We start from the raw sequence: 71,908 nt of genomic DNA, 5'->3' as shown, positions 1-71,908 counted from the left end.
CTGGGGTTATAAGTGTGTCCCACCTGGCTTATGTGGTGCCCTGCATGGATTCTAGGACTTTATGCCTGATAGGCAAACATGTACCCACTGAGCTGTCTCCAGGCTGAGCCTCAAATCTTTTTTCTTCCTTCCTTCCCTCCTTCCTTCCTTCCTTCCTTCCTTCCTTCCTTCCTTCCTTCCTTCCTTCCTTCCTATCTTTTTTTTTTCTTTTTCTTTTTCTTTTTTTTCTTTTGGTTTTTCGAGACAGGGTTTCTCTGTGGCTTTGGAAGGTGTCCTGGAACTAGCACTTGTGGACCAGGCTGTTCTCGAACTCACAGAGATCTGCCTGCCTCTGCCTCCTGAGTGCTGGGATTAAAGGCATGTGCTACCACCACCCAGTAAGCCCCAAATCTTAAACAATCTTTTCCTTCCTTTCCCTCTTCAGCCAGTGCTGGGACTGGAACCCAGGTCTTCATGCATGCTCAGCAAGCTCTCCACTCTGATGCCAAGGGACAACTTGTGAGAGTTGGTTCTCTCTTTCTGCTATGTGTGATCCAAGGACTGAACTCAGGTCACCAATCTCAGTGACAAGCACAGTTACCTCTTAGCCATCTTGCTGCCCCACAAATATTTTTTTTTAAAAAAAGAAGGCTTTTCCCTTGCCTGAGAGGAGTGGAGGCTTGGAATTCTCCATCCAGCTTTTAGCTGTCTCCCCTGTGGCTGCCTGCAGTCTCCTGCCCTGACAGCACACACGCTCATCAATCCTTCTCTCCCCTAACTGCTCCAGTCATATTAATCTTCCGTGTTCCTTCTCATCTCTGAGCCTTTGCTCCTGTCAGGTGCAACTGAAGGGTCCCCCTCCTCGCTGCCAACCCAGGATGAGTACCCTTTTCAGGAGCCTTTGTCAAGTGAGGACACCATTCTTCATGGTGAGAGGTAGCAGAAAGGAAGCAGAAGGACAAAGCCAGGAACGGTTTTACATATTCATATCCATGCCATTGGATGGGGGGGGGATGCTTAGAAATTAGTAAAGAAGCACAATGCATCAATTTAATATCAATAGGAAATGAACACATGTGGGTAGCTCACAATCAGGGATGGGGGACAGAAAGAGGCTCATCACTGGGAGACACAGCTTCATAGAGACATGCACTTTCCATAAGTTTATTGTCAAAATCATGATGACAGTGCTCGGTGGGTCAGGGCAGCGGGAGGTGACACCATGGGGCGCTGTTAATGGGCTGTCAGTCAAGTGAGCCTCTCTGGTGGTGCTGTGGCAATATTTACACTTTATTTTTTTAGTTTTAAAATTCTATTTTGTTTATTTTTTGCACTTTTGGGAAACGAACCCAAGGCTTTGCAGAAGCAAGGCAAGCACCCTCCACTGAGCTACTTTTACAGCCAAGCCTGCTGGCCTTCTTGCCTTTTTCCTTTTCTTTCTTTCTGTTTTCCTCTCTGCTGTTATCTGTCTCTCTTTCTCTGTCTGTGTCTCTGTCTGTGCCTCTGTCTCTGTCTCATGTGTGTGTGGGGTGGTGGTGGTGGTGGTGTGTCTTGAGACAGGGTCTCACTAGGTAGCCCAAGTTAGCCTGGAATTTGTTGATTCTTCCTGTCTCAGCCTCTAAATGCTGGGATTACAGATTTGGCACAACACCTGGTTTATGAGGTGTCCTGTTTCTGCCTCCACAGTGCCAAGATTGCAAGTACTTAACACCAGTTTTATTTTCATGTGTGTTCTGAGATTTGAATTCATGTCCTCATACTTTCAAGGCAAGTACTTTACCAATAGAGATATCTCCCAGCCCCAAAGTCCTGCCTGTTCATTACTGATACACTTTAACTTTGCTAGAATGTCACCTGGATGTCAGGTACAGGGGCATGCAGTCTATGCCTCCGCCCAGGCACTGTATTAAGTGGTAATGTGACACACTGAATTCTGAGCTGATGACCAAATGGAGAGGTAGGTACCTGTGCCTTTGTGTGAGTAGAGCACATCTGGAATGACTCATTGTAACTTTTTATGGAGTCTGAGCTTGTAAATGAAGCAAGTGAGCAGGGCAAGGCCAACCTTTCTCAGCATATCTCAATGATTGCTTTCATTTTCTCCCTGTGTGAGAAGTGCTTTCTCAGTAAAAGAATTTGGCCTTTTGAGCCTCTCTGCAACCCCACTGCATTCAGGATTTTTCACATTGTGATCACAAAATGCCTGACAAAGGGCAACCCAAAGAGGCAGGGCTTATTTGGGCTCACCTTCCGGATACAGTCATCAAGTGGGGAAGGTGTGACCACAGGGGTGTGAAGCAGCTGACCATTTTGCAGCCATAGTGGGTAGGCAGAGAATAGTGAACGCTGGTCCTCAGCTCACTTTCTCCTTTATCTGCGGTCCAGGACCCCAGCCCATGGCATGGAGCTGCTCACATTCAAGGGGAGTCTTCTGTCCTCAGTTAACCTGATCTAGAAACTCTCCCACAGACATGCCCTGCAGAATCTAAATCCCATCAGGTTAGTAATCAAGATTAGTAATCACACCAGCACACATGAAGGCCTTGTTTAGATTCTCTTCCACCTGGACGTCTCCTCCTAGGTGCTCAAGGACCTAGGTATCTATTCATCTGTTCAACAAACCCAGGCAGGCAGCAGTAATGGGCAGGCTCTGGGAGGCTGAGCTTGGAGTCCCTGGAGTGGGGAAAAGCATTTACTGGAGCCCAAATCTCTTTAGAGCCTCTGGTTCACACCTAGGCCTGTTCAGCCTATGGCCAACAAGCTATGCACACCTCAGAACATATGAGAATGCAGCCCAACACAAGGCTGAAAATGTACTTAAAACATTATGAGACTGTATCTTATGATTTGGTTTTGTAACTTGATTGCATGGTCCTCGAGTGTGAACTCCTCAGGCGACAGTGTTAAATGGTCAGTGTCAAAAGGTTGGACATACCGGCAAGTTCAGACCTTTAAACATGGGTGTCCATGCTCTGCTTGGCTCTGAGCTTGGTGAAGGAGCTATGGTGTTCAATTCAGTCTTTAGAAAACTCGAGCTAAAGAGGAGCAGAGAGATGCCCAGGGATCTACTGGATCAGCTGAATTCTGAGCTGATGACTGCATGGAGAGGTAGGTACCTGTGCTTTTATAGGAGGAGAACACATCTGGAATGTGTTGGTTGGGCTGAGTGGGGTCAGAGGTCTGAATTGAGACAATGGCTTCTGGGAACAAGAAATGATCTCAGCAGAATCTGGTCACAGAACTAGAAGCACTGGAGGAAGAAGAAGGAGCCCCTTGGTTTCTTATCTGAGGTTTCATGAACGCAGCACCTTCAAGAAAGAGAGCAGAGGTGTGAATGGGAAGGAATGGTCCCAGCTTGGCTGGAAGGTGGGGGGTGGCATTTGGAGGATGGTGAGGCCACAACCCTAGGCAAGGTGGACTGGTACCTTGGACTGGTACCAAAAGCATCTGTAGTGAGAGGGCCCATGGCTCAACTCCAGGCTGCATGAACACAGACAGAACACTTGTTTCTGCTTAGATGATGCCAGCAGCAATAACAGTCTTTGTGCTGGTTACTTTTGACTGGGTCACCTGGGAACAGAGTATTAATGAGGAGCTGTCTAGATTTGGGTGTTCTGTAGGCATGTGGAGGGACTGTCATGATTGTTAACTGAGGAGGAATGACACCCACATTTCATGCACTGGACCCTGGACTGTATCAGTAGAAAAATCTAGCTGAGTGCTGAGAAAGCAAGCAGGCAGCCATGGGCTCATTTGTTCTTCTCTGCCCTTGACAGTGGCTCTAGTGTGACTAGCCTCCTGCTCCTGTGACTCACCTGCATTGATGGGCTGGAGCTAGGGACTGAGAGCAAACCCCCTTCTTCCCCAAGTGCATTTGTTCCTATCGCAGCAACAAAAATGAAATCAGAACAGTCTTCAAAAGACACTTTTAAATGCAAGCTTTACTTAAGAACAAGAAAACATACACTCTGTTTATTTTTCCTTTTGTCCTCTCTCCTGACTTTGAGGGCAAGCAAAGCTGGGGGAAACCACCCACCCTTCTCGCGCTGCCATTCCTGCTGGGGGACTTGGGGAACAGTGAAGAGAGAGGAGGTGAATTGGTGTCATTCTTAAGGGGCAGCAGAGAGAAAGGAACCAAAGAGGAAGCCAGTGGCAGGAAACAAATGAGCCCCTCCAAGGGAGGGCCAGAAAATCAAGGAGAAAGAGTGTTTCAGAACACATTTTGAGTTTATAAATATTGTTGGGAGTGGGGCTGGGGAGATGACTCAGTTGCTAAAGTGCTTGCTGCACAACCATGAGGACCTGAGTTTGATCCCCAGAACCCATGTAAAAATGTCAGGCTTGGTGGCACATGCCTGTAATCCCTGTCCCTGGAAGGGGGAGACAGGTGGATCTCTGGGGCTTGCTGGTCAACTAGCCTATTCAAATGACAAGATCAAGTTTCAGTGTAAGGCTCTGACTCAAAAATAATTCTTTTAAGCCCAGCCTGATGGCTTAGCAGGTAAAGGCACAAGTCTGATGAACTGAGCTTAATACTCAGAACCCACAGAACAGTGGAAGGAAAAAATTAACTCCACAAAGTTGACCTTTGACCTACACAAACAGGCCATGACATGTGCACCCCTATCATAAACACAGATTTATTGTTATTTATTAGTAATACTCATTCAATACTTTTATTTATTAATTTTTACCAACACTTGCTATTAATATAATTTTATTATTTGTTATTATTTGTCAATAATAAATAAAATAAAAAGTGGAATATGACTGAAGATTCTTGATGTCAGCCTCGGTTTTCCACAGGCATGCATAAACCTGTCATCTGTATCCACTATGCTGGTTAGTTTTCTGCCAACTTGATACGGTCTAGAGTCATCTGGGAAGAAGGATCTGCAGTTGAGAAAATGCCTCCGTCAGGCTGGTCTGCAGGCTAGTCCGTGGTGTATTTTCCTGATTAATGACTAATGTGGGAGAGCCCCACCCACTGTGGGCGCACCTCCCCAGGGCAGGTAGTCCTGGGTCACCTAAGAAAGAAAACTGAGAGAGTCACAAAGAGCAAGCCATTCAACAGCATATCTCAAAGTCTCTGCTGCAGTTTCTGCCTACAGGTTCCTGTCTTGAGTTCCTGCCCTGACTTCTCTTTCTGATGGACTACAAAGTTGCTTTTGATCATGGTGTTTATCACAGCAACAGAAAGCAAGCAAGGACACCCATGCACATATATGTGCACACAAATCAACTCACACACACTCCTTGTTATTTGAAAAGGGGCAAAGTGTTAATCACCTGCCCTCTCTTTTTCTGTCCATTTACTACATCTGTCAATCAATCTACAGATAAATCTTGATTTATGCATCTAGCTAGGTACCTACATACTTACCTATGTGAAGTTCATCTATTGATCTAGTTATCTGTTGATCTGTTAATATGTATGCCATCATCTATTGATCTTTCATGTATTATCATCTATATCTGTGCACCACCATCCTCCATCTGTCTCTACTTGGAGGCAAGCTTGACAAGCATAAGGCATTGTGTTTGAACCTGAAGACAATGCTCGGAGCAACTTACATTTTATTCAAGTGAAAACTGCAATGAAGCTATACAACACTTAAGGATCGGCTTAACCCTGAAGCCACAAAGGAAGAAAAAAAAGATACATTTGATTGCATAAAAAAGTAAAAGCTGAGGAGAGAACTTTGGGACAAAGAGTAAAGGTATCTGCAGAAGACAAACAACAGCCAATTTCTTTAATTTATGTTGAAAGAGTCGTTGAGAGAAAGACTCTAGATGAGCAGATGTGAACAGGAAGCTCTTACTGATGAAAGCTAGTAGGAAAACATCTTGAATATGACACATAATCGGAGACATATTGTAAATAGCAATGAGGCTTTTTTAGTCACCTCTGATGGACAAATGAGCCTGCTGGGTCTTACCTCGAACGTCAAAGCCTGGGGACATGACACTATCTGCTGTGGGAGCCAGTGATACCATCTTTGTTGTTATTTTAGACAGGGTCTCTCTCTCTTTCTAGCCATGGCTATCCTGGAACCCACTATGTAAACCAGGCTGGACTGGAACCTTCAGAGATCCGTTTACCTGCTGTTGCCTCCTGAGTGCTGGGATTAAAGGCGTGTGTTACCATACTGGCAATACCATGTTTTCGGAAGCTAAGTCAGGAACATGTTAGCCCTTCAAATCCGCATTCCACTCAACCCAGCAACATCTCCATCCCCAGCAGTGAGCCCCCAGCTGTGTCTGCACACATATTCCAGACTGTGCAAGGACAATCACGGCAGCACAGCTACAACTTCCATGACCACACCAAGCTGGTACCTCCAGCCAGGAGTTTTGGGGTGACTCTGCTACATCTGTATTTCGGAGTGTCTATTGAGGGACATGACTATTGAGGGACACAACTCTTCTGAGCACCACATGCTTTGTGTGACACACATATGTTAAGGAAAAGCTGATATCTGTCTGAATTATCCCAAAGCATTTAGGGCATGCTTTTGGCAGGAATAAAGCTAGTCTAAAGAGACATTGTGTCCCTCCTTTTGGCTACCAGGCAATTGAGACAATGTACCCTAAGACAATAGAATTTCCTCCCCAAGAAACTCATGCTGGAAGAAGGAAAGGCTCTGGTGCCAGCCAGAGAGGGAACTTGTCACCTTGCAGCACAGACTGATGGCTGGACCCCAGCCTGCCAGGATTGCTTAGCTCTGAATTACTCTTGCCCTTTATTTACATATTTGTATTAGTTTGATTGTATGTATATTGGTACTATAGTTGAATGTATGTCCGTGTACCATATGCTTGTCTGCTGACCTAGGAGGTCAGAAGAGGCTCTTGTAACTCCTGGAACTGGAGGTATGGAGTTTGTGAACCACCATGTGGGTGATGGGAATCAAACCTGGGTCCTCTGCAAGAGCAGCAAGTGCTCTTAACCACTGGGCCATCTCTCTGACCCAACTCTTACTCTCTGTCTAAACCTGAACCTCATGTCAGGACCCTAAACATGGGTTGAGGAGTCACTGGACCACTTTGCCCCTCCTCCCCGTGTGACCACAGTGAATCACTCTCCTCTCTCTGCTATTCACTTTCATCTGTATGTTTAATTGGCCTGCTGAGGATGGTGGCCCAGCCTGGCTTGTTAGGGCTGCAGGGCCCAGGCTCTGACCCTGACAGCTCTGGTAACCGGAAGATGAGTGTGGAGCTAGCAAACACTATGGCCAGAGGCACACAGGAAGGGCTGACCCATCAAGTGTGATAAGCCACACAGAAACAAGTGTTTGGTTAAAGTGTGCTTCTGTTGCTATGTTTCTTTTATTTCGAGGCAGTATCTCATGTAGCACAGGCTGACCTCAAAGTCACTGTGTGTCGAGGATGACCTTGAACTTCTGATACTCTTGCCTCCAGCTCCAGAGTGCTGGGATTATAGGCATGCACCACCATGCCTAGTTTATGTAGTGCTGGGGGTTGAACTATGTTTCATGCTTGATAGGCAAGTGTCCTGGCTAGTTTTATGTCAGCTTGACCCAAGCTAGAGTCATCTGAAAGGAGGGAATCTCAAATAAAAAAATGCTTCCATAAGATCCATCTATAAGGCATTTTCTTAATTAGTGATTGATGGGGGAGGGCCCTGGACATGCTGTGTGGTGTTATCCCTGGGCTGATGGTCCTGGGTTCTATAAGAAAGCCTGCTTATCAGAGACATGAGAGCCAGCCAGTAAGTAGTAACCCTTCATAGACTCATCATCAGCTCCTGCCTTCAGGATCCTGCCCCTCTTGAGTTCCTGTCTTCCTTCCATGACGAACAGCTCCATGGAAGTGTCAGCCTCATAAACACTTTCCCAAGTTGCTTTAGTTATGGTGTTTCATCACAACAATGGTAACCCCAACTGAGTGTGGTGGGTTGAAAGAAAACAGCCCCCCAAAGATGTGGGGGATGTGGCTTTGTTGGAGTAGGTGTGACCTTGTTGGAGGAAGTGTGTCACTGTGGAGGGGGGCTTTAGGGTCTTTTTCTTAAGCTTTGCTCAGTGTCAGAGCTGACTTTCTGTTGCCTGCAAGATGAAGGACTCTCAGCTACTACTCCAGTATCATATCTGCTTAGCCGCCATGCCCACTGCCATGATGATAAAACACTGAACCTCTGAAACTGTAAGCCACCCCAATTGCATGTTTTCCTTATAAGAGTTTCTGTGGTCATGGTGTCTCTTCACAGTAATAGAAACCCTAACTAATACACCGAGGCAGCAAGTGCTCGAACAACAGGGTCACATCCCTAGACTGTCTCCTGATGGAGCAAAGCCACTCATGAGGGTATGGATGAGTGGGAGGAGGCTGTCCAGGAAACTGATGAAAGTAGTGACCCTTTTGTTCCCTTGCCCAGTGGGAACTGGGTTTTGAGCTACTAGAGCATCCCTGAAGCTCTGAAGACAGGCAGCTCTATCCATCTAGGAGATGTAGACCATCAAAGGAGACCAGGAAGCACCTAAAAACGAAGCTCATAGGGAGAAAACTAGTTTTTAATTAATTGCAGCTCTCCTCTTTTATTAATGACAGCACAGCCACAGTATGCACTATGGAATCCTGGGGTCCTTGCTTTAATTGCCTCTGACAGCTCTCCACACTTTAGGCTGCCTAGAAGAACCTCTTCAGTGGGTTCAGGTAGCCTCAAAGGGTCCCTTCTATCCCGGCAGTTGGATTGCTCCTCTCAGGTCTATTGTTACGCATGGCTTTTCCTGAGGTGGCATGAATAACTATATACCCACCTTAACTAGGGCACTGATGACAGCCCCCCAACCTTCCCCTCAAATAAAAAAAAATCACCTGTGGCACCGAAGTTCAGCTTACTGAACCAGTGGTTTTACTGGGGTTCCTTGGAGGGGTATGGCAAGGAGTTGCTCATAAAAAAACAAAGCCCCAACCTCATCATGAGTGACACTGTGAGAGTGTGGGCTTGCAAAGCTGGGGGCCTCCTGAGAACAGAGGGTGTGGGGGTGTTAGGTAGGGAGTGGGGCACCTGTATTTTCTCTTCTGCAGAAATGGGCTGGGGCTGTAGTTCAGTTGGGAGAGTACCTGCCTAGGATGCACAAAATCCAGAGTTCCATCCTCAGTACCACATAAAATGGCCATGGTGGTGCATGTCTGTAATCTCAGCACGAGGGATCAGAAGTGCAAGCTTGCGGGTTAGGCTAGAGAGCCTGTCTCAAAAAACAGAAATTTACTATGCATAAAGGTGTAGCTACCCATAAAGTTGAGACGTTTACGAGAGGAAAGCACAATGGTGTCTTGAACCTGTTTAGGGGTCTCCCCGGAGTCGTCTGGGGCCAACAGATGGCTTTGCAACTTTGCTGAGAGCCTGCTTCTTCCTCCTATCTGGACATCTCGGCTATCTCTTACCTAGCTAGTTGGAATCCCTCATGTTTATTCCCCGCCCCCCACCCCGCCCTGGTGTCCCAAAACTAACAAAAAGACCTAGTCCAACCGTTTCTCATCCATGGGAGGAAGCTGGCTAGGAAGGAAAGGGAGCAGGCTGCCGCCAGGAGCCGTGAAAAAGTGGGGATTAGAGCTGGGCTCTGACTGGCTGGGGTTGTCTGCGACATCTCTCAGTCTCTCATCGACCTCCTGGAGAAGGTGTATTTTCCTGCCCAAAGTTCTTGCCTTAAGCAGGGACATGAGAAAGGGATGGAATTCAGAGTCAGCCCCGGTTTCAGAGTGGCATCAGCTCACTAAGTTGTGGACCATAACCTTAACTCTCCGAGCTTCGGTTTTGTTCTTAGGATTGTAGACTCTCACAGGATGGTTCTGAGGAATTCATGTGTGTGTTTAATAAACGGGAATTTCCCTCGCTGCCCTTTTCTATGCAATTTGTCCAGGCAACTATGGAATCCGGGGAAGGGAGATTAAGAAGGGAGTTTGTGGAAAGCTCTTCTTAGATACAGAGTGTCTTTCTTCCGGGGTGGAAGATACACAGCCCGACGGTGCCTCCAGAAAAGCCCTTGCAGGAACCTGGCTAGGTTAGATGTGCTCAGAATGCACATCAGGGATGCCCAGGTCTGAACGCGGCCTGCAGCGCCCCCTCGTGCTGGGAGAGTGAAAGCGGGCGACCTTTGCTCTCTAGCTGCAGAAAGAAACCCGGGGAGGTCTTCAGCCAGGAAGGGAACAGTAGGCTTCAGGTAACATTTGAGGAAGTCATAGCCAGAGAGGGAGATGGAAAGAAAACAGAAAAAAGGTACTGATTAAATTCAGTGAGGTACCCTTGGGGTAGATACTAAATTGTCCTCAGAGACCTGAAGGTTGATCCTGATAGGTAGGTGGTGTCTGGACCAAGTGCCTAGAGAAGTTGAGAGAGCAGGCATGTCATGATGGTACAGCCAGGAATCTTCTCCAGGACACACGTCACCATGGCAACCCTGTGAGCCCACACCCTGCCTCTTCCTCTCCCCAGCTGTACAGTGGTGCCCTTGGCATCTTCCTTGCAGGTTCCTCTGCACACTGAAGGAGACAGTGTGAGCCCGACTACTGACATTTCCAATCAGAGAACACACTCTCCCATCAGTACCTATCCCTCCCCATCTGCAGGGCTGCTGCCCTTGGCTCTTGTCCTTTGAGAACACATAATACAATCAGAGAACTCCCTGGTCCAGCACCAGATCTACCAGATACGGCATCTTTATTCACAGTTTTGCCCTTGTTCTCTCCAAATGCTGCAATTTCTTGGCCTTCTAACATTTTCTCAAAAGGCCTCTACTCCTAAGAACTGATGTCCTTTCTCCTTAATAACTGATCCTCCCTCTTACACATCAACACAAAACAAAACATACTGTATCATTATGAAAAACAAAGCTATGATCTCCCCACACCTACCTCTCTATCTGTTGCAACCTGTCTCTGCTCCTCACCCAAGGGTTTTCAAGACCTTCTCCTCTTCCCATCCTCTGAGGGGCCTATCACCAGCCGCACACAGGGAAGCCAGGACTGAGAATCTGTGCTTAGGAGGGGCAGGAGTCTAGTCTTTATATGCTCCATACTATACTGCTAAGAGTTTACTTAAATTAACAATATTTTTCTACATATAAATAAATACATTTCTATTTTTAAACATATATATCCTGCTTATAAATATCATAGCAGCCAACTACAGAACCATGAAAAATATTTTTTAAATGAAGAGTGCTAGGTTTGGTGGCCACACCTTTAATCCCAGCACCAGGAAGCCAGAGGTGTGTAGGTTTCTGTGAGTTTGAGGCCAGCCTAGTCTGCGTAGCAAGTTCCAGGTCAACCGGAGCTACATACTTTGTCTAAAACCACAACAATAACAATAACAAAAGCCCAAAACATTAAACACTCACCAATGGAGGAAAGCAATCATATACATGTATACATTTGTATTGTTGGGGGTTGAACCCAGGACCTTGTGAATGCTAGCCAAGCACTCTATCAACTGAGCCACATCCCCAGCTTTCCATCTGGACTCCTAGACCATGGGTAATGCCTGTTACCTCCTCCAACATCAGCACCAAGGATGTGTTTTAATGCCAATATTACATATACATATATATTGTTTTGTTAGCATTTCTTTAACAATAAATAAGGATGAACACATATACATACATGTGTAGATAATTACTATCTTACAGGCTCTTTTAAAAGATTTATTTTTATTTTATTTATATGCGTGTTTTGCCTGTATATGTCTGTGGACTACATGTATGCAGTACACACAGAGTCCAGAGAAGGTGTTGGACCTCCCAGAATTGGAGTTAAAGGCAGTTGTGAGCTACCATGTGGGATCTGGGAATGGAACCTAGGACCTCTGAAAGAACTATCTCTCCAGCCCCTCATAGGCTCTTTTTCCCTTGTGAATTGGTTATTTGTGTGCTTGGGGCATGGCCTCTTTTCCCTCTGATTACCCCAATTACAAAGGGGAACTAAAAAGTGTTTGAACAAATCCAAGCATATGATTACCTGCCTGTTGCCATAGGCTTACATAACCTCGTCAGGTGAGTTGTGTTTGTGTATGGTATTAACAAGGATCTCTGTGCACTATTTCACTCATTAGCAGCAATGCAAATCTCCCGAATGCTTCTGGAGTCCAACATCGCACAAATGAAAAGGCACCAAGAATCCCAAGCGTGGGATCTGGGTCCAGTGGACTGAGATACAGGTGCTGTGTCCATTCTGTGAGGTGGAGGTACAGATGCAATGATGGACTGCAAGCATCGCTGCTGTACTGTGTCCTCCACAAATACAGCATAGCTGGCACACGGGCTAACCTCACAAGCACACATCAAGCCTTAGATCAGCATTGAGGTTTCCCTTCTTGCAAATGGGTTATGGAAATTTAGAGAGTGGGAAGCACTCTTTGGGGTGAGGATACATGGATCATTTCCTAAAGGAGGTACAATTCCACTTGAGTCTTAAGCATTTTCTAAAAATTGAGATACAGTCTGCTGTAACCCAGGCTAGCCTTCACACACTGTGTAGAGGAGCATGACCTTGAACTCCTGAGCCTGCACCACCACACTGCATTTATGTGGTGTTGGGGATGGAATGGGGGGCTTTGTGCATGTCAGGCAGGCACTCCACTAACCGAGCAGGAATTATTTAAATGATGTTTTCTTTGCATTTACTTTTTGGGGTTATTCTCACAAGGAGGGAGGAACTGTTAGCAACATATTACAGTCTGGGAAGCTGGGACCCAGTTGGGACTTACTGTGTAGCTTTTTATGAAGTGTGTGTGTGTTTGTGTGTGTGTTTGCAGGTGAGCACAAGTGCCTGAGGAGGTCAGATTCCCTAGAGCTGGAGCTGGGAATGGTTGCCAGCTACTTTGCAAGAGCAGTTGTACGCTCTTAACTGCTGAACCCCTCTCTAGTCTATGCTGATGCCCTTGGAGGCTGGAAGGGGTTATCAGAGCCACTAGAACTGGAGCTGCAGGTAGTTGTGAGCTCCCTGATATGGGTGCTGGGCATAAAACTTGGGTTTTTGGTAACAGCAGTAAGTGCTTTTGATCACTGTGAGTGCCATCTCTCCAGTTCCCCAACATTTTAAAAAGTGACTTCTGGGGTTTCACACTCAGCCCCACCCCCTACTGGCACAGTAAGTGCTTTTTATACATTGAGCCATCTCCCTAGCTTTCAGTAAGTATCTTCTGACTTTCTACTCTGGAGTGGGGGCTGTTAAAGATCCTCACGGTTATGGAGCTCAGAGTAGCCCTTGAGTGGAAAAGGACAGTTCACATATATCTATGACCTGGCACCATCTACAAGCTAACCCCTAGGCAGCAGACAGACAAAGATAGGGCTATGTGCTGGTGAGGTAGGGAGGGAGGGAGGGAGAAAGGGAGGGAGGAAGGAAGGGAAAAGGGAAAGAGGAAGAGATTCATCACTGAAAAGTGATGAATGACTAAAGGGATAGTAGAGACAAAATATAGTCACAGTAACTTTCACATGCTTCATGTCTATGAGCCTGGAATGTGCATTTTGAGTGGACATGACTATGAAGAACAGGGTACTAGCTCAGTGACACTCAGACACAGCAGATCCCCAGTAGAGCTTTATTAATCTCCCCTCAACAGAGTGATGGAGCCCACAGATCTCCATGAGGGTGGAGCCCAAAGATACCTAGGGACACAGCGATGACCTCTGCTGCGCCCAAGTCAGCGGCACTCCACACCTGCATCTTCATTGTGGTTGCAATTGTGAGAGCCCCAGTTGCTCTTCCTGCAGCTCCACAAACTGTTCTCCGTCCCCAGACAATTCACATCATCCAGCCAGATAGTTCCAGAGCCTGGGACAGAGGAAGCAGGAGAGAGAAAGGAAGGGTATTAGGTGAGAGGTCAGGGTGACATGCCAGTTCCCAGGAGCTCCAAGAAAGGGTGAGAGGCCAGGCAAGCCCAGGGCTCCAAGGCTCCTATAGTATCTTACAATGTCTCAGATTCTTTTGCGACCTCAACCACACAGTGAAAGCCTCGTGCAAATATTTACTACTTAATCCACACACTATGTGAGCATACAGCCTTCCATTTTCTCCCCATTGGCTCAAGTTGTTCGTGCTGAATCTGTATGTCTTCACAGTAGGGTAGCCAGGCCTCTGCCAACCCCCTTCCCTCTGACAGGATTGCAAACAGATCATTTTCCAGCCCAGCTAGACCATTATTGAAAGGCAAGTATGAAACTGGGGAGATGGCTCAGTGGGCAAGAGGGCTTGTTGTAAAAGCATGAGGACCCACGTATAGATCTCCAGCACCCACATTAAAGGGCTGCCAGCCTAGCCCTGGGTGCAGTGAGAGACCTTGTCTCTGGCCTCTGCATGAGCATCAGGTCTGTGCTATGGGGTGGGGTACAACAGAGGACACCCGAGGACGGGAACAAGCAGAGCTGGACTTGGGCCCTGTTGTTCAGCCATGGCCTTTGCTGAGGCGGGAAGACAGGGTATGTAAACTGATTTCAAGTGTCCCAGGGCAGCTTCCCCCAACTAAGAATAGTAAGTCTTGCCATGATTTTTCTTTCTTCTTATTCTCTACTTTTGGTTTTGAGACATTACTCGGCTATGTGGCTCAGAATGACCTCAAACTCTCCATCATACTGTCTGAGACTCCCAAGAGCTGGAATAACAGGTGTTTGCCACCTAACCTAACTTCTCATATATTCTTTTAAAAGATCTTCACAGGGGCTGGGGAGATGGCTCGGTGGGTAAAGTGCTACCACTCAAGGCAGAATCTATGTCAAAAAAACAAAAACAAAACCAGGACCTGGTGGTGTGGGCTTGTAATCTCAGTGCTTAGGAGGTGGAGACAGGTAGCTCCCTGGGGCTTGCTGGCCAAGCGGCCCATTCAAGTCAGTGACTCCAGCCCAGTGAGAGACCCTGGCTCAAGAAAATGAGGACTGAGAAACAACTGAGGTTGTCCTCTGTCTTCCACACACATGTGCACAAACATGCATGCTCATCCACATGAACACACATACACATGTATGTTCACACATGAGCATATACACAGAAGTGGGGGTATCTTCAGGGCTAAGACTTTTGGCAGCTAGTGATTTGGGTTTCCATACATGGAAATGAACATCTGCCTTTGCCAAGGTTCCATGTTCTCTTTCAGTTTTCAAAAGCCACACTTGGCCCCCTTTCATAAACAGTCCTGGCTACGTGGCATTTTGACTCCAAGACTTGATGGACAGTAACCCACAACAGTATCCAGCGTCCTTGAAAGCCTTTGCTGTCACTTCTGGAAATGTAACGGTGACCTTCAGTTGGGTGTCCAAGCAAAGAGGTAAGCCCAGAGCCCAGAGCCCAGAGCTTCGACTACTCTGCCTGCTGCTAAGCTGCAGGATTTCCAGGTCCTTGAGCCAATGGTTTTCTTTAGCCCCAGCCATACTACATCACTTAGCCAAAGAGCCACTTGGACATGGCTAGGAAAAAAGTCCCTGATTGCAATCACTTACCTCCTCCTTGGGTAAATCCTCTACCACTGGAGTAACCGAGCATGCGGCAGAAGACACTGGCATCGTTATTATCCCAACCATCATCACAAATTGTCCCCCAGACATTGTTATAGAAAATTTCAGCTCGGCCTCGATTGGTGCCACCCACAATCCGGACTTCTAAGAAGGACTGGCCTGGACAAAAACACACATGTGTAAGGTGAGGCGAACGCTAGCCAGGGTTGGCGTGCATTTTTCTGCTGCTCTTAGAGGCTCTACAACTGTGGAGGAGGAGGAACCCTGCTGGCAGGATCTTGTTATCAAAGCTTGAAACAATCCCCCTTCAGTTCCAACACTTCCTGGGGTATGGCTCTCCTTCCTTTTGCCCTAGAGGGAACAGGTCACAGGGGCAGATGCCTCTGTGGGACCATGTCTTGTGGAAAAGGAAAAAAAAAAGATAAATGCAACAGAAGGAGAGAGCAGAGGAAAAGATGAGGTAAATAGGAAGAGGGTGAAATGAGAAGATGGGGGGAAGGAAAGAAATAAGGGAGAGAGGGAGGGAGGGAAGCAGAGAGGGTGGGAGAGTGGGGTAAATATGGGGGAGGAGGGAGAGGTAGGAGAGGGAGGGAGAAGAAAAGAGGTTAGGAACAAGGAGAGGGAGAGGGAGAAAAGATTGAGAGGGAAGAGAGTGGGAGATGCTGTCTGGGCCTCTGGCCACAAATAGGCTCAGATAGAGACAAACAAGTCCTTGGGAAATAAGCAGCCCCCCCCCCCGATTTTACAACACTGAATTGGCTCTAAAAGACAAGGAAACGACAATTAAAGCAAATTAAAGCATCAGTTACCTTTCTGACCCTTTTCTCCCTTTTGTCCTGGCTGGCCAGAAGACCCTGTCATGAAGAAAAAACCCACATAATTTGATCCAAGATCTTTCTCACCCTTTTGCCTGAATCAGGACACACAGAGGGATGAGGGCTCAGTTACCCTCCTCCAGCTCTGCCTGTGACCTGGCATCTCTGGGAAAAGCTGCCTGTGTCACGTACACCAATGATTGGGTAAGAGGACACAGGCCTCAGATGTAGTTGGAAGTTAGACCAGTGATAGACATTTATTAAGCAATACGACTCATGGAAAGATTGGTTGTGGTTCTGTCCGAGGTGATGGAGCACAGACGGGAAGGCTGTGTGCATGTTGGGGAAACTTGGTTATGCTTGTCCAGGCTGATCTCTAGCATGTAAGTTGACAACTCAATAAAGACGCCTCCACCAGCCTGGGCTCTGAAGACCCCTAACCTGTGAGTCCATATCAAAGAAAAGCCCCACCTACCTTTCATTCCAGGGTCTCCCTTCAGGCCAGGTCGTCCGGGTTCTCCTTTGGGGCCTGCCAGCCCAGGGTTTCCAGTGTCTCCCTTCCTGCCTGCAAGGCCTGAGAGGAGATAGTTAGCCCCATAGATGCTCCACTCTGCTTCCTAGGTGAATACATGGGCTCTGGTTCAGCTGAGGGCTGTTCCAGTTATCTGGTCTCCTACCTTAATGCCACTGTGAATGCACAGGAAGATATGGCTGGTAGAGTCCTCAGAAGATAACATAATTATGTGGGAGTTTTAGTCTTTCTGTGAGAATTTGCTAGAATGTTTCTAGGTCCCTGTGTCTGATTAATAAAGACTGTAATAGAATTCGTAGCTCACATGGAGAAAACAGCACTCTAATATCACTCTAGAAGTCTGCCTGAGTTTGTAGTGTTTGCTGTGGCATGGGCATGGTTTATGTAACCTAACCCAACTAAGTTCTTTTTTTTCCCCTTGGGATTTTCAGATTTTTTTTATTTGAATTAGAAACAAGATTGTTTTACATGACAATCCCAGTTCCCTTCTCCCTCCGGTCCTCCCCTACCACTATGCCCCAACTAAAACCCTACCTATCACATATCCTTTCTGCTCCCCCTGGATGGTGAGGCCTTCCATAGGGTGTCATCAGAGTCTATCATATCCTTTGGGGTAGGGCCTAGGCCCACCCTCCGTGTGTCTTGGCTCAGGGAGTATTCCTCTATGTGGAATGGGCTCCCAAACTCCACACCTATGCTAGGGATAAGTGCTGGACTACTACAGGAGGTCCTGTAGATTTCTAAGGTTTCCTCAATGAAATCCATGTTCCTGGGGTCTGGATCAGTCCCATACTGGTATCCCAGCTATCAGTCTGGGGAGCAAGAGTTCCCCGATGTTCAGGTCAGTTGTTTCTGTGGGTTTCACCAGCCTGGTCCAACTAAGTTCTTGTGTTGGAAGATAAAACTCAGGCAAGGGGTGTTAAGAGGACATGGGCAGGGTTGGGAAGTCCTCCAGGCCACGTGAGGGCGCTGTCTGCAGAAGAAAGCCTGGGACCCTGTTTCTCCAGCTTCCTGTCCTGCCTTAGCTCCCACTGAAAGACGATGGTTCAGATGGATAGATGGGCTTTTAGGCAACACATGATAAGAGCAGGCTTGCATCCTTGTAGAAACAAACACACTGTAAACAACTCAGCAGGACACCCAGCTGCACAGAGAGCAACAACAGGAGAGTGGCATCTGTACTATGGCTCTCAGAGACAAGGCTAACCTCCTGGCTAAAGGGGCAGAATTAAACTTTGGACTGACCACAATTCCTCCTAGTCTCTATAAAGTTTGCTATCTGGAGATGACAGAGCAGGGAGTGCAGGTCCTTTGGGATGTGGTCCCCTATGTTCCCAGCTTGCTTCAATCAGCTTCAAGATTCAGTTATGGCCAGCACTTGTGAGGCAGAGGCAGACAGATCTCTGTGAGTTTGAGGCTAACCTGCTCTACATAGCAAGTTCTAATCCAGCCAGGGCTACATAGTGAGACCCTATTTCAAAACAAAACAAAACAAACAAAACTAGATTCAGTTCTTATCTTTGCTCATTGGTGTTTGTGGTGACAGGTAACATTTGGGGCTGTGACACTACCCACACCACATGACCTTTACCAAGGCTGAGAGGAAGCCAGCACCTTGCCTTTGATTTTCCAGTTGATTGTTTCTTTATAAAGTAGATTGCTTGGGGCATTACAGTTAGGGTTCATGAAGAAGAAGATGATAATGATATCCAAATGAGAAGTAGCAGCAGGAGGGGAGAAGGGGCTTGGGGAGCCAAGAAGGGTAAAACAGACCAAAGCAGAGATGGGGAAGCCTTAACCCTAAGGGGAGAAGGAGATCTTCCAGTTCATTGGTGGTCGCATGGCCTGACATGGCTACTTTTGCTGCCCACCTTCCTCTGGTTCTGCCTTGCTTTCTAACCATTTTAGAATACTGAGTTCCTGCCATTTCCCCCAGAACTTCCAGGGAAGGAATGGAGGCTTGAGTGACAAACTTCAGAGTCTCTTCCTCAATTTTGAGGGGTAAGGTCACAGTATTCAAAGTCAATAAGGCTTTGCTTCCTCACACACAGGCCTCCCCAGTCATCAGCCTGAGAAATTAAAATAAAGCCAGCCCTTTACCTGGAACTCCTGATTCTCCTTTTGTGCCTTTCTGTCCTTGAATTCCTAAGATGGAAACACAGGAAAGGGGGAGAGGATAATAAAACTTAGATATTAGACACTTTTAATCTTAGACAGCCTCTACCTTTGATTAATGCAGATGGAAGGGTACACCGGTTTCCCTGATTGCTTCAAACTTCACAGTGGGGTGGAGGGGAGACAGACTGCAGACCAATGAAGACCAGCATGCTTGGCTGATGTGGCAATGTGCTGTGTGAAAGTCTGAGGGACACAGAGTCCTGATGCCCTGGCCTGCCTTCCCTCTCCACCAGTGACCTGAATTGGCTTTGAATCAAACCCTTGTCATTATTGTTTTATCTCTCATGAAATTTGCAGAAGATAGATTAGGAATCTTTTGTAAATGAACATTTTGGTTTCAAAGACTGTGGAGTGGCCACCCAGATTTTTGGACACACATGGATCAAAATAATTTGTGTTTGTGTGTGTGCATGTGGAGGCCAGGGGACAACCTTCAGTGTCCTTCTATAGGCTCTGTCCATCTTGTCTGTCTCTGTCTCCCATGGCCTGGAATTACAGGTAGCCTCTATGCCAGCCTGACTTTTACATGGATTTGGGGGATCTGAACTGGTCCTCATGCTGGTGCAGCATGACTTTACAGACTGAGCTATCTCCCCAGCCCCATCTTCGTTTCTTGACTGCTAGGCATAGAAGACAAAACTTGGGTGCAGGGCTTGAGAGATCAAGAGTGTGGTGGTGAAAGTCCCAAGCACAGCAAACAGGCCTCTCCTTGCTTGTAATTAGCCCATAATAATGACATTTGACTAAGCCAGTGCAATGGCATTCCTCTGTCTTCATCTAAATCAGCTAGATATTCACTTGAGAGATTCATGGTTTTATTTACAAAATGGGAAAGTCTTGGGTTTGGAAACCTGGAATGCTTTATCAAAACTGGATAACTGCCACTGAAGCTCTAGCTTGGGGATTACCAGCCTCCTGACAGCGAGGTTACAAAGGGATGCTGTCTTCAAACATCTGGAGCACATCTGCCACCTACTCCTCTGGATAACCATCCCAGAAATCGCCAGATCTAATCTGCACAGCCATTTGTTAGCCCACAGAATTCTGGGAAGTCCCTTCTGTTGGGGGGTTCACATAAGCCAACAGATGCTGCCATGAAGGCAAGCTTCAGCCTTGGGTGAGCTGCCAACCCAAATGGCAACATATCATACATTGTAAATTGAATATATAATTCATCCTTTTTACCTAAGGAGCCAAATGTAATGGGTGGCCCATGGGATTGGGCTATGGTATTCACCACCTGGATGAAAAATAGGATGCACGCATACATATAGACACCACATAAAGAGGCCCACCAGACACCAGAAGACCAATGAGCCACAGAGTAAAATGTCTGTAATAAAATCAGCATGGGGTCTTATGTTTGTGCAGGTGCATGTATGTATGTGGATACTTGTGTGTGAAATTGGAGTGGGTTCCTGTGTGTGTGTGTGTGTGTGTGTGTGTGTGTGTGTGTGTGTGTACATGTATGCACGTGGCAGGCAAAGGACACCAGCTGTTCTTCCCCTGATGCTTCCTACTTTGTTTTCTGAGGCAGTGTCTCCCACTATCCTGAAACTTGCTGAGTAGGCTAAGCTGACCTGGCATCAAACCCCAGGAATCTACCTATCTCCACCTCTACAGAACTGGGATAAAAGCAAGTACCACCAAGCCTATTTTATTATGACATGAGTTCTGGGGATTGAATTTAAGTCCTTGAGTTTGCTAGGAAAACATGTTATCTACTGAGCTATCTCCCCAATCCTGGTGAGGGAGTCTGGGGCTGGAGGGATTTAAAGCCCATGGCTCCTAACTGCCTTCAGGAAAGTCACAAAGATCATACACTCAGAGTTCAAGGCTTGCTAGGAGGTACTGATGCATGAGTGAGCGAATGAATGAGTGACTCAGCCAACCACTTGGCCAGTTGAAACTGGGATGAGCCAGTTTTTATATGTGTCTGTAGGCCTGTCAAAGGCAAGAGCACCCAAATTGTTTGTCCTTGTTCAACCTTATTCTCTGGCAGAGGAAGGGGTCAATGTCTGTCCTTGGGCATTCTTGGTGACAAGAGCCTAGTCTCACTACTCTGCCCTCCATCCTCACAGAAACTCTCACCTGCCACTCCTTACTGCACAGGTCTTTCCAAATGGCATTTACAGAGTCTGCACTTAGAACATGCTTGTAGTCTGTCTATTGCATGCACCCACAAACCTAGAGTTATCACAGTGCCTGAACTTTCTAGACTAGGCAAGCATAATGTAGAAGCCAGACTTCAGAGATCAGATAGATTATCTCAGGGACTTAGCAAGTGGCCCACATGATGAATGGCCATGTGACATAGAAAAACTGGCAAGTTGTTTATAAACCAGACCAAAAATAGAAAGACTCCATGCCAGTCTGTACAACAGAATAGAGTAAGTCTGTTAGTGTATATAATAGGATAGAATGACTTAATATTAGTCTACACGACAGAATAAAAGGACTCCATGTTAGTCTACACGACAGAACAGAATGTCTGTTAGTTTACATGACAGAATCTGGAAAAGAGGTTCTTTGGGACCAGACTTTGGAACAAACACTCAGACCCATTGTGTAGAGCTAAACTGTACAAAGGCTTGTGAACTAGCTGCCTTGAGTTTCCTGGGTTGGATCAGTGTTCCCAGCTATTCCCAAAAGAGAACACAAGGGAAACGTATTTGCCCCCTGTCCTAATCCTAGGTGCTGATGTCACCGCAGGTAAGCCTAGCAAGGTCAAGGTTTCTGCTTCCTTCTGTGATGTGCAGGTTTTATCATGGCATTCAGGCTCTCTGGGAAACAAGAGCAGAAAAGAACATCCCAGAGACTTGGACTCAAGGAGAATTATTGGAGGAAACTAATTTCCTTTATCAGGAGCCTCTGAGGTCAGAGGACAGGAGAATCTCTGCCTCTTATAGAATGCTGGGGAGCATCTCTCTTTCATGTCCATCCAGAATATCCAGCAACCCCATTCCCACACCCACTCACCTGTGTCCCCCTTGCTTCCTTTCACACCTGCAGCACCTGGATTCCCGGAGATCCCTGGGGGTCCTAGACAATAGAAACCACATGGGCATAAGGATTGGGCTGGACAGACATTGGAATACCACTCCCAATGCAGGGATGAAGGGCCTCACCTGTTGGCCCAGGAGGACCAGGGTGGCCTGGCTCACCCTTGGCACCAGAAGGTCCTGCTGCACCAGGAGTGCCTGGAACACCCTGCACTCCAGGTTGTCCTGGAGAGTAAATGGTGATGTCAGAGTTAGGATTGAATGGCACAAGGGCTCCCCACCCTCCATGACATGCATATCCTAACACTACTCAGCTGCCATCTTTAGAAGCCATCTACTGCCCTATGGGTGCGAGAGAAACAATGCCATGAACTCCATCTCCTCCATCACAGCTGTGCGATTTAAGATGGTGGACAGATTGAGGACTTCAGGTGGGACCACCGAGCTCAGCACTCAGCACTCAGCAGCCAAGAAGGTAGACATGTAAAGAGGGTTATCACTAGAGTCTGCCTTCAACCAACTGATCTCTTCCTTTTAGGAACAGTCAGGTTTCTAAGTCCCTGGAGTGCTCTGGGCTAACACTGTGAAGAGGTGACACCTGGCATGGTGGTACATGCCTGTGATCCCACACTTGGGAGCTAGAGAATCAGAAGTTCAAAGTCATCCTTAGATAAATAGTGAGTTTTAGGCTAGCCTGTCAGAAAGAAAGGAGAAAAGAAAATAAGGAAGGAAAGCAAGGAGGAAGGAAGAAAGAATGAGACAGAGGGAGTCAGGGAAGGAAGGAGGGAGGAAGGGAGAAAGAAAGATAATGGGTAACTTTCTACTCAACTCTCTGGGGGGGTCACAGCCCCTCTGCCCAGATGCCCACAGTTCCTACCTTGATCACCTTTGACTCCAGGAGACCCAGCCAAACCTGCAATGGATAAGGACTCCTAAGGATGCTGTCACTTTTACGGGGCTACCAGAGAGAGGGGCAATGCCTCCAGGTCTGTAGTAACCACTACAGTGCAACCTCTTACCTGGTAGGCCTGGTTTCCCAGGATTGCCTTTATCTCCTTGGGCTCCAGGGGGCCCCATGACCCCTGTGACTCCTTTCATGCCCATGTCCCCTTTGCTCCCTTTAACAAACAAACAAAAAAGAAATCAAGGTTGGACATGGGAGGAAACAGCCCACTTATGATCTTACCCAAACTCCAAACTCAAATGCCCTGTGCTGGAGGTGGAATATCTGGTCAAGGCCCTCCAGGAATGAGCTCCTTCCCCAGTGACAGGACACAAACTCATGACATTGGCCAGATGACCTGACACCAGTGACAGTTGGGCTCTCAGGACCCTAGTCAGAACTCAACCCCTGTGAGAAGGATCACAGCCTGGGGTCATCCAGTACTTTGGGGGCTGGTTTTACTGTTTGCATTTTGGGGATTATCTTTCATAGCCTCTCAGACTGAAATATGAATGTTCTGGAAACTGTCTCCCAGATGCTGAGAATAGCAAAGGTCATTGGGAAAGAGAAAAACAATGCAGTAATTTCTGTGCCCGCCTCCGGTGCAGACACGGACTTCCCTGGCACCCAAGATTTCAAATTTTCCACTTGTCATCAGCATTCGGAACTCATTCAGCCAGTCCTCTCCTGAGTCCTCCGTCTCTCCCTCCTCCTTTCCCTTAGTACCTGGTGCATATCAATTGAGGGCAGCCTCCTTCCAGAAGGGCAGGTCAGCTGGGGAGTGGGCTGTACAGTGGGCTTGCTCAGTGGTATCCACTCTGAAAGCCACTTAAGGTCACATTGTCGACTGGGTGTGGACACCCAGCTCTGTTCCCACTGGGAGCAACACGGGGTGAAGGTCTTAAAGAGGACTGTCACCCCAAAGCAACTTTTTCAGTTTTCTACTAGACCAGCTGGCAGAAAATTCACTAAAATGAATTTATAGCACTGGTTTTGTGATGTGTGGACCTGTGTATGCATGCTCAAGTGTGTGAGTACACATGTATGTGTGGGTGTTTGTGGACATAAGTTTGGAAGTTCCTCAGCTGCCATCTACCTTGTTTTGTTTTCGAGGCAGGGTCTCTTACTGGCTTTGGAACACAGCAGATAGGCTAGCCAGTTAGTCCCAGGGATCTGCCTGTCTCTGCCTCCTCAGCACTGGGATTACAAGCATATGCTAACATGCCTGGCTTTTCCACATAGGTCCTGGGGATCAAGCTCTCTTGCTCCTTGTACTGGCACAAGTACTTCACCAAGAGAGCCATCTCTCCAGTCTTCTACATCCTTTTGACAAGGGCCTGGGAGAAACCCCCAGGTGCTGTGCCAGCTTCCTCCCAGTGAATTCAGAATGGGGTAATGGTCAATTCATGAATGACTCTGAAGAGGATAGCAAGAACAAGAACCAGCCTCCCTAGGTCTGAGTGAGGCAAGTTTAAGGCTTGGGAGGGATCAGTGTACAGTATACATATCACACTGTAGCTTACAAGCATGGTTATGCATCAATTGAAATTACTCAATTCCTTTTCAAAAGAACTGGGTACAGTTGAGACTTCCCTTAAACAGCCTGGCAGGCCTGAGCCCTGTTCGCAGCCAGAGTGGGTAGACACAGGCTTCCTGCTTCCCTCCAGCTTTCTTATGAATATCAACTCCCAAAATGCAGTCCTTACCTGGAAGACCTATGTCCCCTTTGTCTCCCTTGGTGCCAATTTCCCCCTTGGGGCCAATGAGACCTTTGTCACCTTTGCTGCCCTTTTCTCCTTGAGGTCCAGGGGCACCTGTGGCAAGAACAGGAATGAGGTAGGCACCAGCTGCCCTGCTGGGGATGGGCTCCTGGGGACAGAAGCAGAGTGAGAAGGGAAAGGATCTCTAGGGGAAACCTGGGGGACACATTCATTAGCTGGTCCCCTTGATGGTCTTGGTGATCTCTTTGAAGTCTTGAGACAAAAAGGAGACTAGGAGGACATTGACCTTCAGGGATCAGGGCAGGGCTGTAGAGAAAACACATGGGACAGCTGCCCTATGGGAACTGGCAATGCATGTCTGGTCCCCGGAGAGGAAGCCCAAGTTACCAGTTGCTCCTTGCTTCCCTGGTGCACCCATGAGTCCCTGGAGGCCTGTGAGATGAAAAGAAGGACCCAGTCACTGTGGTTTCATTTCTTTAGTTAGCTGACATTCCAGGGACCCTAAAGTGGTGCAGGCACCCAATCATAAGCTCCCTATACTCTATACAAATGCACAAGCAAGCATGTGTGGCAGAGTACCAGGCAGGTTCAGACAGGTGACTGCTTTTCCAAAAGCTTGGTGCTAGTGCCTGGCCATGGAAGAAGGCTCTAGAAGGCAAGTCAGTTTGAATCATAGCTGCCTCTTTTTAAGCAAGGTAAATGACCTTGGAAAAGACACCTCAGTATCCCTTGCCTCAACGCTTTCATCTGTGAAATGGGGCTGGTGATGACTGGACCCTCTGCAGGTGCCTCACTAATGCTCCTGTGCCCAGTACAAAAATGGAGTGGGGAAATAACTGCCCCCTCCCGGGACACAGGGTGCTATAGGTGAGCATGCAGGCCATTCTTAGGAGGAAGAGGACTGGGGCAGGATACTGAGCCCAGAGAGAAATGGGGAGATCCTGGGGGCTGACTGAGGAAGTGAAACTGCAAATCAAGGTGAGACAGGCCCCCTGGGATGCCTGAGCCCCAGATTTTCCTGGGGGTGCCAGCCGCTCTTGGCTCACAATCTCCATGTCACTATCACACGTGCCACCATTCCCCCTCCTGTTAGGTTTGTGGGTTCCATGGTACATGAGAGGAGTGTTGAGAGTCAGTGAAATTTCCCAGTTTTCTCCTGTACTCTGCAGGTGCCTGTTGGAGCCTGAGGAAGAGTGGGACTCCAGACTTGAGTTCTAGGGATGGCCTGTGCCTGTCCTCCCAAATGGTCTGGTTGGCTGCAGTCTCTGGGATCTGGGCAACTTACTCCCTGCCTCTTTCTCTCTGGGTGGAAAGAGGGAGACTAACTCCCCTCTGGGTGGCCTGCCTGCTGTGTGGGTGTGAGGTTGTTTATGCACAGGGCATGCGGGTATCTGCAGATACAGACTCCTGAGTATCAGTATGCTGTTCATACGTGTGAGCACTAGAATCTGTGCAGAATCCTACATGTGTGCATGAGTGTGTGAGCGCCTGACTGTGAGGATGTATGAGTGCATAAATGTGTGCTAATACATAATGCACGGATATGTGAGCCTGTAGTTCCATAATTGTGCAGTGTGAGGACGCATGCATGCCGAAATGTGTATTTACATGTGTGAGTATTCATGCGTGCACACACATGTGTTCACACCTGTGCATGAGTGTGTGGCACTGAGAGTGGGTTGTATGAGTGTGAAGATGCATACATGCATGTCCAGGGACCAGTGTTCATATGTGTGCCTGAGTGAATGTGTGGCTCTGGGTGTAGCACATGAGTGTGAAGACACAATGGTGTGTGTAGACCTGTGCTTGTAAGTGAATGTGTGTGAGTGTGTGAGAGCATGTGGTGGTGCATTGGGGGCGGGGATGTCTACACATGCTCCTCGTCACACCATAATCTTCCTTTCCAATGTTCAAAGCTTCTTGGAAGAAGCCCTTCTTAGATACAGCAGTGGGTTCCCTGGGATCCTATTAACTGCCTTCCTAATGGAGCCAGTTCCTAGAAGCAGCTTTCTCTGCTCACCAGCCACCTTTTATGGTTGCTGGAGCTTTCTGGAGGGGTAAGCTTGCTCTTCTGTTTACTTCCCTTTGACCTAAAACAGCTGGCTCTGCTCATTGCTGTTAAAAGGTCTTAGGATTCTGCACATTCCACTGCGGGCCAGGCCCAGCCATGGGGTACTGGAAGAGTTCTTCAAAAGCTCTCAGTCACCCCTCTAGGTTTTTTTCTCCCTAGAGAGAGTGAGAGCTCTGAGTGTACTCCTCTGTCAGAACTACGCCAGTGACTAAGACAGCTGGGCAGGTCCCAGCCTCAGCCTCAGCCTGAAAAAACGGAACCTAATACATGGTGGACTTTCAGTCATTATCTGGAAGCGGGTGTGGTGATGCATGCCTGTAATCCCAGCCTGGGAGGCTGAGACAGGAGGAATAGGCAGTGTTACTGCTGGGCTCAAAGAACTGTAACAACAACTTTACTGACTGCTCACTTAGTAAAGCGCTTGCCTTGCAATCACGAGGACTTGAGCTTGCCTCCCAAAACTTGTGTAAAGCAGCTAGGAGTGGTGCTGTGTGCTGGCAGTCTCAATATTTAGGAGGATGAGATAGGTGGACCCCTGGGGCTCACTGGATTGCTAACCTAATCTGTTTGGTAAGTTACAAGCCAGTGAGAGATCAAAACCCAAGCTAGACAGCACTTGAGGAATACTGCCAAGGTTGGCTCTGGATTCTACATGGACACATGTGTATTAGGACATAACACATATGTGCACATGTGCAGAGAGAGAGAGAGAGAGAGAGAGAGAGAGAGAGAGAGAGAGAGAGAGAGAGAGATACAGACACACACAGAGAGAGATACAGACAGAGAGAGACAGAAAGAGAAGAATGTAAAATAACAACTCCTCACAGAAGTCTCAACTCCATTTTACATATAAGGAAACTGAGGTGCATGGAGGCGAGGGTGTTTCAGCCCCCACTGGACCACAGAGCTTTACTTTTCCCCTTGGGCTCACAAGCTTGCACTTGTCAACAGAGAAACTTCAACGGGGATGACCACACTTAACAACCTGTCCAGGCTGAGGCACCACTGGGCAGTACTCCTGTTTGTGAGTGCCCCTCACCTGTGAGCCCACCCCAAATCTCATACAAGCTGCTTCCCCTTGTGAAAACCCACACTATGGGAGTCCTTGTCTCTGAAAAAGCCCACTGTGACACCTACTCACCTGCCTCTCCCTTGATGCCTGGTTGGCCCCGGGGTCCTGGGACACCTGGAGATTTTAGGGTTAAAACATGAAGTTAGGGAACTTGGGGAAGATAAATAAGAGGGCTTGCACCTGGCTGGGTAGGAGACAAACAAGTTGAGCAGTTAACAGGGAGAACAGGATTCTGGGAAAACCCAAACCAGCAGAGCTAGTCTGGGCAGGACCTGGATGGCTTCCCCCCAATCCATCCTCGAAGTTCACACACAAGTCACCTTTGCTCTTTCCCCTAATGAACTCCTCAACTTCACAAGTGAGTACACCCTGAAACACATTTTCTACAGCTAACACAGCTAATTACCACAGATTGCACCGTGGGCAAGCCTCCACCTCCAAGCCTGGGAGGTGGCTTGGCAGCTAAGATGCTCTTGCAGAGGATCTGAGGTCAGTTCCTGGCACCCACGTCGGGCACACATGCCTGTATCCCCAGCTCCAGGGCATCTATCTGGCTTCTTCCAGTCCAGCATTCTTATGCATTGAGTCCTGATCTTCCAGCACAGCACTCACATGCAAATTATTTATTTATGTGTGTATGTGTTTGTCTGTGTGAGAGTGTGTTACACATAAGGGACACCAGAGGCCAGAAAGGGCTGCCCAGTCCTCTGGAGCTCCAGTCACAGGCGATTCTGAGCCACTCGACATGGACGCTGGGAACCAGACCTGGGTCTTATGCAAAAGCAGCCGGCACTCTTGCTGTTGAGCCTTCCCTCAGATCCCCTTTCTCCTTCCTTGCTTGGTAAAAATAAACTTTGGCTACTCACTCTGCCTGTGTCCCAATGTGATTTATTCTTCCTGCCATAATTGGGATCGTAGGGATTCAGAGGGAGACATCTCCCCATTCATGACAGAGGGAAGAAAAGATTAAGAGTATAGCTTGAAGGAGAAGGGGAAAGAACGCAGGGTCAGAAGACAAGAGACTGGACCTGGGGTTCCATCACCACCCACAACCCCTTTTGCTCCCTTCTTGGCAGGTGGCCCAGGCAGGCCAGGGGTTCCAGGAACACCTGGGGCCCCTTTTGGACTTGGAGGGTGAAGAAGAGCAGAGACAGCAACTAGTTGAGCAAAGCAGATGACGATACACTCAGCCTCTCAACAAATATCCACTGAGTCTCAAGGGCAAGACTAGGCCGTGAAGGAAACAAAAACCTGGGAGATACTGCTTTCTCCAAGAAGTATGTGGTCTGGGAGACAAGGAAGAAACTAAAGAGAATCTTGTAGATGATGTCTGAGGAAGGTGCAGCCCCTAAGACATGGCTTCAAGTACCGCTCAAGCTTGGCTGGGAGGCTGTGCCCTGTGTCTGTATCAGGAAGCCTGTGGCTCTGGGCAGAGGTACTTGATGCTTGTAATAACTGCCTATACCTGAGGCAAAGCCAGGATATCTGAGCTCATGCCCCTCCCCCCTGCCCTCCTGCCCTCAGTAGCTGCCAAATGAGCCTTTGGGCCTTGACCAAGCTAGGCAAGGCATGAAGTAAGGGAGAGAGATAGTAGCCCAGACTCCCATAGCTCTGGCCCCCAGCAGCACTGCTTAGGTCTTAAAATGTGAGATGAAGTTCCCAGAAATACGCCATGTCTGTGGTAAAGATTCTACACAGATGTTGGCCAAGTAGAATGTGCGTGATTTGTGGAGAGTTGGAATGTTGCAGGTCCAGAGCCAAATTATCCTAAATTATCTTTAGCCACATAATAGCCATTTGTCATCCATCTCTGTGTGACTATTAGATCAAAGCCTTCTGAATGGACTAGCAGACCCCTCAGCTTCTGTCAACCCAAATGCTAAAATTGTCACCAGATAGCATCTGAACTCTAAAGTAGGAGTTTTCCTGCTTTGGGGTAACCTACTTACCTACCTGATGTCCCCCCACAAAAAATTTTTTTAAGTACCTTGATTTATGATTTTCTTTTGTTCTGTTACTATCAAAATTTCTTGAACCATATCACACTGGAATATGGTACATGAGGTCACCTGTGTCCATGTCCACTGGCCAAAGCCATTTATGTTTGGTTGTAGAATAAACCATCTCCTTTTCCCTTTAGGTGAGAGTTGAGTCAATAGCACACAATGTTGTCATCACAGCCCTCTGGGAGAGCAGACAGAGCCTAACACATGAGGAAGTGAGGCTTGCACCACCACCAAGTGGTAAGTCAGAGGCACTTGGTAGGAGTGCTTCTGGGAGACAAAGTTCTGGAAACCTGGGACATCTGGGGAAGATGGGACAGGGAGATAGATGGGCTGTCCAGGGAAAATGACAAGGTTTGGATGTTGGAGAGAGAAGGCAATCATTTGAGACAAGGGAGAAGGCAAAAGCCCACCCTGAGGATCCTCACTCCATGGGGTAGAGAGGTAGATCCGTGAAGGAGGCAGCATAGGCACTGAGCAGATCATTGGAAGGTAAGCTAAACTTAGAAAATACATAGAGGGCTCCCAGCTAAGGAGCCTTCCAGGGAATGGCACAGTAGGTAAGACAGGAAATGAACATACCTGGGGAGCCTGGTTCACCCTTAATCCGGAACATCTCTGTGAGGGAAGGAGAGAGGGTTGCAGGCTGAGCCAGGGCATGGAATGGAGCTTGGATTTGCTCCTGTACCCGACATAGAGCTCACAGACTGTCTTGGAAGGCTGGACCCCCATGGGTCTTCCAGCCTTGGAGGTTTGAACAACACCTGGATATGTTCAGGAAAGTAAGCTTCGAGAGACCAGGAACGGGATCCCCAGAAGTCAGGGAAGTACAGCAATACTCAGATTACCCCCAAATCAGTTTGCAGAGGTTCCCCAGGCTAAGGGAAAGCCTGTCTGTGTCGGTCAAAAGGACTATTTGCAGACTGGCATGTAGCTCCTGTTGGTAGAGTGTTCACCCAGCATGCATGGAAGCCCCAGCACTGCAGAAAAGGGTGTGGTGGTACCTGGATTCCGAGTGAGGTTATCCACCTGCTGAAGCAGTTGCTTCTGGCTGATGCGGACCTCTGTGAGCTGGACCTGCAGGGCTTGCAGCTGAGGTTTTCCAGGTACCAGCTGTGTTTGGGGACTTGCCAGCTGTAGTGAGAAGAATGACCTGTCCTCAGCAGCCAGTGTCTCATTGTCTAAGCACTTCTCCAGGATCCACTTCTGCAGACTGACAACTGGAACCCAAACCCAAAGCATCATTTAGGGGCCTCAGTGAGGCCTAAGACATTAGGGCAAGTTCCTGAAATTCTGTGTCACATGTACATGACTCCTGTAGGGCATGAGGTTTCAAACACAAACTCTGTGCACTGTGGGGAAAAGGAGACAGGATGAACTCCCCACAGTGGGTCCCTGGGATCTTTGGGCCAGTCAACCTAGACATCTGGTGAACTCCAGGCCAGAAAGAGAACTTGTCTCAAATGGACAATGTCTGATAAATAGTCCTCAAGATTGTCCTCTGTCCTCCACACACATATGCATACGTGTGTGTATACCCTCTACACACATGCACATGGAGAGTAAGTGAGGAACAGCCTACAGTTGCCGTCTGGCTTGCGTATGCACACACATACAGGCACACACACACACACACACACACACACACACACACACACACACACTCATGAACATACCTTCACTTCTCTGTTACCTTGGTGGGTCTAACCACTGTGCCCTAGCAGGAGGGCAAAAGTACTCTCAAGATGCCTCCACTCAGCCTGAACTCTGTACCTGAGTTTAGTTGCTACTCCATGAAGAGCCACCCAGGACCAGGAGCACCTCACCTTTAAGCATCAGCAGGGTGGTACCTGCTGTGAGCAGGATCAGGTGGATGGCCATGACTGCCATGAAAAAGCTCCCCCAGTTTCTCTTCTTGGGCACTGGATCTGGAATACAAGAAGAAAATATTGGCTTCAGAGGATCAGAGAAGGAGCCAGCCTGGGCCAGGTCACATGTGGGACAGCAGGGGACTCCTTGGAAAGGAGGAAAGGACACCCAAATCTTTCTTGTTTCTGTTTTTGCCTCAAGGCAAGAAGTTTTTCCACAAAGCAAGAGGTAGAGACAAGCAGATCTCCAGGGCTTTCTGGCCAGTCAGCCTAGCCTCCTTGGTGAGCTACAGGGAGATGCTTCTTCAAAAGAAAAGGAGGAGCAGGGGGAAGAAAGAAAGAAAGAAAGAAAGAAAGAAAGAAAGAAAGAAAGAAAGAAAGAAAGGATAGATTGAGGGAGGGAGGGCAGGCAGACAGGAAGGAAGGAATGAAAAAAGGAAGGAAGGAAGGAAAGAAGGAAGGGAGGAAGGTGTTGAGCACTCGTGGAAGGACACCTGAGGTTAACTACTGGCCCTATGCCCACACATAGATAACCAGGTGGATAGATCTTGCTCAGTCTTGAACACCAGCATAAGGTCTGCAGCTGCGGGTCTGCAGCTCATGGATTTACTTCCTTGGTCTTTGGTTTCGTGTGTGTGTGTGTGTGTGTGTGTGTGTGTGTGTGTGTGTGTGTGTTTGTGTGTGTACATGAGTATGCATGTGAGCATATGCATGTATATGTGTGTTTATGTACATGAAGGTGTGTGTGCATGCAAAATATGCTTGTAACAAACAAACAGAACAACAGGTATGACAGGGGTTGATGACCTTGTCCCAGCCTTCTGGAGTGTGCATTATGATCATTCAGGGGTGTGCTCTTGCTATTGTTCCTTCTGTGCCCACAGACACATATAAATGTTTCCTTGGTGTCTATGCAGGATGGCTCCAGAGCCACATAAAAACATCAAAATTCAGAGATGGTGTGGGATTTTTGTAGATGCCACACAGTCCTGTGTGAGAGGTGGTGTGCAATGAGATAGGAAAGTAACCTATGCCAGTGTCCCATGCATCAGAAATCAGGGTAGGGGCAGTAAGAGCAGTCACGAAAAATGTTATGTTGCAAGAGTGTGGAAGGAAATCCTGGAGAAAAGATGAACTTAACGGAAGAGAAAAACTGACAGAAGTGTCGCTAAGGGAATGGTCATGGATGCTCACCCTGACTCAGAATGCTTTCAGAGTTTGGCTGGGGAGATGCCTTAGTGGGTAAAGTGCTTGTCTTGCAAGTGTGAGGCCTAAAGTTTGGATCCCCAGAACCCACATGAATGTTGGTTGGGTGTGGTTATCCCCATGTGTAATTTCAGTACTGGGGAGACAGTGACTAGCTAAAGCAGAGTTCTCAGTTCTGTGAAAGACCCTGTCTCAGTTAATAAAGTACAGAGCAATTGAGGAAGATGTCAGTATAACCTTTGGTGTCCATATACACTTCCACAGATACCCACATGCATGTGAATACACATACACACATGCACCACACACACACAAACATGCCCAAAAGAATTCAGAGTTTCCATCTGGCCTAGAGACAGGTGTTTAGGGACTAGGGACTTGGCTTTGTATGTGTATCCAACTCACACTATACACTGTAGAGGGGCTGATGAAGTTATTATCCTCACATTTACTTGTTCATATCTTTGAAGGTGGAAGAAATACAAAGAATATGTCTCTTCTGTGTGATTTTGTCTCCTGAGAAATAACTTTCCTAGTTGAGAGACTGAAAAGGGGCCTCTGATAGATCCCCAGGGCCGTCCCTGGGCTCAAAGAGGGAGCCTGGGCAGAAATTTCAGGAACACATTCCGGACTGTGACAGTATACTTCGTGGGTTCCAGTAAAGAAAGGGACCCTGTCTTTCAAAGAAAAAGTGGTTAATGACTGAGGGCTGACACTCCCAGCTGACACTCTGCTAGCTCTGTATACATGAGCACACACACACACACACACACACACACACACACACACACACACACACACACACACTCACTCACAAGGAACACACTGCACATGCAAACACACACATGCAAATGTGAGGCGTTAAAGGCAGAGAGCATTTAAAAGCTAAAGAGAAAGGACTGAAGGCAGTTAGGAAGGACACACTATCTGCAAAGACACACTGATCGGCATGATAGCCGATTCTCTATCTGAAACCGTGGAGATCAGACCTAAGTGGCACACTGTGTTCTCTGTGCTGAAAGGAAAGATTTGCCAGCCATGACTTCTCTTGTGAAAGAAAATATCTTCAGGAATGAATGGGAAATGCAGACAGTCTCAGATGAAGGGAGACCAGGAGAATTTAAAGGAACTTCTCCAAATAAGAAATGAGAATAGAAGGCCTATGGCTTTAAAAAAAGAAAAAAGAGAACAATGGAATGGTTAGAAACAAGGACACACACACACACACACACACACACACACACACACACACACACACACACTTATTTTGAGTTTCTGAAATCTCACTTCATAGTTGAAAATAAATATGCTGTCTTCTTAAGTTGTGCGCAATGCATGGCAAGGAAATTCTTAAGATAATTATATATTTAAAGTATAGAGGGACATAAATGAAAATAAAATTTCTGTATGTGCCCTTAAGTGGGAAAATTCTAATTCCAAAAGATGGTGGAATATTCTGTATGTATATTACAATGCCCAGAGAAGACCCTAAAGAAACTGCCCTATTCCCCATTGGCTCGAGAGTGTGAGCACCTGCTCTCTGGCTGGTGATGCTGTTTTGGAATGCTGTAGATCCTTTAGGAGGTGGAGGAAGTGAGTCACTGGGGGTGGGTCTTAAGGCTTAATCTGTGGTCTATATGACCCTTTTGAGTGTGTGTGTGTGTGTGTGTGTGTGTGTGTGTGTGTGTGTGTGTAGGGACACACAGTATCAGCATCAGCAAAAGATTTCTCAGTGCTCGTGGCCAAGACTTAATTAAATGTGATATGAATCCACGGTGTTTCTGGTAGGGTTGTCCGTTTCTCGGTATGACTTTGCTGCAGTCTTGGTCACACGACTTCCCTGAGAATGCCATCAAGCACTACCTAAAGCACCTGTGTGGGATCTGAGAACTTGGATGTTGGTTACTGGTTGACTGTGCATGTGAAGTGTTCTACTCTTACATAACGGATTGACGAGGGAAAACAAAGACGGAGCATCAGCACTAAAGCAGTCTATCCTCAGAGGCTGTGGAAATGAAATGTATATTGACATAAAACATTCATAAATAGCTATAGCAACTTTATTTGTAGAAGCCCCAAAGAGGAAACAGTCCTGATGCCCCTCAAAGGATGAACACTTAAACTGTGGACCATACTGCGGGTCACTACTCATTAGTTAGAGCCAACCAGGATCCAGCCATTTGAATGGCTCTGGGGCACTACACTGTATGAGAAAACGGAATGCCCTGGTTGGGGAAATGGCTCAGTGGATCGAGTGCTTGCTGTGAAATTGTGAGAATTTGAGTGTTGGCAGCAGTAGCACACAGCTGCAACCCAGTGCTTCTGTAGTGAGAGGGGAGGAGACTACAGGAGAACCCCAAGAAACTCAAACGAGAGATCCTGTCTCAAACAAGGCAGAAGCTGAGACCTGATACCTGAAGTGGTCCTTTGACCTTCACTTGCATGTCATGGCATGTGCGCCTGCGTATGTAACATACACAAATGACGCATACACATCACACACATATGTACAAAAAGAGAAAAATAAAAGCAAATCTTTCTACTACATCTCTCTCTGTTTCTCTCTGTGTGTCTCTCTCTGTCTCTCTGTCTCTGTCTCTGTCTCTCTCTCACACACAAACACACACACACACACACCTGCCATGGCACGCATGTAAAGGTCAGAGTACAACTTGTTGGATTCAGTTCTCTCCTTCTACAATCTGGACCCTGGAGGTTGAATTCAGGTTATCCGGCTTGGGAGCAACTATTTTTATCCACTGAACCATCTTAATGGCCTCAAATCCATTCTTTAGAAAGTTACATATGGGCCTGGAGAGATGGCCAGTGGTTAAAACACTGTGAACAGTGAACCCAGGTCCTCTGGAACAGTGGACCTGGGTTCAATTCCCAGTACCCACATGGCAGCTCACAACTGTCTATAACTGTCCAGTTCTAGGGAACCCAATGCCCATGGCAAAACACCAATGTACATTTTTAAAAAGTAAAATAAAGTTACATATGCCATTTGTCTAACACTCCCAAAATAGCACAAGTGAGGAGATAGAGAATTGATTTGGCCTTGGCAGAGTGTATGGGGCTAAGGACTATCTATGGCTTAAAGCCTAGTGCAAGTGGTAAATACACATATGTGAGTCAGCCACAACTGGTAGAATGTATCAGAGTCTAACTGTGGGGTTGACCCAAAACTCTGCCAGAAGCTATGCCTGAAAGAAACTGGGTGAAAGTCACAAAGGGCCTTCTTGAACGTATTTCTCTACTTTCCGTGGCTCTACATAGTTGTTTCACAACAAAAAGGTTTTGTTTTCTAAACCTCTATGGTAAAGTCAGATGTTTCAAGACTTGAAGATAGAACAACCAGGCATAGTGGTGCACACCTTTAGTCCCAGCACTTGGGAGGCAGAGGCAGGAGGATCTCTGTGAGGTCAAGGAAAGCTTGGTCTACATAGTTTGTTCCAGGACAGCCAGGCTATATAATGAGATTCTGTCTCAAAAAAACAGAGAGGAGGGAAGAAGAGAGAAAGAGAGAGAGAGAGAGAGAGAGAGAGAGAGAGAGAGAGAGAGAGAGAGAGAGAGAGAGAGAGAGAGACATAGAATGACTGTGTAAAATCACAGCAGGCATGTCACCAGAGTTGAACTAGAAGGGACTTTGGGGTGAAGATGTGTCAGAAGGCTTCCAGGTATCTTAGATTATCTTTAAGATCAGGAAGAAGGGACACCTGGAGGTTGCTGCTGGGGGTCAAAGGTGAGCATTATGACAGACAATAACAAAGCCTTAACTTTTCTATTAGCATTTTGGGGAGTTCTCTCTGTCAAGAAAAATGTTGGGAAGACTGGGGAGATGGCTCACTTGGTAAAGTTCTTGCTGTGCAAGTCTGAGAACCCGAGTTCGGATCCCCAGAACCCATTTCAATCAGGACATCTGAGCTTGTACCTGTGAGACCAGTACCCTGACTGAGAGACTAGAGGGGAGGTTAGGAAACCTCTAATATCTGTTGTAGGGAGACACCCTAGCCCTGCCCCAGGTAACCTGGACAGGTGTGGCGGGACACGCCTGTGAGGGCGGGTGAGGGGAAGTCTGAGAGGTTCTTAAAGGGCTGCACGTGGGGACCCCTTCCCTTCTCTCTGGCCTCCCTGCCTTGCTTGCTGGTGTATCTGAATAAAGAAAACCTATACTCTATTGGTTGCTGGATGATCTCTAACAATCTGTGACCAGCTAGCCTGGAGCACACAGTGAGAACAACAGGCCCTGTCTCAACACCTGAGGGTGAGTGTCACACCCAATGCACACATGCGATGCGTGTGTGTGTGTGTGTGTGTGTGTGTGTGTGTGTGTGTGTGTGTGTGTGTGTGTACAAAGGCCATAAACATTTAATCACCTGTTGTGGGTGCTTGGAACTGAACTGAAGTCCTTCAGAAGAGCAGCAAGTGCTTGTGACCCATGAGTCATCCTTCCAGCTACTCCCAACAAGATTTTTTTAAATTTGTTAGTATTTGATAATTTCTGCATGCATATAATGTATTTTGATCATAGCCATGCCTACTTCTCCCAGACCCCCACCACAGTCCCCTTCCAATTTTATCCCCCCTTTTTTAATCCACCCAGTCTACTTAGGGCTGGCTGTATGTGTGTGTTTGTGTGGCTACTCACTGGAGCATGGGCAACGTAGTAGGGGGATACACCCTGAAGAAGTAGGGGGCCACACACTTCCTCCCGAACCTCTCCACTCCCAGGCTCATTGGATAGGAATGGGGCTTCGTGAGCCTTCCCCCACCTGTGCAGGAGTGTTCACTGTGCTAATCCTATGCAGGTCTGTCTGGCCACCACAGCTGCTGTGAGTTCATGGCTGCAGTGGTTCTGTGGTGTCTAGAAGGCACAGTCTCACCCCAGCCCTGTCCAACCTCCACTGTCACCATCCGCCTTCTTCCTCCATGTTCCCTAACTTTTAAATATAAAAACACATTCTCATTTCTTAGTTCCCTAAGCCAGACTGTGATAGAGATTTAGGGCTGGATCTATACCCACTCTCTATTCCTTTGCACTGTGAGCAGCTCTGTAGTAACTGTTGTCCACTACCCAAAGCTCCTCCAATGAGGGAGGAGAGGCACATCCATCCATGAAGAGTTTGAAGGGCCTTAGCACAGCGCTGCACTGTGGTCACAGACACAGTAATTCTTTTAAAGGAGAAAGCTCTGCAGGAGGTGTGGAAAGAGCTTATCATGTAAGGGAAGAGGTAATAGCTGAGAGTTTGGGTGTGAAAGGTCCAGGCATGTCCCTGACTCACAAGGGCTGCCAGTGTAGAGATGAAAGAGGAAAAGGAAACAGAAAAACAGAGTTCAGTATTCACGAAAGGTGGCAGCATCTATACCCACACCCCAGGAACTCTGAAAGAACTCCCTTGGGCTCAAATATCCCACCAACCCTAGTTCATGGCAAAGGACCTGGCTAGAGCTTTCTGTATGTAATGAGAGCTCTTGTGAGTGACACTCTTCAGAGATCAAAGCTGTGTGTGTGTGTGTGTGTGTGTGTGTGTGTGTGTGTGTGTGTGTGTGTGTGTGATGGCTTCACCATACTCACTATCCCAGGTGTGATATATATATATATATATATATATATATATATATATATATGTCACAACATCTGGGACAGGCTGGGGTACAGCTCAGCTAGAGAAGTGTTTGCTGCACAAGTATAAAGATCTAAGTTTGATGTCTAGGACCTGTAAAAAACCCAGGTGTGGGGTCATTAGAATCCCAATGCCAGGGAAGCAGAAACAGGCAGGCCCCTAGGGCTCACCAGCCAGCCATAAGCCCATTTAATATTTAATAAGGGAACTCATTGATAGAGAGATAGGAGGGTGAGAATGACTCTGGAAATACATCCTGGCCAGAGAGAGGGAGACAGAAGATTTTGCTTTTTCTATGAATCTTAAATCATCACTTTTTAGTTAAAGTGATAGGAAAATGCATATATTTCAAATTCAAACTACCATGAGATTATCAAGGCACAACTATGAGAATGGAGAGAGACAGACAAATAGAATGCCAGAGAGATGCTAAGGGAAGGAATATTTTTAAAAATTTGAGAAGCTCATATCTGCAAGTTTCAGGAGCAATCAGAACACCCCATGGTATTGCCGAGTAGTTAAAATAATTAATAAATGCCGTTGAGCTGACTCAGGCTTATAAATCTAGTACTCAGGAGGCTAAAGTGTGAGGGTTATGAATCTGAAGGCCCTGTCTCAAAAAGGAAAATGTTAACATATCTTCAAGCAGGAGACAGTGGCATTTTCTATTTCAAGATGGGCAGCAATAGAAAGATAATGCATGAGGGGACTAGAGTGTAGCTCAGGTAGTAAAGTGCCTGCCGGGCAGGCACAGACCCTCCCTGGACTCTGTTCCCAGCACCACATATTCTAGCTGTGGTGGTGCCTGTTGGTAATCCCAGTACTTGGGGGATGGAGGCAAGAGGATGAGAATTTAAGGTCATCCTAGGGAGTTTCAAGTCAATCCAGATGACAGAGATGCTCTGTAAAAAGGAGGAGGAGGAGTGGAGTTGATGACGCACTCCGAATGCTTTTCGGTGGTTTGTTGTTGTTGTTTGAAAAATATAGAGGTTTTTGTTTGTTTGTTTGTTTTTCAGAAGAAAGTCAAAGTAACTTTGAGCCATGCATTCCTGAGCAGCAAGCTATTTCAGTTATCACAGGAAACACTAAGGGATATCCATGCTTGCCAAACCGCTCAGCAATCACTGTTCACAATGGCACTTTTCTAGAAGGTTCCATAGATTCCCTGATCTTCATACTAGAAAGTAGGGAGTTGTGACTGCATTAGGGAAAGTGTTCCATCCCCCATAGTTTCTTGAGATTTTTGTTGAGGTTTGATCTTGGCTTAGGGCTCATGTTTTTTTCTTTGAAGCATAGTTATAATCTGAGTCTCAAGTCTAGAGTTTGTCCTTGTTGCTTGTTCTACTAATCTGACATTGAATCTTTGCCCAGAACATTCTCTGTTTTACTGTGATGTGTGTGGGGTGTGTGTGTGTGTGTGTGTCTGTCTGTCATGTATGTATGTATGTATGTATGTATGTATGTATGTATGGGCATGCACTTGACACATAGGTCAACAACCTTGTGTGTCAGCCCTCACCTTCCACCTTGCTTACAACAGGGTCTCTCTTTTGTTGTTTTCTGCTGAGTCCACCAGTCTAGCTGGCCTGTGAGATTCCAGGCATTTGCTTGTTCCACTTCCCACCACACCACAGGAACACCGGGATAGACAAGAGCTACCATGCCAGGCTTTATGTGAGTTCTAGGAATTTGAACTCAGGTCCTCGCTTGCGCAGCACCAGCTTTACACCAAGACTCTCTCTCTCTCTCTCTCTCTCTCTCTCTCTCTCTCTCTCTCTTTTGCTTGTTCTCTCTGTGTGTGTCCTTGTTTTGTGTGTGTTCCTGTTTGTAGGATGTGTGCGTGCATGTGTACAAATGTAAGTGGAGGCAGGAGTTGACATTCGTTATCTTCCTCAATTGATCTTCTCCTTATTTTCTGAGACAAAAATCTCTCATTTAACCCAAAGCTCAGCAGTTGGCTAGGCTAGCTGACTAGGGAGCTCCAGGGATCCTCCTGTCTCATACTGGTACAGACTGTGCAACCCTGCTCAGCTTTTTACATGGGCCCTGGAGATCTGAACTCAGGTCCTCATGCTTGTGCACCAGGCACTTAATCTGTTGAGTCATCTCCACCGTCCTTGTTTTGCTTCTTTACAGCTACTGTCTTGGTCATCTCTCACTGTCAAGTATCCTGGCTCGCCGCCTATCTCCCACCCACCACAGTGAGTAACTTCAGCTACAAACCAGTGCACTAACCTCAGTGCAGCCTTCCAGCCTCCCCACTACCTTAGGAGAGTATTAAAGTCCTCCATCCCACTACATAGAGTGATTGAGAGTTCTAAGAGAGTTCCGTGTGTGTGTGTGTGTGTGTGTGTGTGTGTGTGTGTGTGTGTGTGTGTGTGTGTGTAAGAGAGACAGAGAGATCTAGGCATGTGTCACCCCTCCCCAGCCACCCACTGTCTCTTTCTATACTTAGTTTCTTCCATCCTTTCAATTTTAGAAGTGACATCAGCTCTGAACTCAGGCCCCACCCGGGTTACATCCATGATGTCCTGTGAAATTTTCAGCCTCAGCCAGTGTTGTTTTGAAATGCCAGCCTAGGCAGGGCTTGCCCCCCTCCACCTCAGTGTGTTTTCCTGAAGACCAAGAGCCCTATTAATCAAGTATCTTTTCTTTGCGCCCAGTGTGGTATCCAGAAGGTAGTAGGTGCTGAATATAAAGGTCAGCTGAATTTTCTAGAACAGTGTATCTTAAAAAAATCTGGAGGGTGAGGACATAAGATTAGTTAGTGAAGTGCTTGCCATGCAAGCACGAGGACTTGGGTTTTATCCCTAGAACCCATATTTTAAAAGACAGGCATTGAGGCTGCAGAGAAGGCTCAGTGACTAACAGCACTCCCTGCACTATTAGAATTATGAGTTCAGATTCCAGCACCCACATCAGGTGGCTCACAACCCCCTTTAACTCCAGCTGATCACCGTGAAAGATAATTCCCATAGAATGTTCTAGAATGGGAAATCAGAGCTCTCCAGTGGCAAACAAGTCTACCTCTGAATTTAAATGCTACAAATTCCTGAAGATGTGAAGATACCCCACCTATATAATGCAGGGATATCATTTAAAACATTTTCAGAGGACAATGGCACAGCTCAGTGGGTAAAGTCACTTACCACCAAGACTGACCAGTTGAGTTCTATGCCAGAATTTCACAGGGTAGAAGGAGAGGACTGACTCTTAAAGTTGTTCTCTGGCTTTCACTTATTCACCTTTGGCACATGCATATCACACACACACACACACACACACACACACAGAGAGAGAGAGAGAGAGAGAGAGAGAGAGAGAGAGAGAGAGAGAGAGAGAGTTGTAATAATTTTTTTAAATATTTGAAAGTTGTGTTCCACCTAAGTCAAACCAGTGACGACAAAGCTAGGGAAACTAACAGAAAATCACACACACACACACACACACACACACACACACACACACACACACACACACAGAGAGAGAGAGAGAGAGAGAGAGAGAGAGAGAGAGAGAGAGAAAGAGAGAGATACAAATATGCAATAATTTTTTTAAATGTTTGAAAGTTGTGTTCCATCTAAGTCAAAGCAGTGACGATAAAGCTAGGGAAACTGACAGAAAATGAAGAACATGCTCCCAGGTCAACACCTCAACTATCACAGAAGCCCCTTAAGGCATATTAAAGAACTTCCATCCAAATTTGTATACAGCTTTGTTTCAGCTCTGTGGATTTTCTTTTTGAAACAGAGCTTCACACAGTCCAGGTTAGCCCCAAACTGCGTAGCCGAAGATGGTCTTGAACTTCCCCTATCCTTCTGCCTCCACCTCCCTGGAGCTGAGGTCACAGGCATGCATCACCCATTTATGCCATGCTTGGGATCGAACCCAGGGCTTCGTGCATGCTAGGTAAGCCCGCTACTGTCTGAGCTGCATCTCAGCCCCTGTGGGACTTCTTCACATCCTTTGACTTGTAGCATCATCTCAACACACACCCAGTGTGTCCTCATAAGATGCTCATTAAATAAGGGGCATTTCCTTAACAAGCACTGGCATTTATACAAGAGAAAATACTTAACTATGACTTTTAAAAAAGACCAGGCTTTAAGCAAAAATCGACTATACACCAAGGACACAGAACCTGTGGTCAGCTGTCCAGGAATTCCAGACTGATGAAGTCTAGCTTGTGAGAGTCAGGTGCAAAATGCACCTGGGTACAAGCCTGAACCTCTTATGGTCTTGTCTCGTCTTGCTTCCCACCATCAGAGACTAAGTTCCTGTGAAATCGCATTAATGGGGAGTCGTACTTTACCATTGATTTCGAAGGTCTCCATCACACGGAACATGGCTTGGTCAAAATCAGCTCCTTCTTCTGTGCTCCCCAAGAAGGCTTCCTCCTTGAGGGTTTCTTTATCTCCCATTGCTAAATTTTATAGGTGGCCAAAGCTCTGGAGCCAGCAGAAATGCTTCCCTAAGAGGAAGCAGGGCTCCCATTTAACTGCAGCAGCTAGCTGGAGACCCGCAGGACTTCCCTTTGGCAATGATTCTTCAATTTGCACAATGTTTCCTGACTATGGGACTAGGCTGTTCCTTAGTATATAGTTGGTTTTTGCTTAAAAATCAGGCTGTTTGCCTGTGGAGTTGTGGGGAAGCTGCCTGTTGTGGGGAATTGAAGAGATTTGGGGAAGATCCTCCTTGTCTTCAGGACCCCAGGTGACACCTAAATGTCCTTCCTTCTGCCTTCCTAATCCTACATTCATGCAGACACAGCTAGCTATTCCAAGATTCTCCAGCCCACACTGGAATCTTCCTCTGACAGACTTCAGGTCTAGTTCATCCTTAGACACAATGGGCTCCTGGATCAGCTTCAGGAGCATGGCTTGGGGCACAGACCGAATCGAAACCTATAGTTTAATAAGGTCCTCATGTGGTTTATAGTACATTAAAGTTTAGGAAGTAGGTTGGGAAGACTACAGTGCCTGCTGGGCAACAGAGACATGAATTCAGATCACCAGAACCTATTCAAAACAAAAACAACAATGAAAACCAGGTGTGGTTGCAATGTCTGTCAGCCTAGAGATGGCAAGACAGAGACAGGTCCCCATGAGCACCCTGGTCAGCAGTCTAGCCAATCAAGGAGCTCCAGGTTGAATGAAAGAGAGGAGGTGGGGGGGGGGTGAGACAGAGACCAGAGATAGAGACAGAGAGCCTGCTTAAAACAGTAAGGTGGAGGGCCTAAGAGATGACTCAGCAGGTAAAGGCCCTTGTAGCCAAAACTGTCAACTTGAATTTGATTCCCAGGATTCACATGGTGAGAAGAGAGAACTGACTCCCACAAACTATCCTCTGGCCTCCACACATGTGTTTGCATGCCATCACATACATGGACACATACATAGGCAACACACACACAATTAAAGTTAAAACACTTTCACAATCACCTGGGAGGTTATCTTTCTATAGCACACTAGTAAGGTTTCTGCCCAAGCTTTCCATATCACACTCCTGTGTGTTGTGCATGTGTGCACACATTTGTGTGTATACATGTGCATGCATGCTTTCCTATGAACTCTGTGTATGCATGCATGTACCTGTGTGAACCTGTACATATATGTGCAATGTAAATGTATGTACACATGTGCATACACAAGTGCATGTATGACTTCCTGTGGACTCTGTGTATGTGCGTGTGTGTGTGTGTGTGTGTGTGTGTGTGTGTGTGTGTGTGTGTACATGTACATTCACTGCAGCTCAGTGAAGCCTAAGCTCATTTCTCTTGTCTCTGTTGAACCTGTGGCAGGGCACGACAATTAAGAAGCAGACGGAGGGGTACAATGTTTGCTGCAAACTCTATCTGGTCCTCATGGCAACTATGGGATGGCAGAAAAGTCACTCAAGCTGTGCCTACCTCTCCCTCACATTTGCATAATAAGGGAGACACTGATAACTGTTGTATTACTGAATAAAATCACATGAGTTCAGGGCTGGACCATAAGGAGGTTCTCTTGCAAGTAGGAACAGCTGATCTCATAAAGATGTTGGCTCCTTTGCTCAAAGTATCTTGTTTTACACTACCCTGCAAGTGTCAGGAGCTAAGTTCAATCCCCAGAACCCGCATAAAAAAGGCTGGGTATGGTGGTCTGCCTTTAAATCCCAGTGCTGAGAGACAGAGACAGGTGGATCCCTGACACTCATTAGCCAGTCAGCCTGGCCCACTTGGTGAGCATCAGGCCAGCATATATATATATATATATATATATATATATATATATATATATATATCAAGATGGATGCACAGTGTCTGAGGGGTAATGGCTGAGGCTGGCCTCTGGCCTCTGAACGCACATGTATACCCATATACATTAAGATAGTTGGGATAGAAAGAGTTAAAGGAGAGGACTGGGTCATGCAGAGGCAGCCAGCTGGCAGCTCCAACCAGAAGCCTGGGGCTGTCAGAGTGGGTGGCAGGGGTTGGGGCATCCCCAGAAGGGGAATTCCCAAAGCAAAGTGGCCTGCTCCTGGACTGCCCAAGCCTCCTGCCTTTCCCTGGTTCAGTGCTGTCCTTTTAGCAGCATGGATTCGGCTAACTGCAGAATGCTGTGTGAACTACTATATGCCTAGAGAGGTCACACAAAGAATGTCAAGTGTCCCTATGTTGGCTGTAGTCATAGAGTCAGTCAGAGCCAAGACTCCCAACAGGGCAACAGAGGGTGAAGTGAACTTAGGTGAAGTGTTCTCATGCACAAGCAAGAGGACATGAGTTGGGTCCCCAGTGCCCATGAAGAAAGCTGGGCATGGTGCTGTGGCTGTAATCCCATATCTGGCATATGGAGACTGGTGAATCCCTGGGGCTTGCAGGCAAGCTAGCTTAACCTACTTAGTGAGCTCAGGTTCAATGAGAGACTCTGACTCTAAAATATAGTAGAAAAGGCAGACAAGATGGCTTTGCAGGTAAAAAGCACTTGCTGCCAAGCCTGAGGGCCTGAATCTAATTCCCTGGACACACACGGTGGAAGGAGGAACTGACTCCTGAAAGTTGCCCCCCCAACACACACATGCTTGCATACATGCATGTGCGCACACAAATATACATATAACACACACAAAACAAAACTATATCTGAACAACAGCTCATGAACTCGCTGTGCAAGTTCATTAACCTACTTAACTTCTCTGAGCCCAGCACAAAGCTGTAGCTCCCTGAGTACTTTAGCAAGATTTGTTATGGAGACAGGACTCACCACCCACAGTATGTAAGCTGCCTGGCATGCAGGTACCAAGAAGGTGTCTGATTTTAAACTCAAGAATTTGCTTCTACAGCCTGTTAAGCCAGGGCTCTATACCTGAGGGTCCCAGGAAGGAGTTTTGTGAAATCAGACATGCCAGTTCTCCACCCTGAGCCTTAAGCCCTGGTCCACCTTGAGTTTCCAGGTCTGACCTAACAGCAGGAGGTTGAATTCTGCTGAGCAGAATCCCAGAGGGTTTGTTGTAATTTTTAAAAAGTAGCTCAAAAGAGCAACAGAGTTCAAGCAGAGGGCTTTTTTTTTAATTAGGGGGAAAGGATCCTAATTAGGGTAGGGGGAGACTGTCTCCAAGGACAGGAGCAGTGGGAGAGAGGAAAGAGAGGCAGGGAGAGAGAGAGAGAGAGAGAGAGAGAGAGAGAGAGAGAGAGAGAGAGAGAGAGAGAGAGGAACAGACAGAGAGATGAAAAGAGAGAAAGAGAGAGGGGGATGGGAGGTGGGCGGAGTCCTTTTAAAAGGGAACAGTGAATAGGCACAGGTGGTGCTCTTAGTGGCAGCAGCTAAGGGTATAAATGTCAGAACTCCAAAGGCAGGCCAGTAGAAATGCCTAAATACTAACAGGGTTCCCGTATAGAGGGGAGGCGGGGCATCCCAGCACCTCCATCCTGTGTGGATTCCTTATTTCATAGTGGGATCCACTATGAAACTCACATATGTCCCTTTACACTCACGGTGACTGGACACTATATGATTTTGTGTGTGTGTGTGTGTGTGTGTGTGTGTGTGTGTGTGTGTTAGTGTGCCAGGTGCCAGAGGACAACTGTGGCTGCTTTCCCTCAGGTACCATCCTAAGAAACAGGATCTTCTCTGGCCTCTGAGTTGCAGAGTAGGCTAGGCTGACTGGCCAGTGAGCCCCAGAGAGACAGCTGTCCCCACCTCCTCAGCACTGGGATTGCAAGCACATGCCACTGTGCCTTATTGGGGGGGGGGGGCTGGATAAAGTGATTCTGAATATTGAACTCATGTCCTCATGCGTATAGGGCAAATGCTTTATTAACCCAACTATCTCCCTAACCCTAAGATGAGTAGCATTCTTATAAAGATTTACTTGCTCATTTGTGTGTGTGCGTGCCTATCTGTTGTGAGTGTAGATGCACACATGTGTACATGTGATTGGAGACCAGAAGAGTGCATCAGGTGTCCTTCTCCACTACTTTCCGCCTATTGTTCTAGGTGAGTTCTCTCCTGAACCTGGGACTTGAGTTTTCCCAGCTAACCTGGAATCCAGTAACTCCTAGCGATCCTTCTGGCTCCACCACCCCCTCTTGTAGGCAAGTACAGGGTGCTGAGCTCCAAACTCATGTCCTCAGCATTGTGCAGCAAATGCACAACCACTGAGCCATGTCTCCAGCCCAAATAATATTTTAATGCAATATTTTTTTAAAAAAAAACAACTGCATGTATGCCACCAGCAAATTACCAGCATTTAAATAAGAGCAGCCTCCTCCAGTACTGAGCGACTCAGCTCCTGTGGGCCCTGGTCCCAGCCACATATAAGACCTGGGTTTCAGCATCTTCATTACAGGGACCTCTGAAAGTTGCCCTGTGTAGGCTGAGGTGAGGATCAGAGGGCCTGGCAGATGTGTGGTACATTTGTAAAGGGAGGACTCTGCAGAGACTGGCATCATCTGCCAAGCCAGGCTATAAGGGGCACTTCATACCTTATCAGAGGTACCTTTTACAATCCTTTATATCTCCCACTAGGCACAGAACACACAGTTCCAGGGGTAGGTACAGTTTCTTCCCACACTCCACTTTAACACTTTTATGTCTAGGAACACAGATCTGACTGTTTCTTCCCCAGATGAAATGGCCTGTTTGTATTTGAGGACTGACTTGCTCAAGATGGGTTGGGGCTTCACTTCCCAGACAGAGTGCATCTAATTGGGCTGGAGTGTTGAGATGCATTCCAAAAGGCCTCAATGGAGTTATGTCCAGTTTTCTGATGTTCTCAGAAGTGACAGTCAAGGGCCTCATGCTGCCTTGGTAAGATGGGAGGAATGAGTATGAGGAACCCCAGGCAGGTGTGACCCCACTCTTGGAGTCCTCTACAGAGCTCAACATTCTACCACTTAAAGGGTCCCAGAATTGTTCACTGGTGAGCTGCCTGCATGTCCAACAAAAAGAGCCCTGCGGTTACCTTATTCTAGCCTGAAAATGAAGTGATGGTGTGGTATGGAAGTGACTAAGGTAACACCATTTTGTCCTGATTCCATTTTGTGCCTGCTTAGACACTCCCCAGCCTTCTACCTCCCAATCGCCACACCTGCCTTGGCAACATATTTGGGATTCCCATGACCCTGACCATGGTCCAGATGTGATGTTTATGTGAACTAAACACAACTGAAAAGGTAAATCAAAATTATGCTGTGTCTGAAATAACTATATTCTGCCTCAACAAATGTCACAAGGTTACTCTGACCCTCATCTGATGTTGATGTGATTGTGATTTTTGCCTTTAAAAGCACTGTCGCCTGAGCTTTGACATGAAGTGACTCTGAGGCATTAGTCCACACTTGATCACTGGCCAAAATTTAGGGACTCTTGAAGTCTTATTTGGCTTAGTTATCGTGGCAGTGTGCATCTTTCTTGAGTGGATTATTTCCGTGTAAGAATCACCCCACCCAACTAATGGTCCAAACAACCCAAACCTTCATTCAGCAGGTGGGCACACCACATATTTATATTGATCCTGTGTTCCTTCATCTCCCCATTGTCAGCCTACTTGTTCTGTCATTTGTCTCGGGCCACCAACGGAGCAGGTGACAGGACCTGCTTGGCTGAGAAACATAGACAGGAAATACATGTTCAAAACTTCTACCTAGAGGCTAAGGATGTGGCCCTGCTGCTAGAGTGCCTGCCTAGCAGGTGGAAAGCCCGGGTTCTATCCCTAGTAGATCATAAAATTGAGTGTGACACCTGCAATCCTAGTGCTCAGGGGGTGAAGGCAGAAGGACCAGAAATTCAAAGTCATTCTGGGCTACACAGTGAGTTCCAGGCCACCAGGGCTATATGATATCCTGTCTTTAAAAATATGAAAAAGAAACCAGCAACACAAAAAACCATGAACAGTGAATGCACGAGTTATATCCACATCCAAACACTACTGATCATACCATAAAACCCAACGGGGATAAATCTCCAAACCTGTCATGTTCTATGAAAGGAGCTAGAATTCAAAGGGGACATGGGGTATGATTCCATGAACAAGCAAAACTCATTTTGTGTATCTGAAAACAGATCCCCGCTTTTAGTAGAATGCTGACTGCACAAAGAGAGTGTCTGATGTGATTGAGATATTCTGCATGATTAAGATGTTTGTTTTAAAATACATTGAGCTTCATGCATTTTGCGGTTTACCTTTGAAGTTAATTAAAACAGAAATTAAAAAGAAGGAGATTCTGGCCCGGCGTTGGCGGTGCACACCTTTAGTCCCAGCATTCAGGCGTCAGAGTCAGGCAGATCTCTATGAGTTCGAGGACAGCCTGGTCTCCAGAGTGTGTTCCACGACAGGCTCCAAAGCCACATAGAAACCCTGTATTGAAAAACAAGAAGGAGGAGGAGGAGGAAAAGGAGGAGGAGGAGGAGGAGGAGGAGATGAAGAAGAAGAAGAAGAAGAAGAAGAAGAAGAAGAAGAAGAAGAAGAAGAAGAAGAAGAAGAAGAAGAAGAAGAAGAAGAAGAAGAAGACTAATTCTGGAATCCTCGCTACACTAGTACAACTGAACTTTGTCTTCTGGGCCACTGGAATGGGAAGGTGATGGGTGGACCTTGGCATCCTGGAGCATTCTGTCTGTTGTTTTGGGTTACAGGCCAACATTGTAGGAAGTCAAAGTCCTGCATACACAGGGGCGCAGGGTCTGGGCCTCAGCTGTGCTCAGAGACCAAAAGAAGGGACAGAGAAGTTACTGCCCGATTCTACCACTCCTGGGTCTCTGCCAGGAACACTTTAAGTTAACAGTTGCAAGGATCCTTGCACATCACATTCACAACAGCTAAGTTACAGATCCAACCTGAGAATCCGGCAACATTGGGATGGATGAGGAAAATGTTTATATATACAGTGGCGTGTGTCCAGCCAAAACGAGCGAAGCCATGCCCCTTGCAAGAAAATGGATGGGCCTAGGGGCAATTTTGTTAAGTGAATTAAACCAGCCTCAGAAAGACAAATATAAGATGTTCTTTCCTCATTTGTGGCTCCAATATTTTATAGAGATGCATAAAATTATGTATGTATGTATGTATGTATGTATGTATGTATGTGTATGTGTGTATGTATGTATGACATGAGCAGATTAAGTGAAACTGCCTAGGGAGCAAACGGTGCTAAAAGGAGGGTGAAGTTATGAGAAAGGGAAGAGGAGGGGCACCAGGGGAATATGGGGCATATGCTCAACACACAGTAACATACTTGTATAAGAATTTTAAAACAAAATTTAAATAATAAAACAGAGACCAGAATTAAACTGGTCTCTGTTGAGACTCTCCCTGCACAGAGCTTCCAACCAGAGCTGATGCCAGTGTGATGTTTCTATTAACTTTATAAAACCTGGAGTCACCAGGGAAGAGAATTTCAATGAGGGATCACCTAGATCTGGTTGGTCTATGGGCAAGTCTGTCTGTGATTGTTGTAATAGTTAATTGATGTAGGTTGACTCTGTCCACTGTGGGTGTCACCATTCTCTAGGCAGGGATCCTGGACTGTGTAAATGCAGAAAGGGGGCTGATCACAAGTAAACATGCATGCATTCGTTATCTCTCTTCTTGACTGTGGGTGTGATGTGATTAAATGCTTCTAATTCCTGCTTTGGCTTCCCTACCATAATGGACTGTAACCCAAAACTATAAGCCAATTAAACTCTTCCGCCCTTAGGTTGCGTTTGGACAGAACATTTTATAACAGCAACAGAAATGAAACTAGAATAGTCAGGAAGGCAGCTCTTCCCACGCTGATTTCAGAGATGTAAGTTCTCCTGAAATCACACACCACACCCTTCAATACTGGAACCCTTGATGTCTTCATGGGTGATCACACTTTTTATTACACCATTTAGAAAGGGGGTGTCAAAATTCATTTCATCTATAGGAGACACTGACATGTAATTCCATGAGCAATATTGACCCTTTCCTGGAGCAGGTTTAGCAAATTGTAGGAAATGGGGTGGGAAGCACTAATCATCAGTCACACGCTCAGCGTCCCACAATCCCTTATCATTTTCAGTGTGTGTGTGTGTGTGTGTGTGTGTGTGTGCACAGGCAGGCATGCACATGCCACACATGGGCATATGGAAGCCAGCTGACAACTTCAGATTTTTCCTCACTTATTTCTGAGATGGCTTCTCTCAGTGGCCTGGTGCTCACCAAGGGTAAGGCTGCCTGAACAACAAGCCCAAAGATCTGCTTGTCTCCATCTCCCCAGTATTAGGTCATCAGCACATAGCACCATGCCTGTCTATTTGCTTGTTTGTTTACATATATGCATGTGTGGTATTTGTGTGTGTGTGTGTGTGTGTGTGTGTGTGTGTGTGTGTGTGTGTGTAGTTTTCCACTATTGCTTTTGTCCTTACCTTTTGAGACAGGATCTCTCATTGGACCTAGAACTTTCCAACGATCTACACCAGCTGACCAGTGAGCAGTGGGCATCTGCCTGCCCCCACCCCACAATACTAAGGTATAGATATGCAGTCAACATCCAGATTTTACTTGAGTGCTGGGGATCCAAACTTAGGTCCCCATGCTTGCATAGCAGGCGCTTTACCACCTGAACCATCCCACCAGTTTCTGGCCTTAAAAGAAAATCCACGTGAGGGTCTAACTGAGGTCCCCATGCTTACAAGACAAATGGTCTCGTGACTGAGCCATTTCCCCAGCACCTGCCTTGTCATTTCAGTAACATCTTTTCCAGTTGTCCCTCCTGTCCACTCCAAGGACACTCTGCCATGGATCTATTAATACTCTATTGCTTTAATATCTTGACTCTAATAACACTTTGTCTCAGGACCTTTCACCTCTGACCTCTGATTCTGCCATTCTCCCACGGCCCACTGCCTACTTCATGTTCTGGCCCCTGCCTCCTCTGCTTGTACTACAATAGTGCTTCTATTAGCCTCCTGGACACAGCCTCAACTGCCTTCTCCCTCTGTCTTCATTGAACTTGACAAAACCCACGACCCTAGTTAGACCCAGTCCTTCAACAACTGAATGTGAGTGGGGGAGAAATGAAACTGAATAGGTTACACAGACGGTCTCATGGCCTTGTTTAATTGCCTGACACAAACTGCAAATGAGCCTTAAGCCTCCTGGTAACTGTGTAACAGTTTCTCATTCAGCTCACTCTCCAAGCAAGCCTTCCAGGATTGACTTCATTAAATCCCTCATCTTCACTCTCGCCTGAAAACTGTGCACACATGCATGTGTGTGTGCGTGTAAGGGGCAGTTATGCACGTGTGTGTGTGTGTGTGTGTGTGTGTGTGTGTGTGTGTGTGTGTGTGTGTGTATTGTGTGAACCCAGAGGACAAGTTAGGGTGCTATTCCTCTGGCAACATCTACCTCTTTTGAGGCAAGATTTTTGATTGGTCCAGAAGTTACTGACTAGACTAAACTGGCTGCTGCCAGTGAGCCCCAGGGATCCTCATGTCACCCCTGCCTGAGCACATTCCATCACATATGGCTTTTTAAAAAACACAGATTCTGGGCTGGAACCAAGACACACTTGCAAGGGCAGCCCTCTACTGACTCAGCTGTCTTCCAGCCTCTGTGCTCTCCTCTGTATAATCTTCTCTCCCTGCTGCACACATGCCCTCTTTTACTGGGACAATCCCAGGCACCAGGGCAAGAACTTTCTCCACACTCTCTCCATTGGCATCTGGTCCAAGGGTCCTGCCTACTGTACTAAAATTTCCCGAAAATGCCCAGGCTCTTATCCCAGTGATCAGTGTGCTCTCCACACCGGTCCCATCAAGACCAAGCCCTGGTGCTTCTTCCATCCTCATGCATTAGCCTCTGGCCTACTTCCCTATAACCTAACACCCAATTTTTGCTCTCCTTTCTAGTAAATGTTCCTCAAAAGTCATCTGTCCCACTGGGTCAGCTCCTCTGCTCCTGTACTACTGTCTGTCAACTGCAATAGGGTTTCTCCCCGCCACTCACCTGAAACTGCCTTTGCTGTTACACAATGGACTCCAGGCAGCATTCCCGAATCACTCCTCAGCAGGGGCACTGTGTGCAGTTGGTCACTTTCTTCCTTGAAGTAATCTCTTTAGTCACTTTCAAAGACAGTACTTTTTGAGAGTCTTCCAACCTTACTGGTCTTTATATTATATTATAGTTATTTTATATTATTATTATTTGGGGGACAGCATCTCATACATCCTAGGTTAGCCTTGAACTTGCTATGGAAGTGAGGATGACCAGGAGATTTTGACCCTCCTGCTTCATCTCTTGAGTCTTGAGAGTGTAGGCACGTGTCACCATGCCTGGTTTATATGGTACTGGGGATGGAACCCAGGAGTCTGGTAACCTGAGATCTGGGAATGATCTTGGGGAAGTGAAAAGGGAGCCTGCTGTCCTTCTAGATCCAGGACCTGGAGTCAGGGAGTCACAGGCAGACTCTCCGTGGGTGCCACCACATTTCTTTACAGCCAGCCGCTGTGGCTGTAAGAGGTCAGCAGCAGTCTGGTGTGGCTGTAATATCCATGTAAAAGGTGGAGAGACATGCAGGACACCTGATGCCACCCTCTGTCTCTGCATGCACAGGATAGCATGGGTGCACCCACCTACAATCTCACATATGTCATGAGTACAAGAGGAGTCAGGATGAGGGCTGAGGAGAGGGCTCACAAGCAACTGCAGTTGACCCCTGAAACTGAAACTGAGTTAAAAACAACAGACTGGGTAGGGGTGGTGGTGCGCGCGCACGCGCACACACACACACACACACACACACACACACACACACACACACAAATACACTCACACATATAGAAAATTGTTTTTAAAAATATGTATGTGATCTTCTCTATTCCCCTTTCCCGGAGAGATCTGTGCATCTCCCTTGGGGTTGTCCTTATTATCTAGCCTCTCTGGGCCTGAGGATTATAGCCTGGTCATCCTTAACTTTACAGTTAATATCCACTTATGAATCAGCACATAGAAAGTTTGTCTTTCTGGTCTGGGTTACCTTGCTCAGGATGATTGGGTGGGCAGAGGGGCACAGTGCTGAGACAGATGACTGGAAGTGGGGTGGGGGTGGGAGATTTATTGAGCCAGGTAAAAGCCTGATACAAGGGAAACTTCCATGAGTCTAAAAGGATGGCCCTAGATAAGACTCCTGGCAGCAGGGGATGCATAGCCAGAATGGGTCATCTCCTGTAATAGGATTGGTGACTACCTAGTTGTCATCTGAGAGCCTTCATCCAGTGACTGATGGAGGCACATTCAGAGATCCATGGCCAAACATTGGGCTGCACTATGACAGTCCTGCTGAGGCGAGGAAGGAGGGATTCTAGGAAGCAGGCAAGTCAAGGACATTGGAGGAAAAGCTACAGAAATGGATAGACTACCTTATGGGAACTCACAAAGTCTGAACCAACAACCGGGGAGCCTGCATGGGACAGACCAAGGCCCTTTGCATATATTCGACAGTTGTGTAGCTTGGTCTACATGTGGGAGCAGAGGCTGTCCCTGGTGCTTTTGCTGGCTTTTGGGAACATATTCCTCATTGGGATTGCCTTGCCCAGCCTGAATACAGGGGGAGGCGCTTGGTCTTAAGGCAGCTTGATAAGCCATGCTTTGCTGAAGCCCATGGGAGGCCTGCCCCTTTCCAAGCTATTACAGAGGAGGGGTGGATTGGGGGGGAGTGAGGGGAGAAGGGGGAGGGGAGGCTGGGGAGTGAATGGAAGGAGAGGAGGGAGGCTGTAAAACTAATTAATTATTTTTAAAAAGAAAAATATATGTGTGTGTGAAGCAAAATCTGACAGAACCGAAGGAAAAAATGGGTCCTTCAGCATACCACTTTCAATAACCATCAATCAGATAGACAGCGGCTATCCTGGTTTCATTTCTGTTGTGATAAAATACCACGACAAAAAAATTAAGGGAGAAAGGGTTTATTTTAGCTCATGACTCCAAGTTCTAGCCCATCATTGTGGCGAAGTCATAATGACAGGAGCCACATCACATGCAGGGTTGAGAGCAGAGAGAGATGGGCTGGGAGGCGGGGATCTGCAGCCTCACTTGTTTGCTTGTGCTCAGCTCCATTTCTCCATTCTTACACAGCTCAAGACCCCTGACCTAGGGAATGGTGCCTACCACATAGGGCTGGATCTTTCCTCAGACACTTCCACAGGCCAGCTCAGTGTAGACAGTGCCTCTTCCTAGGTGATTCTAGGCTGTATCACTTTAAAGGTTAAAGCTAACCAGCACAAGCAAGTAAGGAAATTAAGGATTTGAACAACACAGTAAACCATCTAGGCTTACCATACCACACAGAGGCTCGACACACAGCAACAACACAGTGAGGGACATTCCCGAGAGATGATATGTTAGGCCACAAACTTTGTCTCAGTTGATTTTACAAGGCAGATAAGCCAAGGATCTCTAATCACAAGATGAATCAGAAACCAATAACTAAAAACTGGAAAATTCCTAAGTGTGTGGAAATTAAATGACATACTCTTAAAGAATTACCTTGAAGAAAAAAATTACATGAGATACTAGAAAACACTGAGAGATGAATGAAGACAAAAATAAATACATCAAAACAAAACAAAAGAAAACAAATCTGCTGGGTGGTGGTAATTCTATCGCTAGGGAGGCAGAGGTAGGTGGATCTCTGTAAGTTCCAGGCCAGCCTGGTCTACAAAGTGAGTTACAGGACAGGCTCCAAAGCTATATAGAGAAACCCTATCTCAAAAAATCAAAGGGGAAAAAAAACACAAAGCTTATACACACTTACAAGTAATTATAGTTCACCTATGACATCATGTCTATTTTGCTGCAATAATAGATATAATACATACATATACATATGTATGTATATGTGTGTGTATAGAAGGGGATGACTATAATTATATATGTGTGTGTATAGAAAGCAGATGACTACAATTATATGTATGTGGGGGGTGTTTGTGTAGAAAGGGGATGACTATAATTACGTGTGTGTGTGTGTGTGTGTGTGTGTGTGTGTGTGTGTGTGTGTGTGTGTAGAGCTCAGTAGATGGCTCAGTTGGTAAAGTACTTGTTGCCCAGGCATGGAGACCTGAGTTCAGATGCCCACAGTATATGCAAAAGGATGAATGAGATGAGGCAGCACACATGTACAATTCAAGCACTGAGGAGATGGAGCCAAGAGGATCCTTGTGGCTTTCTGACCAGTCAGTCTAACTGAATTAGTGAGCCCCAGGTTCAGTGAGAAACCCTCTCAATAGTCAAAGTGGAAAGTGGGTTGAAGAAGATAGCTAACATCTCTCTCTCTCTCTCTCTCTCTCTCTCTCTCTCTCTCTCTCTCTCTCATACACACACACACACACACACACACACACACACACACACACACACACACACGTGACATTGACCAATATGGGTTTTACCATTCCTTACTGAGTAGCAGGTCTTTAACCCTAGATAATATGGAGGGTGAAAGTCTGTCTTCCTCTTTTCTTTGCCCTTATCTCCACGAAGTCTGGGTTCAGTGGGACACTCCCTGGGGGAAGAGCAGAGTTCTTTCACTAGCTGTTTGGTGTCATATGACTCTAAGGATGAATAGAGTAGTCCTAACCTCAAAAATGGAAGTGGGCTCTTGTGAAAGCGGACCTGGGATGTAAGCCTTGCCCAGGGTTGCTTCTTCTTTCATTTCTGGACACTGCTAGCAGGCGCCTGGCACTGTGAAGGCTGAGGTAGTGTGAGCAGAGGCACTCTGTGGAGAAGAGTTCACTGCAGGCTCATGTGCTGGTTACTTTCATGGGTTAGCTCTCCATAAGCTAGAATCACCTGAGCCGAGACTCTCACTAGCAGAATTATCTAGATCAGGTTGGCCTGTGGCATGCCTGAGAGGGGCTTTCTCAGTTGGGTTAACTGAGGTGAGAAAACTCATCCTGAATATGGATGGCAACGTTTCATGGGCTAGGTCCTGTACTGTGTAAAACGTGTGTGTGTGTGTGTGTGTGTGTGTGTGTGTGTGTGTGTGTGTGTGCCCAAGAAATCCAGAAGGGGGTGTTGGGTCCCCTGAAGTTGGAGTTACAGTTGTAAACGGACCAATGTTAGTGCTGGGAACTGAACTCAGATCCTCTTGAAGAGCAACAAGCTCTCTCAACCACTGACCCATCTCTTCAGCCCCTGCTGGGCTTGTAAGAGTAGAGAAAGTTGCCTGGGACCAAGCAGGCAGGTGGCATAGGTGCATTTATTTCTTCCTGTACTTAACTGCAGATATGATGGGACTAGCTGCTGGAGTTCCTGCCTTGACTTCCATACAATGATGCACTATGTCTTAGAATCATAGACCAAGTAAACCTTCTTCTCTCCTAAGTTGCTTTCAGGCAGGATCTCTTCTCACAGCAAGAGAAATGTAGCGAGGGCCCCTAGAAAGCACCGGGGAAGCAAGGGGAAGCAGGGCCAGCTGTACTTCATGGACCAACAGTTAATAAAGCTTTGTGATCAGTGTTATGGTAAAGAGAAGCCTGAGGTCACATTGTCTTCATGTTGGCTGAAGCAGGGGCTTGGGTGGCTCTTGGAGACCCAGGGATGAGGCCAGCTGAAGTCAAGAGATCAGCGCTCACTGGGCAGGTGACCTGAGCTAAGCTCAGAGGTGGATGGAGAAGTGCTCAACCTTCCAATACAGATGAAGATGGGTTGCATCATTGCTTGGGGCTGCTACCACAGGTCTTGGAGCTGCCAAAACAGCATCATCCCCCCTTCTAAGAATCTCCTAATTTCCTTGATCAGAATTGCCTCTTCTTGACTGGGGTAGAATGCTTGCCTAGCATGTACAAGTTCCTCAGATCAGGTCACAGTCCTGTATAAACTGGATGTGTTTGGGCATGCCTGTACTCCCATGTAGCAAGACTAGCCTTGATTACATGAAACTCAGTTTTAAGAAAGGAAGGGAGGAAAGGAGGGAGGGGTAGAGAATGAGAGAGGAGAGAGAGAGAGAGAGAGAGAGAGCGAGAGAGAGAGAGAGAGAGAGAGAGAGAGAGAATCAACCCATTGTCCTTACTGTCAATCTGTTCTACAAGGAATTGGAAACTGGCCTTGCAAGCAGAGCTGTGCTAATGGTGTGCCTCCTTGCTGGTGTTAATTCTCTCCAGTCAAAAAGTTTTCCTTCCCAGCAGCTTGTGCTGATCAGGTCATTCCTGCCACCTGACCTTGGGCTGCCTAACTTCCTGCCCCCTGCTGTGACCTGCTTCTTTCCTTCCTAAGCTCAGTTCTTTCTGTCATGTGGAAGTCCCCAAAATGATTGCAGTAATTTCCTTTTGTCAAGCTGGCTGAATTTCACTTCTATTGCACGTGCTGAAGAACACAAAGCCCTCTCACTCTGCTGGAGGGGCTTCCAGGATCGTGGGCCCTCTCTCTTCCTGCTCACCTTTTAGGTCCATGTGCCTGGTGACTCTGGGCTTCCCTTGGCTTTGTCTAAGGAACCCCTGCAGTAGCCTCCCATCAAGGTAGTAGAGGCTCACAAGGAAGTAGGGCTCAGAGTACCAACAAGTATGTTGACTCACTTTCCAAGAATCTTATTAACCACTCAGTTCCAAGCCCCAAGTTATTGACCATTTGCTAAGAGTTTCCAATTTCTGAAAGAATAAATGTGTGTGTTTGTTTGGATGTTCCTGTGTCTTTACTTAGATACATGTGTATTTGTGTGTGGAAGTCAGAGGACAGCCTCAGGTGTCAGTTCTTAGGTATCACCCATGTTCTTTTTGAAGACAGCATCCCCCACTGCCTTGGAACTTACTACATGGCCTAGGCTGTCTGGCCAGCAAGCCCCAGGGATATGCTTGTCTGTTTCCTCAGCAACAGGGGCTACAAGCATGGGCCAGCTTCAAAATGTGGATTTTGAGGACTTGAACTCAGGTCCTCATGCTTGCAAGGCAAGCACTTTATCATCTGAGCCATCTTCTTAGCCTAGTAAGGTTTTGTGTTTTGTTTTAATAGTAGACTAGTTAACAACAACAGCATAAACCTTTTAATACACTACAATGTCAAGAACAAGTATCAAAGGGGAATGATAATGTGTCACCACGAAGCAAGCTTCAGAGATAGCCCTCTTTCTCTCTTCAGGGATGTGTCAAGTCAAGAACACTCCAAAGGTCCCCAATGAAGAGTTTTTTTTTTTTTTCTGCTTGTTTCCACAATGGGTGGACGTTGGAGGTGACTGACCTGGATTTAAGTCCCATTCCTGGGGCTGAAGAGATGGCTTCGTGGTTAAGAGAATTGACAGCTCTTCCAAAGGTCCTAAGTTCAATTCCCAGCAACCACATGATGGCTCACAACCATCTATAATGAGATCTGATTCTTTCTTCTGGCACGCATGAAGACATGTAGATAGTGTTCTCACATAGATAGATAGATAGATAGATAGATAGATAGATAGATAGATAAATCTTCAAGCCCCATTCCTATAGCTGGGATCTTCCTCCCCTCTGGAAGGCCAATAGAAGCAGAAATCATGCTGCATTAATACTGAAGGCTAAGGAGTGGAGGTCCCAGAATCCCTTGTTAATAGGTGGGGCCTGTGGCCACTGGAGACACCATGCTCCCTTAAAGGAGAAGCAGGAATTGCCATACACCAAGAAAGGGGCAGCAGCTGGTCCCATCCACCCCTCAGGCAGAGGCAGCAGGAATGACAGCCACAGACTGTGGGGCCTGTATGCTTTTGATACCCATTTCCCATGCCTGTTTTCCCCATCTGACTGGAAATTCTGAGGGTTTCTGGTGATCTTCTGGTCATGTCTTTCTCATCTTAAATTAACCAAATTTCTGAAGATGTCATTCACAATATATTTCAGACCAGCACATGAGAGGTATAGTGAGTAAGGCTGAAAGGTATAGTGGGAGATAGAGTTCTTGCCCATAGCAGGTGAGACCCTGGCTTCCATCTCTGACACTGCAAAAAGGAAAGGGCAAGCAGAAAGGAGAGGAGGGGAGGGGAGAAGGAGGAGAGGGGAGGAAGAGGATAAGGGAATGGAGGGGAGAGGAATAGAGGGGAGGGGAATGGGCGGAGGAAATAGAGGGGAGAAGGAAGAGGAGAGGAGAGGGAGGGGTGTAGACAGATTTTTCTTTGAGTCACCAGCTCACAAAAAATAACACAGAGATTTGTGAAACCTCAGTCTATAGCTTAGGCTTGTTACACTAGCTCTTATAACTTAAATCAATCTATCAATATTAATCTATGTTTTTGGCTTGTGATTTTTTTATCTCTCTTTCATCTTGCACCTCCTGTTTCCTCTCCCTGTCCTCTGGCATCTCTCCTGTGTCTAGATTTATCTCCTTCTCTCTCTGCCAGGAAGTCCCACCTATACCTCCTGCCTAGCTATTGGCCATTCAGCTCTTTATTAAACCAATCACAGTGATGTATCTTTATACAGTGTAATAAAATATCTCCCAACATTTCCCTTTTGTTTAAACAAAAAGGAAAGAATTTTAATGCTAACATTGTAAAACTATATATAATAATAACAATTATCAGGAGAGAATTATATTCACAATATCCAGTACATTTTTATTTGACACTTTTTGAGAAGTTACTCTATTATCTATCTTATCTTGATGAGTTCAAAGTTTTATATGTAAAACATTTTTATCATAACTTGTATTACCAAACCAAAGCTATCTTTTTAGATCTCAAAGCATTTTTTAAATTAAAAAAATTAAGTTTTTATGTCTTTCAACCTTATACACTTTATACCTCATTTGTGGGTTTCTTTTTTGAATTTGGTAATAAGGAAGACTGTAACTATAACTATCTCATCTTCAGCTCCATCAGAGACCTGAGAAGGAAATAATATTACCTGAGTAAACAGGAAGTGTAGAGCAAACAACTTCCAAAACTAAGAAATGATAGAAACATCTTGCTGCCTGGACACTCACCCAAGGATTCTTTGCAACATTGGAACATCCATATTTGGCCTAGAATATCTGACAGCCTTTTCTGTGAAGCGGGAATTCTGAATGGCTGCCCTACCTTATCTGGACAAAGTTCAGTAGTCACTTTTTTGTGTGTCCTACTTGTTCAATTTGGACAGCATACTGTAAGCAATTGAGGCAAGGGCACTTTCTTTGCCCAGGGGCTAACTTTACCACAATAAAAGCAAACTCCATATAGGGGTTATTTGATGCCCACCATTCTTTTTTGAAGTAAATTGGAGCTTCCAGGAGCAAATGTGTATCACTCATAAAAAGTCTTGTGTTATTAAAAACATTTTAAATGGTGTATTCTGCAGGTCTTTGAAGTGTTTGAAGATAATCTATTTAAAATATATCTATTTGACCATGAAAACATACCTAACCATGACTACAAGTTTGATTATTATAGATGATTGGTTACTAATATGTATTTCTTAATTATACATTACATTTTCAATAAGCTGCATAGATATAGTACCTTAGGTGTAGAAACATATATACATTGTAACAAAAATAACCTTAAATTTGTACTAATCCACAAAAATCTGTAACAATGTAAAATATTTGAGAATAGCCAGGCAGTGGTGGTACAAGCTTTAATCTTCACTCAGGAGGCAGACGCAGGTGGATCTCTGTGAGTTTGAGACAAGAGCTAGTTCCAGGACAGCCCCCAAAGCCACAAAGAAACCCTGTCTCAAAAAAACAAAAAAAAAATTGAGACTAGCTGTTGTTCACAAGTAGACTCAACAATCCACTTTTTTATCCCATCATTTCTATACTATATCCCCCTTTTTTCCTTTCAAAAAGAGATTCCTGAATCTAATCTCTTCTGTTCAGATTTCTCCCTGACCATGGCCAGTAACAATTAGTAGCCACCGCCCCCAAATGACGACAAATATCTATAACCCATTGAATGACCCAAAACCACCCACACCACCTCTTGGGAATGTGGGCAGCATGTTCTCTAGACTGTTTCCTGTTGTCTGTGGAGGTGATGGCATCTTTGGGGGACCCTGAGAAAATTAGGATAATGGTTAAGTCCTGAGGGAGCTAGCCATAATATTTGATGCCCAGTCTCTGTGCAATGGGAAAGCACAAGGCTTTTCTGAAGTCCTGGCTAAAATAGTCTGTGAGGCTAAACTGTCTCAGCCAGCAGTCTTGAAGCTGTTTGGATGTCGAACTCTGAGGAAACTGCAACAGAAGCACTCTGAGAAGCTGAATCAATTGGGCCACCCATTTTCATTGGTCTCTGGTCCCCTTGCTCCGAAAACACCCAGACTTTCAAAGATAACATACATATCTGCATTAACACAAGTATGGACTGTGCATTATACACAGTCAAGCCAAAAATGATTTTTTTGTATGTAATGATTTGTTTGTGTGTTTGAGCAGATAAAATATACATGACCTGTCTTGTAGCTTTTCTTCCTTCCTTCCTTCCTTCCTTCCTTCCTTCCTTCCTTCCTTCCTTCTTTCCTTTCTTTCTTCCTTTAGTGTGTGTAGCCAGGATTTTCAGGAGATCTCACCCAGTCAAATCTACTCTATATTCACTTTGAAGAAGTCCATAGCTTTCCATTTTCTGTGTAAACAAAAGCACAACCTCTCCCCCAATGAAACACATTTTTTTACATCCATTCTGAAGACAAGGCATCTCTACAGTATATAGACTGGTTTAATTCAGCAGTCCCTTCCATAATCAAACGTCTCTCAGCCCCTGCCATGTGTTCATTAGCATTCAAAACTTCAAAATCGACAAAGCACCATACAGGATCCAGACACCCTGTGTATTTCCCATCTTTACATGACTTAATTTTTATTACCTTACTTTATAGACTTTACTATTATTTTTTAATTACTTAATTTTTCTATGATTGTCTATACCCATTTTTTTTTACCGTATCTATTTAAAGGTTTCCTTGGTCTTGACCACTTAACTAAGCACCTGCATTGTTCTCTGTCTATGTGAGACAAATCTTAACCTGCCAGGTCAGCTATCATGTGGCTCAGTTTAGCCAATGGAACTGGCATATGTTGCTGGTGGCTGGCTCCAGCCTGCAGGCAACATCTGGTAGCCATGCCTCTGTATGCCACTGAGCACCAGCCTGCCTGAGAGACTGCAGGACTAGGAAGCTACATGCAGCTCCTTGCCCAGAACTTTTCTTAGCTTTCCCAAGCCGTATGTTTGGATATTGGAAACCCCATGTTGGACACCATATGTAGAAGGAGTTTTCTTTCAGATGCCAGCTCATAAAAAAATGACATGGAGACTTACTATTAATCATGGAAGCTCGGTCTATAGCTAAGACTTGTCTCATTAGCCCTTATACTTAACCCATTTGTATTAGTCTATGTTTTGCCTCATAGCTCTTCAATTGTGTACTTCCTCTTTCCTCTCTGTGTATTCTGGCATCTCTCCTGCAACTAGATTAATCTTCTCTTCCTCTCTCTGCCTGGAAGTCCTGCCTAACCTCTTCCTGTTTAGCTATTGGCCTTTTAGCTTTTTTATTAAACTAATCACAGTAGCATATCTTTATACAGTGTAACAAAACATGTCCCAACAGAGGGAAAGGGAGCGGAGGGGAGAGGAGGAGGAGGAGAGGAGAGGTGGGAAGAGGAGAGGGGAGGGGAGAGGAGGGGAGGGGAGGGAAGGGAAATTTCCTCCTATATCAATCATTAATCAAGAAAACTCCCCACAGCACTCTGACAGGCCAATCTCATGCATGCAATTCCTCAAATGAGACTCTCTCTTCCCAGGTTTGTCTAGGTTTGACAAAGGCTGACAAAAACCAACCAGCCCAGAAACCATTTTTCAGTCTTACAAGCATGTCCAGCCACTGCCCCAAGACACTTGTGCCTCGGGATAGCTAAGAATGCTCCTTGGTACAAAACTGTAAATTTACTTAAAACAGTGAGAGTTCATGTGATTTTTTTTTTAAAGTTCAATTGCAGTTTTCAAGTCAGTGTTGTGGATAACAATGTCTCTCTCAATCTCAAAAGATTGGACTTATTTAATCTTTAGGCCCCATTCCAAGACCTCTTGCCTGCCACCCACCTCCTAGTGGAAGCAACTCTGTGCTCCAACCTGCTCAGATGTATGTGCTACACCCAGATTCTCCTTAGGACAGGCAACCCCTGAGCTAGTACTTCCAGGGTTCCCCACTAAACTGCAAACTCCCCACAGACAAGAAGCACAAACTTGAGGACTTTACTGAGCTGGAGCTCAGGAAGAACTACAGCGCTAAGGAAATCATTGAGAAATAGCCAGGTTCCAAGAAGCAGCCACTATGAAACTTTCCAGTGTTGCCTGATGGTATATGCTCCGGTATAAAGGGCAGGAGGAGGAAAGGGCAGGCCCACTTAGTCTCTTCCTGACTGCTGGACAAACCAGAGCTGGGTGTGGTAGCAGTCACCTTTGGTGTCAGCATTGGGGAGGAAGAGTTGAGGCCAGCCTTGTCCACATGGTGAATTCTATGCCATCGAGGAGACTTTGTCTAAGAGAGAGAGAGAGAGAGAGAGAGAGAGAGAGAGAGAGAGAGAGAGAGAGGAGGGGAGGGAGGGAGGGAGGGAGGGAGGGAGGGAGGGAGCACAACCACACAAAGAGAAACATATGGGCATTCTGGAGACCTGAAACTTGTTTTAGCCCAACAAAAATGGTCCCCAGGGCTGGGGAGACACCTCAGTGGTTAAGAGCACTTGCTCCACCATCATGAGGACTGGAGTTCAAATCCCTGCACTCACACAACAAGCCAGGTTGTCCTGAAAATGCTGTAACCTTGGCTGTGATGGGGAGCAGAGCTAGGGGGTAACTGAGGGCTGCTAGCTTCCATACTAGTCAAGAAACCCAAGCCCCAGGCTTCTGCCTCAAAGGAACAGGCAGAGAGTGCTAGAGGAGGGTATCTGATGTCCTCTTTTGGTGAGAGTATCACACACACACACACACACACACCCTCACACAGACACACAGATGCAAAAATAAATAAATAACTTTTTTTTTAGCCTGAAGAAAATGTGATTCCTTGAAGACTCTAAGGAAGCATGTGGTATCTCAAGAATGGCACACTTGCCCTGGCTGTGGGGTATGACTCAGCCAGTAAAGGCCTTGCTGCATGAACAGGAGGACCTGAGTTTGATTCCTAGACCAGTGTTTTTTTGTTTTGTTTTGGTTTGTTTTTTGGTTTTTTGAGACAGGGTTTCTCTCTGTGTAGCTTTGGAGCCTATCCTGGCACTGGCTCTGGAGACCAGGCTGGCCTCGAATTCACAGAGATCCACCTGCCTCTGTCTCCCAAGTGCTGGGATTAAAGGTGTGCACCACCAACGCCCGGCTTGTTTTGTTTTTTGTTTTAAAAAAAACAAAAGCAAAAAACTTCTGTGTGTAGGTGAGCATTTGTAATCCCAGGACTGGGGAGTTGGAGATAGGAGCATTCCCTGGGCTTGCTGGCTAGAGATTTTAGCTGAAAAATGTAAGCTCAATGTAAACACAAGGCAGATGGCCCTTGAGGAGTAACAGGTAAATTGTCCTCTGACCTCCACACACATGCACACATGGCAGGCACATCCCCCATACCTACATACACACAAAAATCACACACTTTCATAGGGAACCAGGACTATCAACTCATTAAATTAATGCAGCGGAGACAGATGAGTGTCTGACAGCCATGACTGAGGGTGTACCGCCTCACTCCTCTGTCCCGTAGGGAAATCAGACACATACAGATAGACATTAACAGCCATTCAAAGCCAGCCTGGACCCTTAACTCCCCATTTTAAACACGTTTGAGTGGGAAGTGTAGATAAACAACCAAGGGAGCTAGGGGGATGGCTCAGTTGGTAAAGTTCTTCTCTTGCAAGCACAAGGTCCTGAGTTCAATCTCCAGAACATGTAAAAATGCTGGGTGGAGTGTGTGTCCCTGTAATCCAGGCACTGGAGAGGCAGAGGTGGCAGATTGCTGGGGGTGGGTAATCAGCTAACCTAGTCTTTGGCAAACTTAGGCCAGTGAGAGTCACTGTTTCAAAGAAAACAAGACGAACAGCTTCTGAAGAAAGACTCCTGAGGCTGTTGTCTGCTTCCACACATATGCATACACCTGCACACACACACACATACACACACACACACACACACACACACACACACACACACCACATCGGCTTGTTTCCTTCCATCATTTGGTCTAACCCTACTTTCTCTTATATGAGGCTGAAGTCTGGGCCCCACAATTCTGGGAACTGTACTGAGGATGGCGAAACCATGTAAAAACCCGTGCAAAGCATTCTGTTGTTAGTCTACAAAGTTCCCAGGCTATTATTATATCTCTTGTGCCATCTCAGAGGGAAGAATGGAGTTAGTTGATGATGCTTGTGCAAACTAGTTTACAAATAAGGAGGGAAGCAAAAAGTCCTGATGCAGAGTTTGAAGAGCTGGGTGGAGGGAGCTGAAGTCATTGCATTTCTGTGTGCTCCATTCTGAAACAAGCTTTTAGAGTCAATCCCCCAGGACAAGGAAGGGGGCAGCTACAAGTCAGCACTTGCTGGGGCAGGCTGGACTAGATGCTGACTCAGATTCTTCACTGCAATCCTATTCATGTGATGTCATGGTTTACAGAAGAATAAACATCTATCTGTCTGTCTATCCATCCATTCATCATCTTGTCTATCTATCTATCTATCTATTATCCATGCATCCATGCATCCATGCATCCATGCATCCATCCATACATCCACAGAAGCTGAGGTGATTGCTCATGAGGTGGAGGGCTTGCTTCCCAAGCATGAAGAGCTGAGTTCCCTCCCTAGAACCCATGTTAAAAAAAAAAGTCTGGAATGGTGAGGCACACAGATAATCCCAGTGCTGGGCATGGAGACAGGCAGATTCCTGAGGTCACTAGCCTCCCTGATGAGCCTACCAAGTGAGTGCCAGGCCAGTGAGAAACTATCTCAAAAAACAAAGTGGTGGGTAAAGTCTTCTGCTACCAAGTCTGATGATCTGAGTTCCATTCCTGGTCCCTTTGTGGAAAAAACAATTTCCACAGTTGTCCTTTGACCTTTACACATTCACTGTGGCAACAAGCCCCCCTCCTCCACATTCGACATAAGTAAATAAATAAAATTTAAATGTGGGTTTTTTTCTGGGTTTTTTGTTTGTTTTTTTCGAGACAGGATTTCTCTGTTTTTCTTAGGCTATCCTGGAACTGGCTCTTTAGACCAGAGTAGTCTCAATGTCATAGAGATCTGCCTGCCTCCTCCTCCTCTGCTGTGAGTGCTGAGATTAAAGGTGTGTGCTACCATGTCCAGCTTAGATGTTGGATTTTTAAGTGATGGAACCAGCAAGATGGCTCAGTGAGGGAAAGTGAATGGTTCCTGAGAAACAACACCTGAGGTTGGCCTCTGGCCGCCACATACAAGTGCACACTCCCACACACACTTTCAAATGTGCACAGGCTGCTAATCTTGATTCAGAAATGGCACTTGAAAACATTTTATGACAGAAGATGGAGCCATGGATCGCTCATTTCTCCTTTTCCTGCTTTACCAACAAGTAGCTCGTTTATAAATCTGTAGTCAGTGTGGAGGTTGCCCTGACCACACTCCTGTGTGCACAGCTCAGCCCAGTGTGACTGTTTGCTGTGACTATCTTTCCTCTCTTGCACGAGTTTTCCTGTAATACTTGGCTGTTTTTTCCCATTGCTTTTGTTTCTATAAACCCACCCTAAAGTTTGACAGAATGTTCTGCCAAATATTTTTAAATAACAAACACTAGCTTTCAACTAATCAGACATGCTAAAAACCCTCAAGATTCTGGTTTTTAGAGAATTCCCTCTTAGAGTATTTTAAAATTTGGTTAATTTACTATTCTTCTATTATTATTATTGTGTCTGTGTGCATGATGTGTGTGAGGGGTGCTTGTAATGGTCAAAGGACAACCTTGTAGTGTCATTTCTATCCTTTATATGGGTTCCAGAGATTAAATTCAGGCCGCCAGGCGTGGTAGTAAACACCATTATCTGCCATGCCATCTTGCCTATTCTTCTTTATTATTTGACAATCGAATACATGTAGAGAATGTATTGTTGATTGTATCCACCTCTGTTACCCTCTCTTATCCCTCCCTACTCTTGCTGACTCCAGTCTTCCCAGTGAACCCTCCTATCGTGTGTGTGTGTGTGTGTGTGTGTGTGTGTGTGTGTGTGTGTGTGTATATGTGCGCACGTGTGCCCATGCACACATGTGCTTTTGCAGTCCCATGCAGGTCTTCAGCAGAGAGCTGTGCATTTGTGATTACAACAGTCATGGCACATCCAGATAGGGAAATACAAGGTTTTGTTTTTAAAAAGATAAATCAAGAAGAATTTTTTTTACAAAGCAATGGGTTTCATCTTGGAATTTTCAAACAGGTGTGGGTTTACAGTGTCTCAATTCACCCTTCTCCTGAACTGTCCCATGCATTGTCTCCCCCACTGTCCTGTGCATTGTCTCCGCCACTGCCCCGTCCATTGTCTCCGCCACTGCCCCGTCCATTGTCTCCCCCACTGTCCCGTGCATTGTCTCCCCCACTGCCCTGTGCATTGTCTCCCCCACTGCCCTGTGCATTGTCTCAATTCACCCTTCTCCTCCACTGTCCTCCTCTATGCTTCTTGCATGCCTTTTGCTGGTCCCCTTTCCCTCAGATAATCACTCCTTCTGTTTGCATGTCATCTGTATTTTGTCACCATTAAGAAAAATATTTTAACATTTTTGCAAATGGCTAATTTCCACAATATATAAAGAGCACAAATAGAAAAACAGACAAAACTTTTTCAGGGTAAAAATGAGTCATAAATTATAAGACCTTTGATAATGTCAGGGTACAAAAACAAAGAGCTGGACAGAACATCTGAATAATGTGTAAGGTGGGCATTCTCTTGACTGAAGTTCTGGGCTGTGTTTCTTAACCTCTTTTGATGAGCAATTGGGCTATATGTCTAAAAGAGCGTTTATGTCATAGGTTTCTGGATATGCTACAAGGACACCCATGAAGCAGTGCTCACAAAGACAAGACTGAACATACTCTGGCCCTAGGCAGATGCTCAGTCTAAGTCCCAGACCTGTGAGAGGACCTGGCCTGTCTTAAGGAGGGTCAAGCCTGGTAGAGTCTGGAATGGAGAAGTCGATTTTCAGTGTTGATTTTCCACTTCAACACAGTTCAAAATGAAACCATGGGCTTGGAAGCCCATCATTTCCATGAATAAAAACCTGCAGACTCATAGTTGGGTCTTTCATACTTCGAGAGTTAAACTTTAGAGAAAACAGCAGACAGAGGAAGTAAGGGTGGCCTCTTGTGGGGCCAGAGGACAGCATCTAGAAGTCTCCTCTACCTTGGTGTCTCAACTCCTTGGCTCTCAAGTAGCCAGCAGGAACCATCCCTGAGCAGTTAGCGGGGAGTGAATCTCACTGGCCCCTGGTCTCTAGACTGGCTTCTAGTCTGGCCAGAAGGCAGGCAGCCATACAGAATGACCAAACAGCCCAGATGGCCTCTCAGTGCTCAGAACAAAACTAGTCTCATCCAGTTCCACTGGCTTTTCCTTCCAGTCAAAGTGAGGTGGTCAGTGAGACGTTCAAATTCAGATAGTAAGAGTGAGGGTGCCTGTATCAGGGGCCAGAGTGGGGAATCATAAAGTGGGGGGTAGCAGTAGGGAGACCAGAGGGAGCAGGTCAGAGTGGGAGATCAGAGGGAGGGGGTCAGAAAAGGGGGTTAGCAGTAGGGTGTCAGAGGGAGGGCCTCAGAAAGGGGTGTGGCAATGGGGGAAAGAGGGAGAGGGCCAGAGGGAGGTGATTACACTGATGAGACTAACAGTAGCTTCCTTCTGTTTGGGGATGCCCCTTGTGGGTCCCAGAGCACCAGTGCAGACTGACTGGGATTGTCCCTGGGGCTTCTGAGCACTGTGTGGCTACAGCCCTGTGAACCAGCACATCAGCAGAAGAGATCTACGCAAACCCCTGTGAGGCAGAGGTCTTGTTTTCTCATTGCAGAGGACCTAAGGCTGCAAGAGAAATCAGAAGCAACTGTAGCTTCAGAACTATTTAGTGGCACAGTTGCTGCTCAGCCACAAATCCCATTGTGGCATCATGGATCTCCGAAGGTGGAACAACCATGACTTTGGGACATCCTCCTGAGGCAGAATAGAGAAACAAAAGAACCATGGGAACATTGAAAGGAAAGGGTTATTCTGATCAGACTTGCTCTTCCTGAGGAGGAAGTCAGAGGACTTTGGACACCACTGGTAAAGCCCAGATTGTCCCTGAGACATCATATGCTGTCCTAAAGACTTCTCAATCAAAGACAACAAACAAACTGTTCTTACTTGTCATCCAAATGGCCTAAAACCTTAGTAATGTTGAGTGCTTTCTTACCCCTAAGTCTAATGATACCCTTCATAAAACCATATTACAGCTTTTCTACAGGGAAATAATTTAACTCCTTGCCTCACTTTCAGTAATGTTTTTTTTTTTTTTGAGTAATGTTTAAAAAGGGGGGAAGGTTGCTTCTTAGCAGTTTTGAAAAAGAACCATAATTTGGGAGACCCCAAACCCTGTGCACACCCCAAAGTGAGAACACTTCAGCATGACTTGTCTTAGAAGCCCAAACCCACGCTCTTGGGTGTGGCTCTCTTCTGCCCCTGAACACATTTCTTTCTATTTTTTTTCTGGTTTTTCAAGACAGGGTTTCTCTGTGGCTTTGAAACCTGTCCTGGAACTTGCTCGTAGACCAGGCTGCCTCGTACTCACAGAGATCTGCCTGCCTCTGCCTCCGGAGTACTGGGATTAAAGGCTTGTGCCACCACCACCCGCCTGTGTGTGCCATTAAAAAAATGTTTTAATTGAGAAAGAATTGAACCACCCTCTGCCCCTTTATATTTTCAATAAATACCAACTCAGGCTGGTGAGATGGCCCAGTGGGTAAAAGTCAGTGCATACAGCCTGACAAACCCCACTGGAACTCACCAGGCGACAGTAGAGAACTGACTCCCAAAAGCTGTCCTCTGCCCTCTCACGCATGCCAGCGTCACACATGAACCTGCACTCACATGCACACAATAAACAGACCCCAACCCCACTTCTTACTAGTCTGTCTTTGATTATTTTCCTCACAGAAGCCAGAACCTAAGGAGAAAGGGACTTTTGAAGCTACTGGTGGCAGAGGAGTTATGTTTCTGTCCCCATCTCTGCTGACATTCTCATTTAGAAGGGCACTCTCCCAGGGCTTTCCCACCTTCAGGCACATTGTGACAAGATGTTTGTTCCACGCCCTGTGCACATGCTCACATTTCCTCAGAGGTACCATCTACCCCTTCCTGATGCTTGCTGAGAGGCAGGTTCTGAAAAAGGAGCTCTGTATTAGGGGCAATGGGGGAAAGATGCATGGGGCAAAAAATGCCATTCCCCTTCAGAGAACTTCCTTCTAGAGCACTGCAAAGTGGTCTTTGTCATGATCTAGGTCTAAGCAGAAAACTCAGGCCACGTATCATTGCCGAATCTAGAGCTAACTTTGACTGGATGTGATGGCAAACATCTATAATAATCCCGTACTCGGGAGGCAAAGGCAGGAAGATTCAGAATTCTAGGCTAGCCTGAGCTGCTCAGCAAGGCCCTGTCTCAAAACAACAACAATAAAATAAATAAATGAATAAGTAGGAACCCAGCTTTGCATTCTGGGTGGAGGGTCATGAATATGTAGCCTGGGCTACATAACAAGATTCTGTCTCAACATCCACCTCTTCAAAAATTAAAAACAAAAACAAAACAACTTTTAATTCTAGCAAATGGAAGGATAGGGTAAGATAATCATTCATTTTAGACTAATCTAAGCTACAAAGCAAGACTCCGTCTACAAACCAAACAACCTACCTGCTTCACCTTCCTGGGGTCCTACAATCCCTTCCACATTTCCTGGGGTTTGGATAAGATTTGTGCCCATCCCAAATTCATGCTCTGGAAGCTTAGTCCCCCATGTGGCAGTTCTGAGGTG

General features: G+C 46.3%; 1 protein-coding gene across 1 annotated transcript; it reads right to left on the bottom strand.

Annotated features, from left to right (window-relative positions):
• Window positions 1-13,645: 13,645 nt before the first annotated feature.
• Marco (macrophage receptor with collagenous structure) lies at window positions 13,646-42,908 on the bottom strand. The gene is made up of 16 exons (XM_027417786.2): window positions 42,800-42,908; window positions 31,613-31,714; window positions 30,791-31,006; window positions 30,369-30,404; window positions 27,853-27,897; window positions 25,028-25,072; window positions 24,626-24,733; window positions 22,996-23,094; window positions 22,854-22,889; window positions 22,103-22,201; window positions 21,954-22,016; window positions 18,897-18,941; window positions 16,740-16,838; window positions 16,259-16,303; window positions 15,435-15,608; window positions 13,646-13,776 (listed from the first exon to the last, which is right to left on the bottom strand). Exons 1-16 carry the CDS (start codon window positions 42,906-42,908, stop codon window positions 13,646-13,648), a joined length of 1,452 nt encoding a protein of 483 aa, XP_027273587.1.
• Window positions 42,909-71,908: the final 29,000 nt, after the last annotated feature.

The sequence above is a fragment of the Cricetulus griseus genome, chromosome 5 (assembly GCF_003668045.3).
Source record: "Cricetulus griseus strain 17A/GY chromosome 5, alternate assembly CriGri-PICRH-1.0, whole genome shotgun sequence".
NCBI classification, from domain to species: Eukaryota; Metazoa; Chordata; class Mammalia; order Rodentia; family Cricetidae; genus Cricetulus; species Cricetulus griseus.
Note: the sequence above shows the minus strand (reverse complement) of the source record. Positions and strands in the feature narration are given on the sequence as shown.

Coding starts and splice junctions, on each gene's coding strand:
- Marco (XM_027417786.2), bottom strand. CDS start 42,908: ATGGGAGATAAAGAAACCCTCAAGGAGGAAGCCTTCTTGGGGAGCACA. Junction 25,073..27,852: donor AGGCATCAAGGGAGAGGCAG/GTGAGTAGGTGT, acceptor TTCATCTCACAG/GCCTCCAGGGACTCATGGGT. Junction 18,942..21,953: donor AGGAAGCAAGGGGGACACAG/GTGAGTGGGTGT, acceptor TTTCCATCTTAG/GAATTCAAGGACAGAAAGGC.